The sequence below is a fragment of the Nicotiana tabacum genome, chromosome 18 (genome assembly GCF_000715075.1).
Source record: "Nicotiana tabacum cultivar K326 chromosome 18, ASM71507v2, whole genome shotgun sequence".
NCBI classification, from domain to species: Eukaryota; Viridiplantae; Streptophyta; class Magnoliopsida; order Solanales; family Solanaceae; genus Nicotiana; species Nicotiana tabacum.
The window spans coordinates 40,953,864-41,025,952 of NC_134097.1; the positions used below are offsets into that span (position 1 = coordinate 40,953,864).

General features: G+C 36.2%; 1 protein-coding gene and 2 long non-coding RNA genes across 12 annotated transcripts; 1 reads left to right on the plus strand and 2 right to left on the minus strand.

Annotated features, from left to right (window-relative positions):
• Positions 1–30,557: 30,557 nt before the first annotated feature.
• LOC107772615 (uncharacterized) lies at positions 30,558–39,294 on the plus strand. 5 transcript variants are annotated; one of them, XM_075236791.1, is made up of 3 exons: positions 30,558–31,145; positions 37,525–37,600; positions 37,745–39,294. In XM_075236791.1, exon 3 carries the CDS (start codon positions 38,308–38,310, stop codon positions 39,130–39,132), a length of 825 nt encoding a protein of 274 aa, XP_075092892.1. In that variant the 5' UTR covers positions 30,558–31,145; positions 37,525–37,600; positions 37,745–38,307; the 3' UTR covers positions 39,133–39,294. The 5 variants fall into 5 exon arrangements, with proteins under 5 accessions (XP_075092892.1, XP_075092893.1, XP_075092895.1 ...); XM_075236792.1 differs by having other exon boundaries at positions 30,574–31,145; positions 37,513–37,600; XM_075236794.1 differs by having other exon boundaries at positions 30,644–31,012; positions 37,513–37,600.
• Positions 39,295–39,788: 494 nt separating this feature from the next.
• On the minus strand, positions 39,789–46,549 carry LOC107767760 (uncharacterized). Of its 5 annotated transcripts, XR_012702023.1 has the most exons (5): positions 46,368–46,549; positions 46,184–46,261; positions 43,560–45,215; positions 42,073–42,141; positions 39,789–40,231 (listed from the first exon to the last, which is right to left on the minus strand). It is a non-coding gene; the product is annotated as an uncharacterized LOC107767760 (long non-coding RNA). The 5 variants fall into 5 exon arrangements; XR_001643980.2 differs by lacking the exons at positions 39,789–40,231; positions 42,073–42,141 and having other exon boundaries at positions 42,809–43,680; positions 43,977–45,215; positions 46,368–46,548; XR_001643976.2 differs by lacking the exons at positions 39,789–40,231; positions 42,073–42,141 and adding an exon at positions 42,809–43,095 and having other exon boundaries at positions 46,368–46,548.
• Positions 46,550–50,321: 3,772 nt separating this feature from the next.
• On the minus strand, positions 50,322–59,193 carry LOC107767774 (uncharacterized). 2 transcript variants are annotated; one of them, XR_001643988.2, is made up of 2 exons: positions 58,848–59,193; positions 50,322–53,178 (listed from the first exon to the last, which is right to left on the minus strand). It is a non-coding gene; the product is annotated as an uncharacterized LOC107767774 (long non-coding RNA). The 2 variants fall into 2 exon arrangements; XR_012702024.1 differs by having other exon boundaries at positions 50,322–57,581.
• Between the last annotated feature and the right edge of the window lie 12,896 nt (positions 59,194–72,089).

Sequence of the window (72,089 nt, forward strand, 5' to 3'; positions counted from 1 at the left end):
GAAAGGCTTTGAAATATGACCTCTTGGAGTTGGTTTACTTCATACTTCAGACAGGAAGTCTAAATCAGGATCTCATTGGGTTGTACTTTTTAATTTCCAATGTATTTTTTTTTACTTTACTTTTCTGGGCTGTAATAACTTTGTAGTAAACTCTCGGGATGGCTAGTGAAAAAGGGAGGGGTAACTATGTACGCAAAAGGGGTAGATATCCTGCCTATAGGAGTTTCTGGATTTTCGCACTCTCATATATAGATACTATGTCTATGGGAATCTTGCATTCTCTCATATATAGATACCATGTCTATAGGAATCCTGCATTCTCTCATATAGATCCCATGTCTATAATTACCTAAAAATCTGAATTCTGCATATGCACATAGAGAATATGCCTATAGGTCTTTCTGAACCTTGCACATCCATTCTTCATTAGGCAATCATATTTGTAGGTCTTAATAATCAACCGCAATATGTTCATAGGTCTTAAACGAAATTCAGCACCTAGATATCATGCTTATAGGGTTTCTGCATTTTACTATTTCTATGAAAGTGTTTAAAATCAACAATGCGTAGAAAGCATGCATATAAGAGCTATTAATCAAGTCTGAACTATTTCACTCGCTTATAAGTCTAAAACCGGCAATAATGATGCATTACCAGTTGCAGAACTTATGACCTTTTGCTAAAACTCACTCTTCTTTAATAACTGACAACTTCTCTTAAATTAGTATGTAATCATCTCATATCCTTGTTCCTGAAGTCTGTAGATATCACGCCTATAGGGTTTTTGTCCAACACTTAGGCAAGCCATAGGGTAAAAGTTTATTAATTGAATCTGTTGTTATTAACTACAACCAGCAGGCAGGCCTGATTCGGGTTTCTTATCTGAATTATATGATAAATCAGTCTACCTCAACCTTTAAGTTTAATCAGGCCCTAAACAGTATGTGTAAGTCATGTTATTTACTTGCTTTCTTTGTTTAAAGGAGGTCTATCTGAGCCTTTCTACTTGTTGTATGCTTTCCCCAATTTGCTATACATGTTTTTGTATGTCGCCTTAGTATTTTACCCTTTTGAAACCACAAATAAGCCCAATATCTCCCCCCTTTTAGGATTAGTAGTCCCAAATACCTCCGGGACTGATAGGATCGGGACGGGTAATAGCATGCAATAAGTAAACGAGACCATTCCGCCTTTAATACCTTAAACAGGGCGGGAAGGGTAGATATGGATATGATGACCATGCGGTAACATCACGTGTAGCCCCTCACTGAGGAGTGATTACCGGATGTTGTGTGAGGTGATCCATATTATTAATAAACCTAGGACCCCCCTCCCCTTCCTTTGTTTCTTCCTTTTAAACCTTTTAAATTGTTTCTTCAAAATCAACTCTTTTAGTTTTCTTACTTGTAACCCTCATGTGCAAAATCCCCTCTTATTTGAAGTCTTATTCGCCTACGTGTTGTTTGCGCTTAAAGTCACAATAATTGTCTGGCTGGGAACCACACTAGTAGATTGGCATAAAATCCAAAAAACCGAATTCCGAACCAAATCGAATTAATTCGGTATTTCGGTTTCGGTTTTTTCTGTATTTCGGTCTAATTCGGTATTGAAATTTTGGTATTTTGGTATGGTCCTCGGTAATAGAAATTTGAAATTTCGGTATACCGAAATACCGATTTTTTTAAATACATTTTCTTATATTGCCCCAGCCCCAAGCCCAGCCCATTGCCCTGCCTACTCTAAGTCACTAATAATTTTAATTCAAACAGCCCATCACCCGATTCACCCCAGCCTATCGCCCCAGCCCACTCTAAACTTAGGTAAAATATGTACTAGAATTAACCTGGTTTTGGGATCCTGGAGATACTACAACTACTCCTTATGTAATCAAGAACAACAAGAAACAATACCAACTTATTTTACGTCTAAATGACACAAGTTAAACGGAAGCAGGAAGAAACAACGATTCAGTACTTGTACACGAATATAAAGAAAATAAGCTTTGCAAAAATCATTTTATTAGTTTGTTTGTTTGTAGAAATATTTGAACAATTTATTATTCAGTTTAGTTTGTTTGTAGAAATATTTGCTCCTAGCTATGTTCTGTTTTGCAACTGCAGGAAAATCAACCCTTCATTCTTTCACAGGGAAAGTTTCAGTTGTGCATGTGCACTGTTAGCATTGATTATTCAGCGATTATTAAACCAAAACCTTACTGAACCAAAATAAGAAATACCGAACTGTACCAAAATATTTTGGTATGGTATTTGATATACACAATTGATAAACCGAATACCGAAATACCGAACCGAAATTCTTAAATACCGAACCGAAATACCGAATGCCCACCCCTAACCATACTAGTGGATCCTGAGGGATGCCTAACACCTTCTCCTTGGGATAATTTCAAGCCCTTACCCAATCTCTGGTTACTCAAAACAAACCTTTTTTAGTGTCCTAATGCACTTTAATCATTAGGTGGCGATTCTTCTATTCAAACCCAATTCCTAAAAGGGAACGAGTTGTCCTCCCAAATGTCATAAACCCGATTTCGCGAGAAAAAGGGGGCGCGACACTAAAGTCATAAACTACTACAAGTGTTTGAAAGGAAACAGAAATGATTGAGAAGTAGAGACATGGGGTTACGGACGTCAACAGCTACCTCGTAGTCTCCGGAAAACTGCCTAGAACTGGAGGAATCAGTACTCAGGAGCGGTACTAGCTACGTCTGAATCTACACACGCGGTGTAGGGAGTAAAGTGAGTACTCTAACTCAGTGAGTAATAAAGATAAATAATGACTGAAAGTAAGAAAACACGTATACACAGGGTATCCTATAATGAAGCAATTAAATAGGTAATTTGTAAGTAGTAAACTAATGAAAAGCAAAATAAAGTACTTCTACAACAAATAAACAGGTAATTGACAGACAGCTATGATAAAGTAAACACATAGAAGTTCGCCCCTCGGGCACAACATCAATAATTTCCGCCCCTCGGGCTCAACTCACATCACAATGGGTACCCGCGCTCACTGGGGGTGTGAAGACTCCGGGAGGGGGCCCTTACGGCCCAAATGCAATATCAAGTCATCTCGTGGCATCAAATCTAGACCATCGACCTCATATCAATCAAGCCACCTCGTGGCATATTTATGTATCTCAGGCCCTCGGCCTCGTATCAGTATCAGTGTATCCTCACAGCTAGGCCCTCGGCCTTATTCAGTCCAAAATTCATCACAAGCCCCTCGGGCAATAGTAAAACAATATTTCCCAGCCCAAAACATCATTTAAAAATATCATTTAAGTCTCAAAACTGAGCAAAGATGGCTGAGTAGTAAAATAGTGAAAAATAACATGACTGAGTTCAAGTAATAAGTTAAAACAGTGAGGAAATAGTAATAAAAATCCCCGAAGGGTTCAAATAGTTGGCACAAATCCCAAATATGGCAATCAACCCAAATCATGATGATAGTAAATAAGTTTCAGTCAATTACGCGGTAAAATCATCAATCGGGATGGACCAAGTCACGATCCCTAATAGTGCACGACCCCACGCTCATCATCAAGCGTGTGCATCACCTCAATATAGCACTACGATGTGCGATCCGGGGTTTCAAACCCTCAGAGAATCATTTACAATCATTACTCACCTCGAACTCGCGACGTCTTTGCCCCTCGAATCGGCCTCCACGCGCGTCGAATCTATCCAAAATCAGAACGAATATGTCACAATATGCTAAGGGAACAAAGCCCAAGCGAAAACAATCGTACCACAAAATTCCAGAAATTGGTCAAACCCGACCCCCGGGCCCACATCTCGAAATTTGACAAAATTCACAAAACTAGAATCCTTATACTCTCACGAGTCTAACCATACGAAAATTATCCAATTCCGATACTATTTGGTCCTTCAAATCATCATTTTACATTTTTGAAAGATTTCACAATTTTCTTCCCAAATCATGAATTAAATGATGAATTCAATGATAGATTCATGTACTCTAGCCAAATCTGAGTTAGAATCACTTACCCCAATGAATTTCTTGAAAAACCTTCGAAAAATCGCCAAAATCCGAGCTCTCTAGGTCAAAATATCAAATAAAACCCAAAACCTCGTATTCATAGAGTACCCCACAGATTTCCACCTCCGCGGACCGCACAAAATTGACCGCGGTCCGCACAAAACCAGTGCGGTCCGCACAAAAACGACTGCGGTCGCACAGGCTTTCCTCTGTAGTAATAAGCTTTAGTATTTTGGCCATACCTTTCACTACAGATGTCCAAATCACGATATCTTTACCTTTCTAGACACTAGACACGAAGAGCTACAACTTTAATTTTTGAATCATCTCAAAATTCCTTGTAGATCAAAAGATATGAGCTTCCGAAGTAGGACCAATGAAATATTCCCCACCGCGGCTGCACTGCATTTTCTGCGTTCCGCACGGCACCTACCACGGCCGCACTTTATTTTGTGCAGTCCACACAGCACATACCACGGCCGCACTTCTTTTTGTGCAGACTGCGCGGGTGGGTTCCGAGGCCTGCAACCCTTCTGGACCTGCTACAGCTACGATTTTCGGCCTAAAACATCCCGGAACTCCCGGAACTTCAAACCAATTATACCAACACATCCTATGACATCGTTCAAACTTTTTCAAAACTTCGGAACGCTCACAACAACATCAATCACCAATTTAACATAGGATTCAAGTCTAAGAACTCCAAGAACTCTAAATTATGCTTTCGATCAAAAAGTCTATCAAATATCGTCTGAATGACCTAAAATGTTTCACACACATCCCAAATGACATAACGAAGCTACTGTCACTCTCGAAATTCCATTCCGACCCCTATATCAAAATCTCGCCTATCAACCGGAACCGCCAAATTATCAAATTCGCCAATTTAAGCCTAAATCTTCTCTACAACTCCAAAACCCATTTCGATCGCGCTCCTAAGTCACAAATCACCTCCCGAAGCTAACCGAACCATCGGAACTCACTTCTGAGCCTTCTAACACATAAGTCAATATCCGGTTGATTTTTCCAACTTAAGCCTTCTTAAAAGAGACTAAGTGTCTCAAACTTCACCAAACTCATTCCAGACTCAATCCGCCCAACCCGATACCACAAAACGCGGATAACATAGCATAAAGAAGCTGAAATAGGGGAAACAGAGCAGTAACTCATGAGACAACTGGCCGGGTCGTCACACCTTACCCCACAAACATGTAAATACCCGCCCTTTTCACTAGTTACCCCAATATTCGTTTATAAATTATTACAGACCATGTGAATAAATTACATGAGAAAAGTAAAAATTACACTATAGAGAGCCTGAAACAGGCCCAGACCTTTCAGCACCTGATTAGGACTTCCTCCCTAAGTTATATAATAAATCACCTCAAATGTCGAGATTGTTTCATAGCTTTTCCTCATATCTGGGTGTGTCAGAGTTCCCTAAAGCCCTCAAGGTATCCCGGGTAGTGATCACACCCAGATTTCATAGCCAAGACAGAGTAAGTGCACTATGGAAAGGCCAGCTTTCATGTGTCTAAGTTCAGAGGGAGCTCAAGGGTCCCAAGGCAAGGCTCACACAAAAGGGGCAGAACTTAATGGTCTAAGAGTAGAGTGAGAGCACGTGTCATAGTTTTGAAAAGGTTGAATTGGAAAATAGTTTTGAAACAGCATGTTTGAAATAAGTTTGCAAAACAACAGAAGAGTTGCTTAGGAAAAGCAGTTTTGAAAGGAGAAGGGAATAGGAGCAACAACAACTTGGAACAAGCCAATACACATAGAACAAGTTCAAAGAATAGTATCATTTCCACATTCACAGGCAGGGAAGTAAGGGGTTGGGGACACAAAGAGCCCAAATCAAAAACACGTAAACATGGATGAGAAGAGAAGCATATAAACCAGCAGGTACAAAGAACAAGTAGCAACTGATTGGCCCCTAGAATACAAAACTACTACTTCAAAGTGTTAACAAGAGAATCATGCACGACATTAGAGTAGTAATAAGACATAGGGATAGGGTATGAGAGTAGTCATGTTGAGGGCAAGGGTCTATTACACATGATTAGTCATGCCACTTAGTGTTAACCAAGCACTAACATGGCATACTAGTTGAGGGGAATAAACAAGAACTCAAGTAGACATGCCGATTACACACTTGAACAAGAGAGGGAAAACTTAAGCATGCTGAATAAAGCAGTAAACAAGAAGGGCAATTAAATACATAAGCCATTAAATTGGTGCAGAAGGAGACATAGATTAACAGACATGGAACACATAGAGTTGAGTTTCAGAATTGAACTAGGAACATACCAGTTAAGGAAGTAAAGTGCAGAAAAGTAAAGCAAGTGGAGTTCCATAGTCTAGCCTTGGCTTTCAGGCAGCTAGACAAGTAGTTAGCACAAGTAGCAGAGAAAGAAGAGAGAGTTTGAGTGTGTGTGTGTGTGTATGTGTGTATTCTGAACTGTGTTCATGTGTTAAGACTGTAGAAGAGAGTCATTTATATAGTAGTTTGAAAACTGGTTCCAATAAGGCAAGAATCAATTCTTCAGTAATTATAGAACTCAGTATCAATTAGGAGCGAAAATCAGCCAAGTATCCCTTAATTAAGGGAGTAATTTACCAACGGTAGAAAGTAGGTAACAGATAAGGAAAGAATTCAAGTAACATAGGTACAAAATATGTAAATTAGGGTTAGATACAAATGCACTTTTGACATCTATTTGGAACAGTGTGAACTCCATATGAGATGCAAAGACAATTAGAACTTCGTTTCTAATCACGTCAAATGACATCCGTTTCTCACCAAATTTCACAAAAACATCTTAAATAATATATAAGACCTGTACCAGGTGCCCATTTCTACTTCTTATTGCCTTGTTCAGCTGTATTTTGTGTTATCGGATTGGTTAGCTCGGGTTCTGAGAGGTTTTAGTAAGGTTTGAGACACTTAGTCTCTAAGGCTCTAATTAATGAAATAACAGTAGAAATCAATTAATAATATAGTCAATCATATAATAAGGTAATAAATAATTTTAAGGGATAGGAAAAATAGCCGAAAATTTGTATAAGAGCATCAACACTGTAAATCAAGAAATAAATACGATAAAAACCAATATGAATATTATAAAGACAATAAAAAATATTGTTACGTTTCCACCTCAAAGTGAAATATAGTATTTAGTTCTTTCTTTCATTTAATGCCTATTGGTGTTTCAAAAGTTCCTTTCCGAAGTCCTGGAGAGGAAGATGCATCTTGGGTTGACGTATAGTGCGACTTGTCAAATATATTGGGTCATATGGTATTTCCCCGTTCTCTCCCCCGATCGAGATAAATCAAAAAATAGTACTAATATTAAGGGAAATAGTATAGACTTCCATGAATAAACCAATAAACGGAGTATAAACGGGAAGAACCAAATCGAAAACCTTAATAAGATATCACTAGGATGAAAATCATAGAAATACTCTAACTAATCACATCATATCCATGAGAATCGCACATACAGACAAATCGACTGAACGAACAGTAAAGACGAAATCAGAATCACAAACTAAAGCCAAACAAATTAGGGGTTTTCAACGTAATGAATCAGATAAAGAAAAAACTTAAATAAACCATTTAAATAAAAATCATATGATAATACTGAAAATCAAAGGAGAAGCCATTTTTTAAAAAAGGGTTAAGAAACCCTAGTCTTGAAGACGGAGGGTTACTTTAGAAAAAATCGGAAAAACCTTCGAGGAAAACAACAAAAGCTCATAATATACACTAATCTAAGATAGATCTAAAAAAAATCGGAGGATCTTAAGAGTTAGGGTTTCAGAGAACCCGGAGAAGATGAGAAAACCTTAAAACATTAATGGTTTTAGCCGGAAAGGTCATGGATCTTACTCGAACAGCCATGGATGGCCGGAAAATGGCATGAAAGACCATGGATAAGAGTTGAACCGCTCCAGGTTCACCTGAGGACCTCAGGGTAGTGTCAAACCGGAGTGGGGTGAAGCAGAGGCCAGGAGATGATGAGAGGCCATGGTTTCCGGCGAAGGAGGTGGTCGGAGAAGGTGGACAGGGTCCATCGGAGAGGATGGGAGAAGAGAAAGTTCTAGAGAGAACCAAAGATAGAGAGAGGGAGATGAGTGTCGGTTGAGTGAATGAGAGAATGAGGGTTTGGGGGTTGTCTTAGGTTAATTATGGTAAGAGTGAATCTGTGTCGTTGATTAATATAGGAGTTCATACGAATAATGGCTAGCGGGATTTCGCATTCAATCGGAGTTGCCTTAGTTGGTTTCCGAAGGGAATGCACTCAAGACTCTATATAGTGGTTTATGCCCTTATTTGGCTTCAAGAAGTATTAGAATCCCTTATTTAACTTGCGGGGCAATCAAGGAATAGAAGCTACCATCCTAGGGGGAGGATCTATTAATCCAATCCGATCCAAGATGAGTAACCGAGTTCTTCTTCCTATGGTTGGCACGAGAATCCCTCTCAAAGGGGATGAATCTGATTCGATCTCCGGGCTTATAACCAACCTATGAACAATGGTTTGTCTCGTCTAGTTGGTCTCCTTCTTGGCATCAAAAGTCGTCAGTACCGAAAAGGCTCTGGCATTACCTTCGGGAAATTTAGGAGGACAGCTCGCCGAGCCTATGGTGGACGTCGGTTGGGTTGTCGACGATTACGACCATTCAAAGGCATTTTTCCATTAGCTGGAGTAGGAATGGGGTTGACGTCGATAAGTTACTATATATAAGATAATTAAGGCATTCCTCAAAATTAACTCAGGTCTGGGCTGGGTGGACTTAGTGATTGGGTCGGGGGATTTTGACGGATTGTGCCTGGGGTTTGGGTTGGTTTAATTGGGTTTGGGGCTGGTTATAATTTAAATAAGGGTGGCTAGTTGCTAAATACCCACTTAAAATTAGATAAATAATTAATAAAAATAGCTATAATTAGATAAAATGAAATTAAAGCTAAATAGGTGAAATTAAAGTAATTAACTAATATTAAAAATATAAAATGACTAACTACTGAATTAAAATGGCATAAAGTGTACAATTAGGCTATAATTGCAAAATCATTGTAATTATAGCCAAACAATGCCAAATTGGCTAATTTGTGAAATAATTAAATCCTAATAAGATTAAAAATAATATATTGAGCTAAGAAATACTTTGAAATTACTTGTAATGTAATTTATGAATAGTAAACATGTGACTTTTGACCCTCGCCAAGATTTTTCATATTTTAGCACGTAAATATTTAATTTAGGCCTAATATAGCTATTTCGACTCATTTTTACTCTTTTACTTTATTTTATTACAAGAAAAAGAAAAGTACAAAAAAATAATTTCATTAATGTTTTGTAAGCATTTTTAATCTTGAAAAATATCAAAAATAGTTTTGTTTTAATGGTCAGTCTTAATAAAACTTGGGCTCAAGCAACTCATTTTTAGGCCTAATTTTCGGACCTAAACCATAATTCTCAAGCCCATTTTTCAAGCCCAATGCCCTTAACACCTTTCTTAAAAACCCAGGGACCTAATACACAAAAGACCTAGGGACTAATTAGCAAAAATACAAGATATAACCTAGAAATCCCTACACTTTATAAAATGAGTAAAAATACATATATAGAGAGGACACTAGCGCCGTTTCTCAGAGAAATACACAAGAGACCCACCCCTTCCCCCCCCCCCTCCCACCCACCCCCCCGATTTCGTCTTCTCCAAACGACCCACCCTCTGGCTTCGTCTCCCTCACACACACGACCCCAAGTCGCCGGACTTCAAACTACCTCACACACGACCCATCTCTTCCACATAAAACAGTTGCGATACTCTTTCTGTCCAGATCGAGCACATCCCTCTCACACATCGTCCTCACTGCTAGAAACGAGAAACACGCACACACACAAAGATAGTGAGAGAGAGAGGGGAAGATTGATCAGAAAAATTCAAAAAAAAAATAAAGAAAAAGGAAGTTCCGTTTATTTTCTCTGGACTTTATTCGAAATGGATTCAAATATGTGGGATGATTGAGTTGAGGTGTTGTTCAAGTTGGGTTCGTTCGAGTTTCCGTCGAGGTACTGTCCGTTGGTTTTCCGGTTCGATGTTTACTGATTTCGTTTGAAGCTGTGTCGACTTCCGACTATAATTGTCGATTCGTTTCAATCCATGTAATTGCTGCATTTCAATTAATCGGAAAGCTAGTTTCAGGTTACTTCTAATCTCTTTTATTTCATTTTGGATCTGAATATGATTTGAGCTAGTGTTTGTGGTTGTAACAGCTGCACTGGTATTTTAGGAGTGAGCTTACTTAAAAGCTGATTTTGTAATTGTTGGCATTAGAACATATTCAACCATTGGTTAGCATATATGTTTGTTGGTAATCTTAAGGTAGAACTCAATTTTTATAAGGTTTTGTTGGCCTTCATGATTAGTTGGAAGTTTGATTCCTGTTATGACTCCACCTTGGTAACTGATTGAAGCTTGTTTGTGACTTATTGCTTACTGCTAATTGACAAAGGTACACTCTATTGTTTCTATTCCTATACCATGTTCTTTCCAGGAGTCCAGGAAACAAAATTCACTAAAAAATGAAATACAACAACCCATATCTTTATGCTTGAATACTAGTTGATTATTGTTACAAAAGCTTATGTCTAATTCAAGCGACGAAAACATGGGTGAACGAACTTGAGATTTTGAATGATGTCATATAATATTTGTTTGGTTGTGCTGATTTTGGTTCTGAATTATTCTGTTAATGAGCCGTTTTGATAAATGTTTAAGCCATAAGGCCATTCTGAAATAAGGAATGTACAGCCTTGCAACTCATTTGGGCCAGCTTCCAGTCCAATGCCATTTCAGCTGAATGCTTAGCTTCAATTTAACACAAGCCCAATAGTTATTAAGTTAGTTTAAACATTGACCTAAAATAATTAGAATTCCTTTAAGCCTTCCTTAATTAATTAGACTCTTAAAATTGGCTTGAGGTGTGCCATATTAGCCAAGCCAACAATTTATGACCCTCAAAACTAAATTTAGAAACCCTTTTGATAGAATAATTCGAGGCGTGCCATGCCAAACAAAATCTCAAAACCCATGGCCCTCACTTAATTAACTTTAATCATTTAGAAATCGAGGTGTGCCATTTAGTGAATTTTTCATGGCCCTCGCAAACTTGAAAATGCGTAGTTGCTTTAGGCGTGCAATTTAAATTAATTTCCTTAAACTCGGGCGTGCATTTCACGTGACCCAATCCAAATCTCAATAACGTTAAACAAAATGTGTCGTGGAATGCGGGTTCATTTCATGTGGCGTGGTTCAAGACGTGTTTTAGATAACGTTGAATCTTCCTAAAATTAATTAAAAATGGTTAATAAGCTAAAATATACATAAAACATGTATTAAAATCAGATAATAGGCCAATTATAACAGTTGAGCGACTGTGCTAGAACCACGGAACTCGAGAATGCCTAACACCTTCTCCCGGGTTAACAGAATTCCTTACCCGGATTTCTGTGTTCGCGGACTGTAAAACAGAGTCAATATTTCCTCGATTCGGGATTTAAACCGGTGACTTGGGACACCATAAATTATCCCAAGTGACGACTCTGAACATAAAAATAATCCTGTTTCGATTGTTACTTTAAGTTGGAAAAAACACCCTTATACCCTTCCGGAGGGTAGGAAAAAGGAGGTGTGACAGCTCTAGCGACACTGCTGGGGAATTCGAGCTTAGAATATTTGTATAGTTGGCTTTATTTATTAAATGATTTTTGTATGTTTGAGCCTAATGTGCTAATTGCTGCTTTTTACTGCTTTAATATTGTTTGGACTGTATATAAATTGTTACGAAACCCTTCTCTCTCTGAGTTTTCTAAATCATCTGGGAAGTGTGCACTTCGTGTGACTTCTCTTCTATTAGAGTCATATCCCAATTTTAGAACGAGGTTCGGACAAGTTGCAAAGCCAGTGAAGCTTCTGTATTCTCGGTACGCTGCCTCCCTTGGATCGAGCTGTCCGCTCGGGTAAGCCAGGTCTAGAACAAATAAACCCAGGTTTTTAAACCTAGAATAACATAGCCTCATGCCGGATCCCTAGTAGGAACTTTTGTTCCATCACGTGCATTTGATTTTGGGGACTCAACACAGGGGTTGGGTCCGTCTAGGACAGGTGTACCCAAAATAACAGACCATCTTGATGCATCCTATGTGCTACATGTTGCATTTCTTCAAGGGTAAAAGGGTCATTTGGCGTACCAATGATAATTGAGGGCAAATGAAAAAGAAAAAAAAAAGAAAAAAGAAAAAAGAGAGGTAAGTGTGAGGATAAAGCAAGGAGGGCCCAATTATGTTTTCTGTCACATTGTTGTTAAGAAAAGAAAAAAATGCTTGAAATTTCAAAAAAAAAAAGATTTTGCACTTTTTCATCATTTTCCGAAAATTAGAAAATCAAAAAAAATGAAAAAGAAGAAAATTCAAAAAAAGTTTAAATGTTTCATCATTTTTCAAAAGATAAAAAATGTTTTTTCTCTGAATTAGTTGTTATTTTTATTACTCGCCCGTATCCAATCTGCCCGAACTACGCGAACCTGATTCTCGTCTCTCGGGGCGGGATACGTAGGCAACCCACATAGGCTCCGGTCTTCCTAGTAAATCTTAGGTTCTTGGATTTGCGGGGTCTTAGCCAAATTTTGCACTTTTAGCCACCTTTTGGTCACATAAGTCATTTTGCAAAAATAGCCTCAATCATATCTTGCATGCGTCCAACATGAAGGGTTATTGTCTCACCTAGCATTCTAGGTCTTTAACTTTATTTTGTCCTAATTTTCTCATACAGGTGGAGATCTACTTACCGGAGTTTGGTCCCGACAGACGCCTTAGGACCATCCAATCAAGATCGCTCATTCGGGAGTTGCTTAAGAATATTTTTTTAATTTAATTTTTTATGTTTTGAGTCTGCTTTTTATGTCGTCTTTTACCTTTTTATTTTGTACAGTAATGTCGAGTTTTTCGTTATTGTATTTTCTATTTTGTATTTGAAAAAGTGTATTATAACTCAAAAATCCAAAAAAAAAGAGGTTTCGCGTTTTATATTTCCGTTAGAATTTTCTTTAGAAATACTACTCCTAGAAATTGAGAAAAATCATTTGAGGTAGTTTTTCCTTTAGGCAATTAATATCTAGAACTTAAAATAAAAATTTATTTTTATATTTCCTTTATTATATTAGGACTAAAAATTCAAAAAAAAGAATTTTCTTTAGTACCTTTTTTTTAAAAAAAGGTTTTCTTTAAGGTATTCATTTCAAAAATCCAAAAAGATTTTCTTTTGAGGTTCTTCTTCGGGAAATTAATGAAAAATGAAAAAAAAATATTCTTTATTTTCACTAGAACTTTAGGATATTGTACATAGAAGAAAAAGGAAATATACTTTATCTTTTTTTATCTTTAAAGTTTCTTCCTTAGGTAATCAAAAACTGAAATCCAAAAATATTTTTATCTTTTTCATTTCTCATTTTGAAATCTTTCTTCAGGAATATCAAATGAAAATTCAAAATATTTTTTTGGGTTATTCTTTAGATTTCCTTCCTAAAAAAAATCAAAAAAATATTTTTCTCTTCTAGGGGTTTTCCTTATAATTATCCATAGAGTATTTGTTTCAAAAAGAAAAGAAAAAGAACAAAAATATATGATCGTTAAGCTTGAGTTTAGAATAGGTTATAGAAAATTAAGTCTAGAAAAAAAAAGAGTTTTTCTTCTTTTATTTCTCTTTTCTTATAAGAATAGTCTTTAAGGTAAAAAGGAAAGAAAAAAATATATTAGTTTGTTTGTTTTATTTCCGATCTTCCAGAACTACGCAAAGATCTTATTCATACGGCGTCATAATACGTAGGCAACCTACATAGGGTTCGATCGAATCATTTTTATTATTATTAGATAATAAAAAAATCAAAAAAAAAACAAAAAAACAAAAAGATAAGAACAAAAGAGAGATGAAATCATGGGACGTGAGAAATGACAGGGAAGAACAAAGCGATAATCAAAAAAAAAGGAAGGAAAATGAGCGAGCTAAAAAGTGCGAGAAAAGAAAAGAAAAGAGAAGATTCAAATGGACAAATTGGGATGATGCCAAATGACCTTCATACCCTCGAAGTCATTTTAGAACCAATAATTGTGACTAGGTGCATTGCACATAATGTGAGATTATATTATGTTAAATGCCCTAATGCTAATGTGATGACTTCATTTTGTTATCTTCATAGCAGAAGGGTGGCTGGTTTGTGGTTCTCGAAGTAGTAAATCCTCTCTACAACATAAAGTCAAAAGGCAATGGCAGACAACAACAGAATTGGGTTGGTTGATACCGGTGCCCGAAAGCAGTTGGTTGAATAGGATGTTAAGACAGCACATGATGGGCATGTATCAGGCCTGGATGACTGGGAAGGCACCACCCCCACCACCACCTAGCTTCTTAGATGCTACCCTTACCCAAACTCTAGTCATAGTGCTGGATGATCCCCCATACTCTCCAGATCCGCCCGTTTATCATAGCTTTCCCAACCATCCTAGTAGCTTCATCACTCATCCTCCAATTACCCCTCCCCAAAATTGCCCTCCTGTCATATCCACTATCCCCAACGATGAATACCCACTCAAAGCTCATGATGCCCAATACTACCCCGCAGAGGTTGCCCACAAGGTTCCTGACTCATACAAGCAGAGCCCTCGGGATGAGATTCATGCTGAAAATGAAAAGGTCACAGGAAAAAAAGGGTGAGATGAGATATCCAGGAAGCTGAAAAGCATAGAACAGTCCTTAAAGAACATGCAAGAGATAGGAGACCAGGTTAACACGTCTTACAAAGAATTGTGTATGTTCCCTAATGTTCGCCTGCCTACGGGATTTAAAGTACCAAAGTTTAACTTGTATGATGGGTATGGAGATACGGTAGCCAATATAAGGGGTTATTGCAGTGAAATGAGAAGTGTTGGCGAGAAAGATGATTTGTTGATGGCGTATTTCAGTGAGAGCTTGACTGGGGTAGCTTTGGAATGGCATAATCGTCAAGATGTCTGTAAGTGGCATACATTGAGCGACATAGCTCAAGATTTTGTGCGACACTTTCAGTACAATATAGACATTATCCTAGATCGCTCCTCCCTATCTCAGATGGAAAAGAAACCCAAGGAAAGTTTTAGGGACTTTTGGCTCAGATGGAAGAACAAGTTGCTCGGGACAGTCCTCCCATTGATAGAAAAGATGTTGCTGAGCCCCACCAATGACAGGATCCAATGGGCATTCTTGCTAAACGCTTTCAGCCTCAATATCGACCCCGCAGATATCCTTGTAATCCTCCCCATTGCTACTTCTCTCCCCAGAACCCCCAAAATCATACATCACTTTCCCGATACCCTGTCCACAATGCACCACCATATGCTCCACGTCTATGAGGCCCGCGATGGCCCGCATCACTTCCACAAATGTCTTACCCGCCCCCTCAGGCATATCAACCACTGCCCGCAAAAGGTTCCAACCGAGGACAGAGTATAAAATAAAAGACTACTGAAAAAAGAAAAGGCTTTCACCCCTATTAGAGAATCATATGCCAGTCTGTTCCAGAGGCTGAGGCAATTGGACATGTTGAAGCTGATTCAGATAAAAATGTCAAACCCTCTTCCAAAGAAGTTTGATTTTTCTCCACGTCTATGAGACCCTCTTCCAAAGGTGCTCAGATGCCCCGGGGCATGACATAGAAAAGTGTTGGCATCTGAAAGGAGCAGTCCAGAAGCTTATTGATGCAGGTGACATTACCGTGCAAAATCCAATTGCAACAGATACTAGCCAAAGTCCATTGTCTGTTCATAATTAGACACATATGGAGGACATGATTTGTATGGAAAAGGAATATGAGAACTATTTTGAGATCCTCGGAGGGCCACTTGCCGCAAAGCTTTCAGCGCTATCACTCTTGGTTCCGGAAGTTGATCATAAGAACGAGCCGGCCAAAGGGACCCAAAAGCAATTTGCTAAGGACAATGCGATGAAGACTTGTGAAGGTTCTAGCAATGTTGATGTTGAACTCAGTGGCTAAGATGCAGAGCTTGGTAATTGGGAAGACGGTCCTCTCTTGGCTAGCTGGGGAGGAGTCTTGGTAGCTTATTTTGTTGTCATTTCTATTATCTGGGTTATTTTCAGGGTTGTAATCCGGATATTGTCTTGCGACTCAAACCCTTCTATCCTTTTATTTTGCCTAGTTCGTTTAGTCGTAGTAACTTGTTTAGTGTTGTCTAGGTTTGTTCCAAGGTTGTAACCCCGTTGTAGTTTGCTTGTCTTGTTGTTCGAACCGTTTCACCATCTGTCTAATGCAATTTCTTGTCTTCTGTTATTTCTAGTCATTTTTTTGTTTAGTTCTCTCCTCCTTTTATAGTTCTTTTCTTGCTGACTCTAGTGACATAACATGCATGCGTAATTCTCGGTCTGGTCTTAAAAGTTAGTTTAGTCATGAAGCAATGAAACAATTTTGAAGATGATAGGGACATTTGAGGGAAATAAGTAAAGACGTTTTGAGATCACTTCAAGCCCGAATTGTGTGAAACTGGGGTAGATAGAACATAAAGAAGTATTATTGAAACTCATCCTATCGAATCAGGTTGAAGCTAAAGGCAAGTTTGCCCCTAATTGGCATGGGTCGTTCGTGGTAATGAGAGTGTTGTCCAATGGTGCTTTGTATTTAACAAATGTAGAAGGCAAATGTGTGGATATGGCTATCAATTCTGATGCAGTCAAAAGATATTATGTGTGATTTCTTTGGTTTGTTTAATTATATTATTTGTATCTAGCATGCTTTGAAAATCGGAATGACGAAGGCATTTTATTTTTCTATCTAAACACTTTATCCTTTGTTGCCCCTTTGAGCCTTATTTATTTTCTTTCATATCCCTATTTTGGAATCAGAAGCAGAGTTAGAAATACAGATACAGAATAAAAAAAGAGAAAAGAGGAAAGAGAAGAGAAAGAGAGAAAGAAAAAATGGGAAAAGAGTAAAGAAAAGAAAAGAAAAGAAAAAAAGAGAAAAAGAAAAAAAGAAAAAAGCACAAAAAAATAAAGCAATTCATATGCCATGAACTACGTTCGACCTGATTCCTTTTAAGGATACGTAGGCAGCCTCACGGTTCGGTCCCATCACCCCAAGCAAAGAAACTGAGGTAGAAGTTGTGGTTATGTGAAATATCTTATTCCAAAAGTTGTAAGTTTGAACTCATTCAAGTTGTTTTGAGCCTTCGTGATACCCTTTCTTTCTAATCCTATCCAAAAGCCCACTTTACGGTCCAAAGAAAGACCTTCCGACCAGTCTTCGAGAGATGTCAAGTCGAGCAAGTAGAGGTGATTCATATCAGGGGCAACACTCCGTTCTGAACAAGGAAAATAAAAATGAGAGAGTCTTATCGGTGAAAACCTTCACAGACACTATAAGGCGACGGTAAGTTGAGAGAAAGAACAAAATGAGAGAGGCTTGATAGTGAAAACCCTTCGGGCACAACAAGTCGAATAAGGATCATGAATCGGATTAGAAAATCGGAGCACTGAAGCCCAGTTTCATGGCAAGAGGTACAACAAGAGTTAAGCATTAGATTTACTTGACAGATTAGGCCACTTAATCCAAAGGTGCATGTCATGGTCATTAGAGTTGGTATCCACATCTGATAAGTTTCTACTTTGTAGTTTTCTTGTTAGGAATCATCTCTTTCCATTGTCCTTCACTCTGTTCATTTTGTCTTGTTTACTTCCTCTTCTTGAGTCTGTTTGGTCAAAACAAGTGTGAAATGACTTCAAAATCTGCCACTAGCTTTCCAATTGCATAAAGCGGAGTCTGGCTAGCACATCAAAGCAACATAAGTCAGGAAAGAACAGTATGCGCACTAAGTTGGTAACAATCAACACGTTCTGGGATTCATGTGAAATACAAAGGTTTGGTAAATGTCAGTTCATGAGCAATGCAACAGATAGAGGGTATTGGGTCTGAACGGAGAAGAGGTATTTTCTGTGATAAAGGTGATAGAGAAATTGGTTAGTCAATAAGAAAGCAATATCTTTCAAGGTGAAATCAAGGTTATAATGGCAAGTGAAGGAGCAATCGCCGCAAAGTCAAGGCCACAAACCAACCACCATGTTTAAACTCACAAGTTTTCTTTGTCTGAAACAAGGACGGAAGCTATGTTCATATCAAAGCTTGGAAGCTTGAAATTTTCGGGTGTAATGCCCCAATTCTGCTTACGCAAAGGCTATTGAGAAGATCACACATCACCCCTAGGAGAAACACTACCTAGTCTGGGTTTTCAAGTTATATTTTGTTGTAGGAGATGCACTTCCTAAATTGAGAGTTCATTCATAGGAGACGCACTTCCTAGTTTGAGTTTTGAGTCATTGAAGTTTCACCCCTAGGAGACGCACTTCTTAGTCTGGGTCTTTCAGGATACACCTTTAGGAGACGCACTTCCTAAATTGAGAGTTCATTCATAGGAGACGCACTTCCTAGTTTGAGTCATTGAAGTTTCACCCATAGGAGATGCACTTCCTAAATTGAGAGTTCATTCATAGGAGACGCACTTCCTAGTTTGAGTCATTAAAGTTACACCTTTAGGAGACGCGCTTCCTAAATTGAGAGTTCATTCATAGGAGACACACTTCCTAGTTTGAATCATTGAAGTTTCACCCCTAGGAAGACGCACTTCCTAGTCTGGGTCTTTCAAATTATATTTTGTTTTAGTAGACCCACCTCCTAAATTGAGATTTCACCCCTAGGAGAAGCACTTCCTAGTTTGGTTCATTGAAGTTTTACCTATAGGAGACGCACTTTCTAGTTTGGTTCATTCAAGTTTCAGCCTTAGGAGATGCACTTCCTAGTTTGAGTCATTGATGTTTCACCCCTAGGAGATGCACTTCCTAGTCTGGGTCTTTCAAGTTATATTTTGTTTTAAGAGACGCACTTCCTAAATTGAGATTTCACCCTTAGGAAACGCACTTCTTAATCTGGGTCTTTCAGGGTACACCTGTAGGAGACACACTTCCTAAATTGAGATTTCACCCCTAAGAGACGCACCTCCTAGTTTGAGTCATTTAAGTTCGGCCCCAGGAGACGCACTTCCTAGTCTGGTTCATTGAAAGTTTACTTGTAGGAGACGCATTTCCTAATCAAGGTCTTTCAAGTTATTCTTTTAGGAGATGCACTTCCTAAATTGAGAGTTCATTCATAGGAGACACACTTCCTAGTTTGGTTCATTCAAGTTTCACCCTTAGGAGACGCACTTCCCAGTTTGGTTCATTTAGGTTTTATTTTTAGCAACACATTTGCTAGTCAAAGTTTTTTGGTTTTACTCATAGAAGAGGCACATCCTAGTCTAGTCTTTAGTTTACTTTCATCATTGCATCAATATTATAAGTGGTTTACAATTTTGCTAACAACTCACAAATCTTCCTAGTGCAAACTGGGGCAGAAAATTTTGTTTATTTTGTTTGTCTTGATTGCGGGCACCCACATGAAAAACAAGGGAACACAGAAAGTTTTAGCAATCAGGCGCCCACCTGGAGAACAAAGGGGAGGCAGCAAGGTTCAAGGGAGTTCAACAATCAGGAGCCCACCTGGAGAACAAAGGAAAGCAATTCAAGTTTCAAGGAAAAGTAGTGCAAGTATTCAGCAATCAGGAGCCCACCTGGAGAACAAAGGAAAAGCAGCAAGGTTCAAAGGAGTTCAGCAATCAGGAGCCCACCTGAAGAACAAAGGGAAGCAGTTCAAGTTTCGAGGAAAAGTAGCGCAAGTGTTGGTAATCAGGATCCCACCTGGAGAACAAAAGGAAAGCAGCAATGTTCAAAGGAAGACATCAATCAAAAGCTCACCTGGAGAACAAAGGAAAAGCATCAAGTTTCGAAGGAATACAGGTCGAGTATTGGCAATCAGGCGCCTACCTGGAGAATAAGAGAATTCACTCCAGAATGCAATTCAAGTCAGCAACAAAAGAAGCTTGCGGCAAGAATGCGAGTCAACAGTCCGAGGTGATCAACAGAAGTTAGTCACAATAAAGAAAAGAAAAAGAAAAAGGCAAGAAGTTAATCCAAATGCAGAAGTTGATGAAAGATGTGGGCTGCTCAAGACATGGCCGAGGTCACAAGCACTGCATGCCTGGTCTTGATCCGAAAAGCTGAAGAAGGATGAACTAGCACATGCAGCTAGCAAGCATCAAGGTTCAAATTTAAAGTCTGCATGAAGAATCACTCAAGACTCAAGATCAAGCTTCAGAAGACTTATAGATAGGAATCTTGTAACTCGTAGTTGACAAACTTAGCTAGTCTTTTTCATGTTTTGATTTTTGATGTAATAATAGGACCACGAACTAGGTCCGAAAATTAGGCCTAAAAATGGGTTGCTTGAGCCTAAGTTTTATTCTTTCCCCACGAACGAGATTAAAAATACGATCTCATTTATTAATTAATCTTACTTAAGTAAAATAACTATTAAAATAATACTGGCCGTTAACACAAAACTATTTTTTCGTATTTTCCAAGATTAAAAATGACTACAAAACATTAATGAAACTATTTTTTTGTAATTTTTGTTTTCTTGTAATAAAATAAAGCAAAAGAGTAAAAATGAGTCGAAATAGCTATATTAGGCCTAAATTAAATATTTACGTGCTAAAATATGAAAAGTCTTGGGGAGGGTCAAAAATCACATGTCTATAGCTGCCCCTCTTTGACTGGAAACGCGAAGAGTTTTCAGACAAAGAACGACTAGACAGATTTTTTGACCCGACCCTTATTTGGAGAGACTAAAACTAAGAGAAAAGGGGAATGTGACCGAGCTCTGGTATCTGAGTTGCCTACATATCCTTGGCTATAAAGGAATCAGGCCACGTGTAGTTACAAATTTAATTTACCCGGAATACAACATTTTGAAAAGTTATTTATAAGAGTTACAACTATTTTAAAATAATTACATTATATACAATTTAATACAATCTTTTAACCTCTTAATTAGATTATATCATTTTTATATTCCTTAAATATCTCATTTTAAAACGTGAAAATAGGGATTGTGATTACAGTTATGAGAATCTAAAATGCATAATTATCTATGCTTTTCCTAAAAGTATCTCCACTTAATAAGGAATTAGGGATTTCTTTTACTTTAAATTTATCATTTTCTGTCTCATCTTCAATATCTCCTCATACTAGAATGCAATTAACATCGACATGGTGGTGTTGCCGACAAGGTTCTTTTAGGTTGCCGATGGGGCCTTCATTCGTGTGAGCATTATCAGACCCAATCCAAACTTGTAGATTTAAACTTAATTTTCCATTTTCTTCATATAATGGTGGTTGACTGGTTTCAACTATTTTCATGGTCTTTTCCAGCCATGGAATAAAAGTTTTAGGACTTAATTTTCCTAGGTTACATTCATTTATGTTCATTGGCGGAGGAATGCATATAAATTTATTCTTCAACTCTCCATCTCCTTTTCTTTATAACATCGAATTATCTTTCAATGAATGATTTTACTTTACCACCATCTTTATGCATAATATATTGTACATATTTATATATATATAGATATAGTATACCGACAATAATAAATATATACTATAACTATAGTATACTAATAATATATATTGGTATATGAACATACGAATATAAAGAATAAATGTTAATATATATTAATGCTAATATAAATGATATATATTATGTATACTACACATATGTAAGTAGATTATATGATATATTACTTCAAATGTAAAACATATATTGATGACATATATTAAGTATACTATATGTATATAATATACATAATATCAGTTAAATATCATTCCAAATATAAAAAGGTATATAAATGTTGTGTTTGTGTGTGTATATATTTGAGGTAATATTGACTCATCGCTAAGGTACTTACAAAGAAAAAAATCAGACAAGTTTTTTTTGTTGAAAAAGGAAGTTTGGTCAAAGCCAATATGCCATTGACATCACACTTATGTATTAAATGATTGAAAGTTGCACTTTTAAGAATTAAAAAAAAAAACATACCCTATCAATCGAAGGAGAATGATATATATATATATATATATATATATATATATATATATATATATATATATATTGGTGGTTGACGCTCCCAAAGTGGATTTATTGCTTGAAAAGGTAACGAAGGAAAAAGGAGGTTTTCTGGGAAATAATTGATTGCAAGTTGTATTAATTTCCTTTCTGTTATCCAAAATAAAGATAATTCTATTATGATAAATATCACATTATGGTGGATGTCTACTCTTCTTCCATGATCTTGATCTCAAATACTTAATGATATATTCAATGACATATTTTGTATGTTCAATGACATATTCCATGACATATTTTCTTCACTTTTTATGTCTATATAAAGGTCTTGTAATAGATAGTAAAATACACACACTTGTTCATGTTTTACTAAATTACTTTTATTTTATAACACGTTATCAGAACGAGTCTCTAACCAATTATATATATATCTTCAAAATATTTCCTACATCCGGAAAGATTGCAATTAGAAGTCATACATATCATCTCATGGTTAGATGTAAAGAGAAACTACATATGGCAAGTAATGGAACGTAAGAAGGTATAATTATGTTATACTTGTCATCCTTTAACATCTCACTAGTTTTAGTGTACGTGCGTTGCACGTGTGCATCACGTTAATCAATATAATACATATACAAATTATTAAAAAATAGTAATGGAGGTAAAACTAAACGCAATATATGTTTAAATGATGAAAAAATATTACTACATTGATATAATATATAGCTGAATTCAACATTTTCCGAGTGAAGTTAGTGTAATTAATTCTATAGTATTTATAGCTATAAATATTTATTATATTAGATAAAAATATGCTATGTTATTATATCTCATCCAACATCTCTTTGTAAACTTTACGTCCATAATGTCATTATACAAAAAAATAGTTCTTCATTCAAAGTTAATCAAAATTATAGCCAAATGAACCTCTTCTTGTGTAAAAAAAAAGTTGCCTGAATTCTTATTAATTTAAGTCTAAATTTACTTCTTTGCATGTTCATCCAATACCAAATAATAGTCAATGTCATCCTGAACTCACTCCGGATGTACTCTGCTAATAACAATTTTGAAATTTCAAGAGTTCACAATGTTGAGGTCAATTTTTCAAAATTATCAGAGGCTGAGGGGGTGGGGGATGACAAATTTATAGTTATTTCAAGAGTTCCAAATACATTAGTTTAACTTAGGTTTAAAATATTATCTATAGTTGCACATTCACATAGTATTTATTTCTAAATTAACACCATATTAGTTCAAACTTCTAGAAATTTAAAGTTAAGATTAAATCAAAACTCTTAAAAATTTAACAGGAAAAAGCGAACATACATTGCTGATGGATGTTCCATATTTTAGGCAATCAATTATTGGCAATTTGGAGAAAAACAAATACTATTATATACCTTAGAGGCTAAGAATTAAAAAAACTTTAATGATCACGTACTAAACTCCAAAAGGATATTTATAAAAACTGGTCAAATAAGGAAAAAAAATAATAAAGTAAATTTTAATTGAATTTGAAGACCAAAATATTAGGATTTTCTTAAATAAAATTTTAGTTGATTTTGAAGTCCTAAATATTCGAAAATAATTAAATGACTATTTTGTCTTGTGTGAAATTAATTTTTAAAGGATAAAAAAGGCGAACGATATTTCGATAGGGACTTTATAGTATAGATATAGATGAATTTAGGCTTGTATAATTTTTTCTTAAATATGATATTGAGTAATTATTTTGGGTGCTTAATTGAACATGAATTAATTACTTTATATGATTAAATAAGAATACTTAAAATACATAATTAATTATTCTACATTGAAATAATTTTACTTAGAAGTTACTGTATTAAATAATTTTAATTTAATGTAAGTGATTTTATGTCTCCATTTTTTAATTTTTAATTAGTAATTAATTGAAGTTGCCATCGTTCTCATCTTGATTTTATATGTATTGCACAAAGGGTGTATTGTCTATTAGTACAATTTACATAAGGTAAAATATTTATTAATTTTAAATTTCTATATATTAGTACTTCCTACCTATTTTAATAGGGAAAGATTTAATATCAAAAATTTTAGTTGATTTCAAAATCATAAACATTAGGAAACTTACCAAAGTTATAAATTTGTCCATTGTAAAAGTTATTTTTTAAGGGTAAAAGATGAACGACATTTACTATTTTCTGGCCGTGCAATATAATAGAAATAAATTTTATATATTTTTTATCTAAGAGAAATAATTTGGTACATGGTTTTTTTCTTTTTCCGATTCACACCCTCGTCCTCCCTTTCTTTTAGCCAAACGTATATTAAAAAAAACTCCTAAGTAAAAGGATTGAATGTAATGGATTACAGTCAAACCTCTCTATAACAGCCTTATTTGTTCCGATTTTTTTTGGCTGCTATAATGAAGTGCCGTTATAGAGGACATATATTATAACATAATATAATATTTGGTTCTAAGAATAACTCAGCTTTTATAGTGAATGACTATTATATAAGGATGATGTTAGAAAGAGGTCTGACTGTATAACCTAAAATATATATGAATACTTAACGAAATTTTTGCCTAAAATATTTATAGAAAATTTAATTGGTTAATGTTTAAAAAAAAGACTCCTATTGCTAAAAGGATTCCAAAGTGCTCCTACTTTTCCTAATATAACTTTAGGAATTGAAAGTGTTCCATCAAAGGTTTTTACATGCAAACGAAGCGTACAAAATATTGTGTTTTTCGGAAGCTATTATTTTTTTTTTTACATATATGTTATATTATATAGCTCAAATAAGGAAGGATTTGGTACACAATCTTTAATTGATTTTGGAGTCCTAAATATTAGGGAATGAATTAAAACTATTCCTAAATATTAAAAAAAATAATTAAATTACTATTTTGTCCAGTGTAAAATTAAATTTTTAAGGGTACAAAAGGCGAACGACATTTCGCTAAGGGCCTTTGTGCTTTTAATATAATATAGATATGCACACAACTTCGTACCATACATGTATTGCATAAGCACATATTAATATTACATCATTCATATCACATGAATGGAATAAAATTTTCGAAGTTCTATATGTGAAAATTATAGTAGCAATTAATTGTTGATATGAGGCATGTCATGGTAACCAAGGATACGTTATATAAGTTGTCTTATGCATATTTGTGTGTTAACTATCTTAAATCTGTCCTACCGTTTTTAACATTTTCTTTTAGTTGGATGAATATTTTTTCCTTTTGAATTTTTGCATTTGCATATAGTAAAAAAAAGGGTGAATAAAAAAATTGTCATATTGATTAGAAGAATAAATCATCTTGAAGAAAACAAGAAGTACTTCACATCTTTATCTAGGTTGATTAATCACTTCTTTGAAATTTGGAAAACAAATCAGCTACTGAGAAAGTATACTTCATAATTTATGGTTGTATCATTTGAAAGCAAACAGTGATTAGTATGACTACTAGAAGAGGTATTTTCGAGTATCCATGACCTGCTTGATGCTTGCTACTGACTTACCATTTTCAAGTATTTTATATGAATGATGCACAAGCTACAACTGGTAAGTTGTTACCTATAATATCACTTTTCAGGTAATATAAATGCTGAATTTATGTATTAGTACTATATATGTGTTGTTACCTATATGATATACTTTTGATAAATTTATTCACTAATTGCTTGGTTGAATTGAGTGAAGGAAAGTCATGTCGTTAAATCAAATCCAATAGGTAGGGTATACCCCGAAAACAACAATATTTTTGAGAGAGACTCAATAAATATTATGACAATGATTTTATGATCCTTTTAAACTCTAATAGAATTTAGAAGAAATATTCTGACTACAAACAATTGTATTTCATATAGATGCTACAAATAATTAATAAAGCTTTACGCTGATTTGAGATTTGTACACTTATTTAAGAAAGCAAATTTAATTTGCTAAGTTGCAAATTAGTTGTGTATAACTTTCTTGGCATGTGATTGAAATTAAGGCTTGAGAATGAATCTCAATATTGTTTAGCCTATTATGCCATTAATTGAGGATAAGACATCGGGATCAAGTCCTGATGCTCCATAATTGGGTTCTAGTCCCAATTTATTATGGCCTAACATGTCTTTATATTGGTAAGACATTGGGTTTGAGTCCCACTATACCATATTAATGATATAATGATGACTAAAGAAAAATAATATATTTTTCATTAAAGGCATGAAGATTGTCCCACTTGATTTGCTCCATTCTTGAAGAATGTGGTAGCAGTGCATAATAAGTTTAAATGAAGACAAATGGTTGAACAACGAACGTGAGCATTCCAAATATCAAAATAATAATAACCATCACTATGATTATAAAAGGAGAACAATAAGGGTTCTCAAAATAGTCCTTCAAAATGTGAAGGCAATGTTTACCATCAAATTGGTCTGAAAATAATAAAGCACGTTCCTGATTATGATCCATTCCTTGAAAAGAATTTGATTTGTGATAAGCATTGAGAATGCAAACTCATTCCTAAAGTTGAATGTGACAATATGTGATAAAAGCAATGAATACAGACATGCAATTCATGATTATATGAATACCACACAACTCACCTCTAAGAGAGGTTTGAGTGAAATAAAGAGAATAAATATTATTGTATGGTTACATGAATATGTCATTGGTCGCGTACATGTGATACGCCAAATATTATTTTGTCATGCCTTATAAAAGTTATTAAAGGCAAAATTAAAGCAAATAATGATTTTGCTTATGATAATTCTGACCATAACACTTTATTATGATATAAGTTTCTCCGTGAAGGAGATATTTACCATATGAATGGTATGATAAAAGATCTTATAGTACAAAAGTTGTTAAGAGCTCCGGAAAAACTAATTTGTTACTATCCGGATGAATAAAATTATTCATGACATTGATATTATAAAGTCTCAAAAGAAACTTTTTGAATTTCAAATGTATAAGTCAAAGTGATTGACATATTGAGACTATAAATGAAAGGAAGATTGAATATCTTCATATTTCTATAATCATACCAGGTAAATATGAAAGATTACCTGGTTTTCTTTCTATTTGTACTACACAAATATAAGCATGATGCTGGAATCATATGCCACAAGTAAACTAGAGGTTTACTAAAATAAATACTAGTTGGCATGACCGGTTGACCACCCCGGTTCAATTATGATGCGAAAAATTAATTAAGAATTATATTGACATATATTGAAGAATAGAAGATTCTTCAAGAATTCTCTTGTGCTGCTTATTCTCATAATATACCAGTTAAGGCTTGGGATTGAATCCCTTGATTTCTGGAACGAATAAAAGGTGATAAATATATGGGCCCAATCACCTGCCATGTGGACCGTTTACTAATATATGATTTTTAATAGATGCATCTATTCTATGGTTACATGTGCATTTGTTATCAACTTGCAGTTTGGCTTTTGCAAGATTGCTTGCTCAAATTATTAGAGCACAGTTCCAGAATATAAATTATGATGATTTATCTTGATGATACTGGTTTAAATCCAAGTTGGTTTAGCAGAAATTGTATGCCTCCAATTATAGCTAAATCATTGGTTATGAGAACAAAACTCTAAAAAAATGAATTTTGGTATGAGATGTATTATTTAATATACAGTAGCACTTGTACACATCTAGCCAAGTTATGAAAAATTCTCCCTATCACAATCGGTTCAGGGTCAGGAACCAAATAATTTCTATATAGAAATATGGATGTGCTTATGCCACCATAATGCAAAGAGATGGGTTCCCAAAGAAGGTTGGGAAATGTGTTGGTGATCCCAACATTAGGGGGAGAAAATGGGCAGCTGAGAAAGTGATACGTGAAATGAATTATTATGAATACATATAAATCCTCATACAAGAAAATATGAACTTGAAGTTCAAGTGATAATTCATTTACAAATTATTGCCAGACGCATTTGCTGACCCAAAGCTAAATGTCATATTTCAACTGCTAATGCTCTAAATAGAATAAAGTCCATGAGGGACAGAGTCTATGGCACACATGAAGCGTAACAGACCAATCGGTTCCAAAGATAAAACTCCTTGAAGAAAGAGAGAGGCAAATGTTCAAGATGGTCATAATAAGGAGGCAAGTGCTCTAGAAGAGCACCATGACATAACACTTCGTAAGACCTCATGTGAGAGGCTCAGGTACCTAAAAATAATGAGATAAAGAGATCTCACTAAGTTATGTCTTTATTAGGTAATAATGGAACCGACGTAGAGTGATCATCGATGATATTGTTAACATAATGTAGCGCTCAATATTATTAATATTGACGATGATCTTGAGCTCAAATCTGTCATGAAATTTGGACCGATAAATGATTGGCCAAATGAAAAATACGCAATGAAAATTGACTTCACTTGAAAAATGTGAAGTTGGGCGGATAGTCCCAACACCTAAAAGTATAAAGCCAATGAAGGTATAAATGTGTTCTTGTGCAAAAAGTTCAAGTCGATAGACATAAAGACGACTTGTGACACAAGAAAATTAGTAAATATTCTCACATTGATTATATGGAGACATGTGTCTCTTATGGTGGATATAATCATTTCAGGTTTTAATTTGGCAATACATAAAAACTTGATATGCATATAATGGAAATCATTGAAGGATTAAAATTGTTCTGAAGTATATTAATGTTTCCAAGAAATTTATTAAATAAAACTTCAAAAATCCTTATACGGATTGAAACAATCAGGGCGCATGTGGTATAAATGCCTGTGTGAGTACCTATTGAAAGAAGGGTACAAGAATGATTCAATTTGTCCTTGTATCTTTATAAAAAGATCTGGATTTGAATTTGTTATAATCTCTGTGTATGTTGATGATTCAAATATCATTACAACTCCCAGATAACTTCCTAAAGCAGTAGACTGTTTAAAGAAAGAATTTGAAATAAAAGATCTTGGAAAGACTTTTTGTCTTGGTCTACAAATTGAGTATATGAAAGATAAAATTTTTATTAATCAATCAGCATACACTAAAAAGATTTTAAAGAGCTTTTATGTGGATAAAGCACATCCATTAAGTACCCTGATGGTTGTAAGATTACTCGATATAAATAAAGATCCACTTCGACCTCATGAAAATAATGAAGAGCTTCTTGGTCTTAATGCAATTGGTGCGCTAATATATCTTGCTAACACTACAAGGCCTGTCATAACTTTTTCAGTTAATGTCTTAACAAGATATAGCTCCGCTCAAGGAAACATTGGAATGAAATCAAGCACATATTGCGTTATCTAAGAGGGATTACCGACATTGGCTTATTTTATGGCAATGATTGCAATACCGATCTTGTTGGTTATGCCGATATGGGGTATTTATCTAGCACACACACAAGGCTTGATCTCAAACATGCTATGTGTTTACATGTGGAAGCACTGTCATATCTTGGCGATCGACTAAGCAATCAATCATGGCTACTTCTTCTAATCATGCTGAAATAATTGCTATTCATGAAACAAATCGAGAATGTATTTGGTTGAGGTCTATAACATTTCACCAAAGTTATTTTTCACACATGATCTTCAAAAGAATGGTGATATCAATGTGCAACAGATTCGTTCAAGTGATAATATGGTTGATTTGTTCACCAAATCTCTACCGACGTCAACCTTCAAGAAACTAGTGTACAAGATTGGGATGTGAATGATCAAGGATGTGAATTGATGCTCTCATCAGGGGGAGTTATACGCGTTGTACTCTTTTTTCCTTACAAGGTTTTGTCCCACTGGGTTTTTCCTTGCAAGGTTTTTAACGAGGCAACCAAAAGGCTATTTCTAAACATGTGTACTCTTTTTCCTTCACTAGGATTTTTTCCCATAGGGTTTTTTCCTAGTAAAGTTTTAACGAGGCACATTATCTATGGACATCCAAGGGGAAGTGTTATGATAAATATCACATTATGGTGGATGTCTACTCTTCTTCCATGATCTTGATCTCAAATGCTTAATGATATATTCAATGACATATTTTATATGTTCAATAACATATTCCATGATATATTTTCTTCACCTTTTATGCCTATATAAAGGCCTTGTAATAGATAGTAAAATACACACAATTGAAGAAGAAAATCTCTTCCTTCTCTCTATTTTTATTTCTTGTTCATGTTTTACTAAATTGCTTTTATTTTATAACAAATTCCTTATTTTTGGGTGTTTGTTTTTAGTTGGAGATTTGAGGGTATAATTTTGATACATTTATCATATTTATGTTGTAGAATATGATATTTAATTAATAGTTGTAGATTGTGAAATATTTTTGATTTCATCGGTATTTATGAAAATTTTCCCTTCTTAAAAATCTAGGGACCTAATACACAAAAGACCTAACTAATTAGCAAAAAAATACAAGATATAACCTAGAAATTCCTACACTTTATAAAACGAGCAAAAATATACATATATAGAGAGGACACTAGCGCCGTTTCTCAGAAAATACACAAGAACCCCCCCCCCCCCCCCCCCCTCCCCGATCTCTTCTCCAAACGACCCACCCCCTGACTTCGTCTTCTTCATACACACGACCCCAAGTCGCCGGACTTCAAACCACCTCACACACGACCCATCTCTTCCACATAAAACAGCTGCGACACTCCTTCTGTCCAGATCGAGCACATCCCTCTCACCCATCGTCCTCACCGCTAGAAACGAGAAACACGCACACACACAGAGATAGCGAGAGAGAGAAGGGAAGATTGATCAGAAAAATTCAAAAAAAAGAAAGAAAGAAAAAGGAAGTTCCGTTTATTTTCTCTGGACTTTATTCGAAATGGATTCAAATATGTAGGACGATTGAGTTGAGGTGCTGTTCAAGTTGGGTTCGTTCGAGTTTCCGTCGAGGTACTGTCCGTTGGTTTTCCGGTTCGACTTTTACTGATTTCGTTCGAAGCTGTGTCGACTTCCGACTGTAATTGTCGCTTCGTTTCAATCCGTGTAATTGCTGCATTTCAATTAATCGTAAAGCTAATTTCAGGTTACTTCTAATCTCTTTTATTTCATTTTGAATCTGAACATGATTTGAGCTAGTGTTTGTGGTTGTAACTGCTGCGCTGGTATTTTAGGAGTGAGCTTACTTAAAAGCTGATTTTGTGATTGTTGGCATTAGAACATATTCAACCATTGGTTAGCATATCTGTTTGTTGGTGATCTTAAGGTAGAACTCAATTGTTATAAGGTTTTGTTGGCCTTCATGATTAGTTGGAAGTTTGATTCCTGTTATGACTCCACCTTGGTAACTGATTGAAGTTTGTTTGTGACTTATTGTTTACCCTAATTGACAAAGGGTACACTCTATTGTTTCTATTCCTATACCATGTTCTTTCCAGGAGGCCAGGCAACAAAATCCACTAAAAAATGAAATACAACAACCCATCTCTTTATGCTTGAATACTAGTTGATTATTGTTACAAAAGCTTATGTCTAATTCAAGTGACGAAAACAGGGGCGAACGAACTTGAGATTTTGAATGATGTCATATAATATTTGTTTGGTTGTGCTGATTTTGGTTCTGAATTATTCGGTTAATGAGCCGTTTTGATAAATGTTTAAGCCATAAGGCCATTCTGAAATAAGGAATGTGCAGCCTTGCAACTCATTTGGGCCAGCTGCCAGCCCAATGCCATTTCAGCTGAACGCTTAGCTTCAATTTAACACAAGCCCAATAGTTATTAAGTTAGTTTGAACATTAGCCTAAAATAATTAAAATTCCTTTAAGCCTTCCTTAATTAATTAGACTCTTAAAATTGGCTTGAGGTGTCCCATATTAGCCAAGCCAACAATTTATGGCCCTCAAAACTAAATTTAGAAACCCTTTTGATAGAATAATTTGAGGCGTGCCATGCCAAACAAAATCTCAAAACCCATGGCCCTCACTTAATTAACTTTAATCTTTTAGAAATCGAGGTGTGCCATTTAGTGAATTTTTCATGGCCCTCGCAAACTTGAAAATGCGTAGTTGCTTTAGGCGCACAATTTAAATTAATTTCCTTAAACTCGGGTGTGCATTTCATGTGACCCAATCCAAATCTCAACAACGTTAAATAAAATGTATCGTGGACTGCGGGTGTATTTCATGTGGCGTGGTTCAAGACGTGTTTTAGATAACGTTGAATCTTCCTAAAGTTAATTAAAAGCGGCTAATAAGCTAAAATATACCATAGGCTAAAACATGTATTAAAATCAGATAATAGGCCAATTATAACAGTTGAGCGATCGTGCTAGAACCACGGAATTCGGGAATGCCTAACACCTTCTCCTGGGTTAACAGAATTCCTTACCCGGATTTCTGTGTTCGTGGACTGTAAAACAGAGTCAATATTTCCTCGATTTGGGATTTAAACCGGTGACTTGGTACACCATAAATTATCCCAAGTGGCGACTCTGAACTTAAAAAATAATCCCGTTTCAGTTGTCACTTTAAGTTGGAAAAAACTCCCTTATACCCTTCCGGTGTAGGAAAAATGAGGCGTGACATGAATAATTATTAGATATAAAATACTGAATAAATTAGAAAATAAATTGATAATAATATGGAAAATTATGGAAAAATATCAATTATTATAAAAAGTGATTTTGAAGGTATTTATGCAAATTTAAAAATAGTTTGAGGAAAAATTGGATATCAACATCCGGTAGGTGTCAGAGCCTCTTGGGTTCAGCCCCTTAGTAAATGCTTCAATCGCTCATTCATCTGGCACGGGCTGCAGCAACATCCTTTCTTTCTAAAACCTGGTCACGAATTCCTGCAGCAATTCGGACTCTCCTTGCGCATTTCTGAATATGCCCGCCTTAGTGTAAGCAAGCTTCTTTCCGACCAGACTGACCTGACAAAGAAGTATCTTCCTATAGATAGCTCCTTGCTTATAAAAAGATTTATAATGAGAATCAACTGAAGCTTATTCAGGATTGATCTTTCTTATCCGAGAGTCTTATCAAACTCTCTGCCACTGTAGGTGCGACACAGGTAGTAGTGATTGAAAGAGCTGATGCGACATGATCGCGATTTCCGGGCTTGCACCTTCCTGTCCTCGGCATGGGCCTTGATGAAAGAGTCTGCGAGCATCTCAAAGGAATCTATTGAGTGTTCGTGTAAGAGTGAGTACCATATCAGGGCTCCTTCGTGAGGGTTTCTCTGAACTTCTTCAGTAGGACTGGCTCAATTTCATGTGGAGCCAAATCATTTTCCTTCACCGTTGTTGTATAGGTGGTGATGTGCTCTTGAGGGTCCGAAGTCCCATCATATTTTGGTACATATGGCATTTTGAACCGCTTTGGAATCAACTTTTGTACCACGCTCGGTTTTAACGACAACTTGATGTATTTCTGTGAGTCTGGTCCCTTCAAAACTAGTCGTACATCCGGTATTTGGTCCATTCGGGAGTTTATTCCCCTCATAAACTGCATGAGCTCAGTTTTGAAGGGATCATTACTGTTGTTGTTACTAGATTCGCTGTCGATCCCCCCGGCCCCGTCGAAGTCGACCTCACCCCTCGGGTGTTGTTATCAAACCTTTGTGCTGTTTGATTTATGGGAGCATCAGGAGGAACTAGGCCTCTTCCATTCGCGTTGTTGGAAGTACCCGACAATACTTGTCTCAATTTCGTCATTGCCTGGTCTTGCCGTGAGAGATGGCCATGATAGCTTTTTGTTATTTTCTCAGGATCCTCACCGTTTCTGCAACGTGCTCATCCTCCGCATCATTAGGAGTCGGCTCCTGTACGTGCCAGGGATATCGCCTGGCATGAACCAGTGTTGCTACGTCCTCCTCGTTGCAAGTGTCACTGATTGAGTCCTCGTATTGAGGTAGGTTCTTTTGTGCCTCAACGTTGTGTGCAATGTTGACATCGTTAACTGCCATTTTATACGAATTTTGCTAAAAACAAAAAAATCAAATAGATTAATAATGGATGCAAGGATCAACTTAATTACGCAAATGTCTAAGCCCCATAGTGGGTGCGCCAAACTGTTTACCCGTAAAATATTACAGTTGAATTTATGGCATGGTTTATAAACAAGCGAACTGATTCGATCCCAAAATGATAAATAAATCAAATAAAATGCAAGACTTAGCGTTAAAATCGAAATAAAATAGCAGACAGCTTGATTCCGGGAGCAAGGCTTCCGAAGGCAACAATAAGAATATCGTTAGATAGAAAAAAAAAGTATTATTTATCTTGGAATAATGTGTCGCCTAAGTTTGTCAGAAATTTCGTGTGTTACAATGGTTGTTGAAGTCACTATTATAGTTATACCTAAGGAACAAGGTCCTGGGATCAAGCCCTCTTAAATGATAATAATGGGGGTCATTGATGAATATGTAATGACAAATAATGAATGCCAAAATTCTCTGTAACAGACGTGTATTCCATACTGAGGAATATTCTTCATTAAATATCATCTGATGGCAAATATTCGTTTGCCCCCGTTAACAATGTTCCCTTCGGGGTCTACCCGATGCCAACCGAAGTTGTTGTCCTTCGTTTGGATTTCCACTCGCTTCGACTTCTGTCTGTTCCTGATTCCACGTGTCACCCTATCATTCGAGTATTTAGTGTGAACTGATTTTACCCAATATATTGACCTAGCAACCTATATATGTGTGTGTGTTCATTGGTTTTAAGTTCTGGATACTTTCAGGAGGATTAAAAAGAAAACAAGAAAAGAGTTCAAAATATCCTCATCTGGATATTTTATTTTTCGAATACTTGGCCGATTGGATTTTTCTGCGATGAAAATACCCATAGGAGCATATAAAAGATGCCTCGTCCTGTTGAGTTTTGGGTCAAATATGAAAGTTCTAGATAGTATGCAGCCAAAAATTAATTTTCTTTACTTTTGAGATGAGACCAATATGATATTCCCATTGTTTATTTAATATTTGTTGGTGAATTAGTTATGAACTATTCAAGCTGATCTCATATAATAGGACCAAACAATCCTCAAACCTAGCCGACGTTCTTAAATGCTTAAACGGTCTCTATCTCTAACAATAACTTTTTTCAATTGATTCCTCTATATATGTTTTATTAATTAGTAACAAGTTAATTTATTGAGTTGTTGCATTCCGTGTTGCTTATAATCAACTTGTGATTAGTTTATCTGTTTATGTGTCCGCTTGATTGATACTTATAAGAAACCAAAAACATCACATTCTGTGACCGTTTTCAAATTTGATTAATTATTATAATTCATCGCAGTTTATTTGTTGAAGCATTATTAGTAAGTGTATCACTCATTGTTAAACGCTGTGAAAACTGAAATTTATTAGAAAATATGTTTTTGAGTTTAATTTTCTATATATTACTAGTGAAAAAAAAATCACTATCAGACAACCTAAAGATAATTACAAATAATTATCTATAATAAGTAAAATTAATAATCCAAAATATATGAGGATAAAATTTTATAACATGCTTAAATACATACCATATTAATTAAAATTTTATATTGTCACTATATGCAAATTAAATACTGTTGCTCCCAAAGGCACACACAAGTATACGTAGTCGTACAAGTAATAAAGTGATAAATCAAGTATCAAACCCATAAAGACTTGTGTTAACTGCCTAGCTACTAGTTTCACCAAAATTATTATTCAGTCGAGTCAATCAGAATTCAAAAGTGTGATTATACTAAGCAATGATTCTAACAAGTAACTAATTAATCGAGCAACAAAATAATTGTTGTGTATTCAGTAGAGATAAATATTCCAAGGTTGTGATTGATTCACTAATCCTATTGTGTTCTAATTAACTCTCCCTTTCATACAATTCGCTCATGGTTGCTAATTAATCGAATAATTGCTCTCGTAGTATTCTCTCGAATTACTACTCGCCTATTCAAAATAGATTAATGCATATATTCCTATGGAATCAATATATTAAGAATGCATTAATATTACGATATTGAATTGAGCATGTTGACTAGGTATATTCCTATCCTAACCACAAATTCGTCCTCCACTCAGAGTTAAGATCATGCCCTCTTCAACTCTTCTCTAATCTAGACGTAGCATTCCCAAGCATAGCATAGATAGTAAATAGAACCTAACTGGTGGCCAGACAATTAAGCAATTAATTATAGAATTGAAGAAACAACCATATATTAGCAAATAATAATCAAGGTCAAGTCAATATCAAACAACAATATTTATGGCTAAATCACAACCCCAGAACTATGAGTTTTAGCCACTCATAATAAAATCAAAATAATTTCACAAGTGTTGAATAATTGAGAATACTAAGAATGATGAAGAAAAACTGAGAATCTTTGCTTCCGAGTGTTCCGCGCATTTATTTTTCTCACAAAGTGACGTCTCCCCTCACAAAATATGTTTAGGCTTGCTTTTAAAGGAGTTATGGGTATCTTGGGTCGAAATAAACTTGTCCCGGTCGAGGTAGGAGAAATTCCCGTCACCAACGCCTAGGATAGTGTGGGGCGCTAGCCCTGGCGCTGGGAAATTTTAAGATCTGCCTTCTGCACCACAGGTAGCGCCCCACGCTAGCCTGGGCGCTACTTGTGGCATTTTCCCCATTTCGTTCCCTTTTTTGCTTCAACTCACGCACCTTCGTTCTACATTGCCTCCGGATGATTCCTATATATAAAAATATCACGAATTAGCACAAATCATTATATTACACATCTGAAATTTACGAATTAGCACAAATCATTATATTACACATCCGAAATCTACGAAACATGAGTAAAATACGAGGCAATATGCATATAAATATACATATTTTAAGCCAAATATCAAATACCTTACTAAAAGATCATGTGAACATCTTGATAAGTTTGTCCTTGAGCATTCTTTTATTTGATAAAAAGAAACAAAAGAAAATACTCATTTAATTTCCCATGGATTAAAAGAGAGTAGAAAATGTCAACTGGATTAAAAATCACTAAGATTCATAACACCAAGATTCCAATTGTAACCTACTAATCACTTATTATCCTATTTTTTGTTTTATTTTATATGATATTATTTTTATTAATATATTCTAAAAATTAATATAGTATATTTTTACATAACTAAAATAATGCGATTATAAACTTCTTATTGAAATATCATTTGTAAAATCACAAGTTTCGAATATTTTGCTTTACTACTTTATTATTGTAAAGATACCTCCTTGGGAGTGAGATTACCTTAGTTACCTAAAAAGAGAGTGAATCAGTAGTCGACTTTTATTATTGTCGGCGTCTTTGTGTCCCCTTTTAATTTTAAATATATATTTAACGTTTAATTATTTGCCATATCATTTTTGTGCAATTCAATTAGCTTCTTCTGCACATTTATTTTTGTCAAAATCTCCAGATTTCAGTTCTTAACCTTAAAACAGTTGCTTGTTCAGCTTAATCAAATTGCAGAAATTAAATAACATGGGAAAAGATGCTGAAGAACAACTAAGCCTAAACGAAGATTCCAAGGTATGACATGACCTCTTCTATATCTTCTGAGTGATGAAGATTTTGTACTAATTAATCCAAGATTTAGTCTAATGAGTTTCAATTAATAAAGCTTCAACTTCATTGATTGATTTTGCTTTTTTCCTCTTAACTCTTCATGTTTAGGATGGTGAAGTTATAGAATCTTTGTTATCCCCTATACCAAGATCACCAATTAATAGCAGACCAAATAGCATGGTGATTAAGGCAAGTTCAATTTCTCTCTATCTATATATGTTATTTTTATGATAATTGGGTCGCAGGTATGATTGATGAAATTGAAATTAATTAGCAAAATAGACGGTGTTTTGATAAAATTGTTGAGTATTGATGATTGATAATAATGTCTAGAATTTGGTTAAAGCAATAATATGAAGTTAAAAGTTTAAATAATTATGAAGGAAAATGACTGGCGCCCAAGAGTGAGGGAGGTCATCATTTTCCCCCCTTTTGGTGGAAAAATATTTTGTGACAACAAAACACCATAATATTAACTTAATTTTTTTGAAAAATAATTTCTGTCATGAGTTATTTCATGTTATGAGCTTAAAAGAGTATGTTTTGATTAAGCTTTGTTGACAAAAGAACAGAAAGCAAATACTGTAATTCCAGCCCATTTGGTGGCAGAAGCTATATCAACACTAGATGGCCTTGATTTAAGATGGTCAGGGCCAATAACACCAAGTGAAATGCAATATGTTCAACAGTATGTTTTGGCCAAGTACCCTGAATATTGCAATGGACTTGTGGAAGAAGGAGACAAAATTGATCTTTATACGCTTTGTCTGACTGATGAATCATCCGCTAGTGAGAAGGGAAAATCTCCAAGGAGAGAGTCGTCGTCGCTTTCTTTTGGCAGTAGTAATTCAGAGTTGGGAAAAATCCTATTGGAACCATCAAGATTGCTTGATATTCTCACCAAGAAAACTTCTTACCAAGGGAATTTCATTTCAATTCCAGAAATTCAAGTCCGAAATCGAGCTTTGCAACAATGTGGACTAAGTGACGAGGAGTACTTAGTTGTTTTTACAGTTACACTAAAAAAAGCAATGATGATGATTGGAGAATGTTACCCTTTCTTCAGGGGAAATTACTACATGACAATACTTGGTGAAGATTATGATTGTATAAGGGAATTTGTTAGTTTTAAAGATTCAAAAGTGATTGCAGCACCAGAAACATGGCTGGATTTGAGGATTAAAGGATCACAACTTAGCCAATATTTTAGGAGGAAATGTAAGCATAGTCCAAAAGGGCTTTTTGCATATCCTGCTTACATCGAAGAAACACGTTACTCGATGCATTGGATATCAGAAGCTCATAGAAATTCATGGCATGTTCTGTTAGATGCTTCTGGTTTGGATGCAGGAAAAGAAAGGAGGTTGGCTTTAGCATTACATCGACCGGATTTCGTGTTGTGTACAGTTGATAATACACATGCTCAGCCCTCGAGAATCACATGCCTTCTTGTAAGGAAACAATCCTTTGAAACAGCAGCTTCTTCAGCTAATTAACTGAAGAAATTAAGTTGAAGCGACAGAGAGACAATGGATAATTCTCTCTGTATACTTCTCTTCTAAAGAGATGAACAGTTTCTGTGTACTGGCCGTTTTTATTTGTTTTGACCTTTTGCTGCTTTGAATTTAATTATGCATATCCTGAGATTTAACATGTGATAGTCTTTGTGTGTTGGTAGTTTACTTCATATAGGAAAATTTTGGTTATGATTTCTTGATTAGAAAACTGAGCCTAAAAAAGGAAATGTTGAGAATGGTTTTTTCACATAAAGCTCCACAAGGTAGAACATATTATAATATGTCCTTCCCTAAAATGGTATTTTCATGATCCAACAAGAATTACAATATAATGGAAGTCTATATATATTATTACAACCTGCACTGTTGCTCATGCATGTTTCAATTTCTGCTTCCAAATATAATTATGCCTTTTCTTGGAAAGTACTAACCGATTACTTTCGGAATCATAAATTTGTTTTAATGTTCAGAATTATATATATCAGAATTATCTGTGTTTAGGTCGACAGTTTCGAAATCATTGGTTGCAGTTATTTGGATCTTTGAGCTAAAACAAGATCCAGTATGGTGCAATCTGGGTCTTAAATAATCGTGATACACCGGCACATATTACTTTCTCAAATCCAGAGGAAAAAGAAGCGAAATTAAGTCTTGTACCAGCCAAGCAAATCCATACAACATAGTTCCCGACGTACCTACATACATCAATTCATTAAAACAGAGACAATAGACTTACAACCAAAAAAACTACAAAGGAAATAAAACCTCATCCAATAATTGGTGAAGTGGAAGCGGAGGTCACAGAAACGTTTTAACAGAAGTAATCTAGTTTACATCAAAACACTAGTAGCTCCCCTAGGAATTACACTTAAAATGACTGCTACAACTGCAGCAGCCATTGCTGTTCCAAAGATTGAAAGCTGGGGTCCGTTCTTGAATCCGTTGGAGGAATCCTTTGTAGTGTCGGGCGACGATGATGAAGAAGCCCCAGCAGGTGTGGCCACCGGGGTTTTGGACGCAGTAGATGCATTGGTGAAGATGGCATAATCAGGAGAAGTTGAAGGAATGTTGAGTAACTCTGCGCTCATCAACATGAAAATTAATATTTGATGGTAAAAAAGTCTAGTAACAAAATCTACAAAGAATTAATGTTATTGTCAAAAAAAAAAAAAAATTCTACTTCCAAATAACATAAATGAAGCAACATATGGACATTAGAAACATTCATCTAAGTGATTCTAACTTGCTTGAGATTGATACATCATATCTTTGAGAATCACTAAGGTATTTTTACTCTCCTTTCACTTATACCAGACTTTAATTCTTGGCACGAGTCAAAATGGTAACGTGTGAGATGTCACCGCTACACATTCTTTTCTACACTTCCTTTACCGGTCAAAAAAGGGCCTCGAGCTAGCTCCAAGTGACATATTCTTTTATTGCAAACCAACATTTTTTCAAAGTTCAAAATCAATGAGATGGTCCATATATTATTAATTACAACTGACGGGCTAAATATTGACTAGAAAGATAGATTCAATTAATTTCAAGAAAAAATGAATAACCAAGAAAGGTGCATTAAATTCGATCAGTGTTAAAAATGACTATCCTATACCCTATGGATAATGGCCATGCATGGTTAAAAATAATGAACAAGAAAGGCAGAAAAATGTCAACTATGAGTGATTGTTTCCTAGTAAAATGTCATTTAATTAGTTAACCTAGATTTAAGAATTGCCTTAGTTCAACTTCGATAAACAATTTTCAGTTGCTTCATGTTTAAGGTAGCAAGTAGCAGCAATGAAACAAAATATTTAGAAACATACCGTTTTCCAAACAAGTTTTTTTTTCCAGGGATATACATTCAATTACAATCCCTCTGTTTCGATTTATGTTGACACACTTTCTTTATTAATCCGTTTAAAAAAGAATGAAACATATTTATATTTAAAAACAATTTCACTTTAAACTTTTCAATTTCTCCATTGTCTTTTATGAAAAGCTCTTATTACCATACAAAAAGTGAGAGTACCACAAAAGCTTTTACATATACTCTTCAAGCTTGTAAGGTTCATATATTTTTTTCTCTTTGCTTTATAAATCCTGTGCCGACAAGATGAAGTAACTCTTAAAAAAAATTCACAGCACACCTCAGTAAGTCAAACAGCGTGCTAGATCACCAAAAGGAAGAAACAATTACATGGGAAAGAATTCACTTAGAAAAAAGATAGGTAGATAAAAGAAATTACTAATACAGTCAAGGCAAGATACAGTTTCTGCCGAACCCAGTAGCTTTTGTTCAAACCCTATATTTGTCTAAGAGATCTATTGAATATGTAAAAATTACTAATTAAAAACCCACTAATTTAAACGGTCAAGAATCTTGAACCCATAAACTTCAAATCCTTGTTCCGTCACTGACTAAAGTAAGGATATTTTACTTATATACACTGTTTGTGTACAAAAATATTTTACACTATCATCATATTTTAATACTTCCTCCGTTTCATATTATATGAGGTAGTTTGACTCGGCACAGAGTTTAAGAAAAAAGAAGAAGACTATTGAAACTTATGGTCTTAAAAGTTTAAGGGGTAAAAAGTTTGTGGGGCCATGACATTTTGTGTGGCTATAAAAGCTTCTCATTAAGGGTAAATAGGTAAAATAAAAGAGTTTAAAGTTGAATTATTTTCAAATTAAAAAATGTGTCATTTGTTTTGGAACAGACTAAAACGGAGGGAGTATGTTGTATGCTGTTAGAAGGTAAGTCACCTTTATCTTCTATGTTAGTATTAGTCACGTCTAATCCTGAAAGAGAATGAATGATAAAAATAGCATCTCTTTTATTTTTTTTAATTATTTGACAGGGAGAAGTTAAACTGAGTAAGAAATTATCATGTTATAGAAGAGAAAGCTTACCAGGGCAGTTAGAAATGCTGGCATTAGCGAGCTTGCAAGCAGAAGGAAGCTGAAGCAATTTGTCTTCTACTACAAGAAAGTGGAGATACGACATATTTAATAAATGTCATACTAAGCTGTTTAAATGTCACAAATTCATTTACCGATATTTAATTTACATTTACATCAAATGTCGTTAATTTCAATGTCGGTAATTTTCCGACATTTAGGTAAATGTCAGTAAGAAATTATGACACTTATGCTGTGACATTTAGGTAAATGTCGATAAAAAATTTACGACACTTATTTTACGATATTTAGGTAAATGTCTATAAGAAATTTATGACATTTAATTTAAGATATTTAGGTAAATATCTGTAAGAATGTTACGACATTTAGTTTACAACATCTAGGAAACGTCACTTAAAATTTTCAACATTTAGATTAATGTTACTAAAAAAATACGACATTTACATATGATTTTCACAAAATGCCGTATTGAAATTTCCGACATGTTGGTAAATGTCAATAAGAAAATTCACAACATATACAAAATGTCGTATCCACTTTACGTGAATGTCATTAAAAAAATTAGTGACATATCTTTTACAACATAGCAAAATGTTGCATTAGATGTTTGACATTTAAATTAATGTCGGTATCATATTTATTTAGAATGTAAATAATAATGCTCTATTTAGTTTCATCATGAACACATTTACATTCACAAATGACAACTTTTATAACTAACATGAAATAAATGTAAAGCAAATATCTTTTAATACTCTAACCAAAGAACAACGTAGCAATATAAAATGTACTTAGTACAAGATAGATAATACCAAATCAAATGATTTGTTCTCACATAAAACTCAAATCTAACTAAATCATAAAAGATAGTAACTTCAGCGTGTAATTGCGTTAGGATCACTCCTAATTTGAATTAATTTCCTTAACTTCTAGACTAAATCTTATAAAACCAACTCTCCACAAGTCAAGCTTTTCATTGCCAGCAATTGACATGCATCACTTCCTTCAAAAATGCTGCACAAGAAGTCACAAAAAAAGAAATATAACTTTATAATAAAGTGAATTCTTTCCTCCTCTGAAACAATTGGAATACCGAAAATAATAACTGATTGGATTGGTGGCTTTTTTCTTATTGTTGCTCTTAAATAAAACATCTCATTGTGCTCTTTTTGCGTGTCAACTTTACTGATGCCAACTTAATGGATAACTTGTTTAAGATAGACAGACAACATTTATACTAAAAGAACTTTAGACCAAAATCCATCTGATTATATACCAAAATACGTTTTAGTTTGGCTAATTCCATTGCATTTTCTTTTTACCAACACCATTTACCAGCAGGTCTATAGGCAGCTTTACAATTTCATGCCCCTCTTTTGCTTTAAAAATGATTAGGAATTTTAAGAAATTAAAGTGTGTTAATAAAACTAAAAGTCACATATGCATATGATGAAATGTAAGAAGTTAAGAACACTTACACTCTAACAACTGGCATCTTTGCTTCTAAACAGTAATTCACATACAGGATACAATTAGTTGAATCTTCAAAGAAATAACGCTCGAGCATTACTGATTTGATAATGAATGTAATGCTAGCAGCTGAAGAGAGAAAGAAACAGACAACATAAAGCAAAAAATCCAACAAAGTGAACGCAACCGTCCAAATCCAGCAACTGAGATATTGTAATATCATAATGCAGTTAAAGATATACTATTTTTTTTCGGTTGTGGGGGGATGTGGGAGGGGAGAGTTGAATTTTGAAATATTAGTTTCCGTAAATGGTATAGGGAGCTGAAAACTAACGAATGTTATATAAGTTTTGCAAACTATAACATGAAGGGTTTCTCCCTTTGAAAAGGAAGAACAAGAATCTTGTAATTTTTTTCAAACTTACCTGCTTCTTTTTCTTTGTGCCAACTTCACTAACTCAAGTCTCCTTGATTATGTTAACCTTAGAAGAAATATTAGATTGATTACTCTGGTAACTTCTCAACCAAATCCCTTTATAATATGTTTCATATTAGTAATGACATCTCCAAAATCACTCAAGATACTTCTATTAATTGCATTTGGAAGATAAGGTCGCTAAATAAGATAAAGTAAATTTGATTTCTATGCCAAGTAAAACTACCCACTAATTATCTCTTAAGTAAGAGATCAATTTAGCTAGCTGAAATGAACCATACATCGATCAGAATATACCCTTCAAATTGTTTTTCACTCAAGCAGCACATAATAGCCACATATTCAAAAAAGAAAAGAAAAGAGGCAGACATTAGAATTCTAAACCTTATAAGAAATATGCAAGAGAAGAAACCAAATAACTTATAAATCAAACATCATATGATGTCAAAAAATAATCCAACCTTCTATGTGAATAAAGAACACCTGAATCAAATATATGAGCAAAAATAAACTTGCAAAAACTTATAGTGTGACCTATTTTATAGGACCAATCAACCGCACTACAACCACAGATATAAGCAAATAGCTTCTACATAATCCAATACAACATTTTCTTAATCCTTAAGCCCTTTGTAAAGTAATTTTTCTTTTCCATGGCAGAGATAAATCAAATTGTGCAACTAAATGTGGCAAACATAAACCGCCTTTTAGATTTGATTGTCGCATCAAATGCACATATATGCAAGAAAAGGAGAAATACTCGGTCACTGCAAAGTTTTTACCAATAACTTAAACCGACTATGTGTGCTTAAACAAAGCATTGTTCTTTTGAAATTATCGGAGCCCATCTGGTTTAAAGTGCAACCAGCATAATTAAACCCTTAGGCAATAACTCCAATATAATGTAGACACGTAAAAGATTATAATTAACATTTTCCCAAAATAGCACAAGCTAGAAATTCAGGATCCTTTAAAATGGGAATGCAACTATCCCTGAAACCATGTGAGGTACATACCCAAAAAACATATACATAACTTTCTTAAGTTGAAATTAGACACGAACAGAAAGTAAAAGCAATAAACTAAGGCCACACCCATAGTAACATCAATTCGTAATTTATAGTTAAAAAGATATAGTTAAAATGAGTTTACGAACTCACCTTCTTTGTGTGAACAACTGAAAAAGGTGATAGTGATTGTTGGTGATCGTCCATTGAGTTATGGAAACCTATTACAAAAGAGGAAGATTACAACAATTAAAAGAAAACTAAATTACAAGATTATCTTAAAAACAATAAATGTTTGCTAAAGAGAACAATATTTTTTACCTGCTCATTACCAAATAATTTCCCATTTGAGCCAATAGTAATACCCAAAGACTCTAGATATGCACCTATACCCAACTTTATTTTATCGTCTAATTTTGTTTCCATATTCTTTGTTGCTTCAAATATTTTTTTCCCCATCGCTTTTATTTCTTCTTTTGCTTCAAATAACTTTTTCTCCTTCGCTTCTATTTCTTCTTTTGCTTCATACAATTTTTCTTCCATCTCAATTCTTATAGCAGAGGTAGCTTTTTAAAAAACAAGTATCAAATTGATGTTTGATTGAAATTGATTTAGATCTATTTTATATTGAACTAGTAAATGACATCGTACTAGTCCAACCTTTTCAAATAGTACCATTATTTCTATACATAAAGTTTAAGTATTACAAACATACTTTGCAAGCAAACTTAAATAGCCTAAACAATTAGGAAAGAAGAAACCTAGTACTAAGTATTATTAGAACGAAAAAATTTCATATTAGAGATATAAATAAAGCAAAACAAATTAAAGAACTACCCCCAAAAAAACTAACTTTCTACCATCCATCAATTCGTCAAACTATGTCACATCCCAAATAAGTTAAGAGTTGCCTATAAAAATCTAGGTCCATTGTGTTCGTTATTATTTATCTGTTCTTTTATATTTAAATCAATATACTATTTCTATGTTGGTCAAACAACCTGCGGAACTCTCTTCCTTTATCAGGTTAGAAAGATTAACATTCTTCAAAAAAAAAAATCTGAACAACTAAGAAAAAGAAAGAAAATTGTTAACCCAAATCCGACAATTAAGAAAACGAAAGAAGTCTGTTAACCCAAATCAAAACAACTAAGAAAAAAAAAAAGAAATCTGTTAACTAAATTGGTACCTTGACTTTGTAGCAAATAAGCGTTGTGAATCTCAGCACCAAAAACCTCGTGATAAAACTTTTTTCTTCTCCAAGTATCTATTATAGCACAGCCGAATGTAAAAAATTAGGTTTTTTGAAGAATTCTAACTAAGAAAGGAAACTGTGTTTTTAAGAATTGGGAGGAGGAAAGCAAAATTCTTACCACCAAAACCTTTTCCTTATAAATCTCCAATACTCTCCATACATAGCTCCTTGTAGAAAATCTGGACAAACCCAATTTGAAATTTGAGCCTAACCCGATTTTTGATTGAGACTGGATTCGATAGGTTGGACTTCTAAGGCTTGGAGTACGGTTTTCACTTATGTTTTAACTTATGGTCAATTGTGGGTTCCTTGGTCCTATAAATATTTTTATTTTAAATATTTCATCTTTAAATAAATCCTAACATCTAGTAAGTAGTAGTAATAATAATATATATATTTTTACTAAATATTGATGTTTTAATAAAAAGTTTTAAATAGGAACGATATTTTAAAATGCGAGGCATACATGATAGACATGGGAATTTTATTTAATATCAGGTGAGGGGTAAGCTTCATGAATCTTTATATTTTTTAGTTTAAGAAATCGAAAAGAAAATAAAAGGATAGAAAGTATATTAAACGTTTAAAAAAATCAAAGGATTAAACAAACTCATAAAAGACCAAAATATTTAACCGTTTTACAAGTATGAATAATGCAATAGTGTTAAAATTATTATCAAAACACACATTTGAATACTTCCCTGTAAGGGTAAAAGTTATATATTATTATCAAACTACAAATTTAGTTAACTTCGTGAAAGTAAATAATCAATAAACTTTATCAATATTATAATTTAAAATATTACTCCTTCATACAACAACAATAACAACAATCCAGTATAATCCTACTTAGTGGACCTGGGGAGGGTAGTGTGTATGCAGGTCTTACCCCTACCCTAGGGTAGAGAGACTATTTTCAAATAGACCTTGACATCATTTCCTCCAAAAACTTCCCACCTTGCTCTTGGGGAGACTCAAACTCACAACCTCTTGATTGGAAGTGGAGGTTGCTTACCATCACAGCAACCCCTCTTGTCTAGTAATTATTGAGCGAGCCTCGAACGCTGAGCGATAGGCGTGTTTAGGGCGTATAATCATATGTTTGGGGTATAAGCCTCACAAATTAATCCCTACACGGAGTCGTTGCAAATGCTTAGCCCAGGAGCTAGTCCTAGACGAACCTTTTAAAATATTAATCAACAATAAGAGAAATCGTCTATGTTGTAGGTAATTATCACTAACTAAATATTAAATATAAAGGATGATTTTTTTTAGACAAAGAATGATTTAAAATTCAAAAACTTAGAGAAATTTTCAATAGTAGATGTAAATGTTCGTAATTACCGACATATAATATGACATTTAAATTATGGTCATATTTTTTTTTTGTCATTTATATCAAAATGTTTTTACAACATTTGATATAAGTGTTGTATTTTTACTACATTTTATATCAAATGTCGTTGTTTTTATGATATTTTGTAACAAATGTCATTTTTTTACGACATTTTATATCTAATGTCTAGTTTTCACGATATTTTGTAGCAAATGTCGTACTTTTTACGACATTTCTTCAAAAATGTTATTTCATATCAAATGTCGTTGCTTTTATGATATTTTGTATCAAATGTCATTTTTTAGGATATTTAGTATCAAATGTCATTGTTTCTACGAAATTTTATATCAAATGTCATAGCTTTTACGATATTTTGTCATAAATGTCAAAAAATTCTTATTTTTTCCGAGATTTATTTCAATAGTCACTAAATAAATGTCGTCGTATCCTCAATTTCTGGATTTGTATGCCCATGCTCTTCTAACTCTGGACTTGATCCTTTATGTATCTGTTCTATTATGTAACAAAGGCAGACCGGGTCCTCATCTTTTATATCCTCTGCCGCATCGCAGCACATGGCGCCGGTGCTTTCCCCGTCGCGAAAGTTAAACACGCCGCTACCTTTTGAAATTCTGCCCCACACTTTTGACCAAGGCTTTTGTCATCATCTCCATTAGCCAACCCACATGAAAACACCATTAACATCGCTAAACCGATAAATTTATAAGCACTTTTCATTTTCTCGGCAACTTGAAAAAGTGGAGGAGGAGGAGGATTTTTTGTAGCAAAATGTAGAGGTTTATTTCTTGATATTTATGGAGAGAGTGTTTGTCTTTGTATGAATTAGGGGTGTTCATAAAAATCCGATAATCCGAACCAAACCGAAAACCAAACCAAACCGATCAAAAAAACCTATACTTTTTTGGTTTGGTTTGGTTTGGTTTTGAAATTTAAAAACCGATCAAATTTGGTTTGGTTTTGGTTTTAATTAAAAAAAAACGAACCAAACCGATTATAGGAGTAGCTATTTTAAATTTATTATTACACCTATTCATATGTATACTTTTATACCAAGTTTTAAAATTTTTATAGTAAATATTAATCGTTTGCACTTTTAGTATAGTTCTTTATCTTTACATTCTAGTTTAATTGGTAGTTTTCTTTTGTTAAGTGTAAGAATCTATTTCATGTTAAAAATAATATATTTTTAATTGACTCCTTAAATTGTTCATCACTATTTGATTCAATTATCATCAATATATCTTGGTAAATAATAGATTTCTCAAAGGGCAATTGATTTGATAGTGTTACGTTGAAAATGTGGCCGCCGAAATGTATGTTTGGTAGTGTATGTCTTATATTTAAGAAAAAACCGACAAAAAACCGACAAAAAACCAAAAAAATCGAAAAACCGACATAAACCGAATCGAGAAAAAACCGACTTAATTGGTTTGGTTTCTTTTTAAGGAAAAACCGATCCAAAGCGAACCATGAACACCCCTAGTATGAATAGGAGTTAATGTATAGAGGAATTAATGGGCCGAATAATAAAGATGGGGTAGTTGAACAGTAATGAATAACACAATGGGCTGGTTGTCAGCATGTGGAGCGGGATGGTCTTAAATGGAAGTTGATCTGTCGTATCTCAATCTGATTATACGCGATTGCGTTGGGTTTTCATGAGTTTATCACTACACTCGTCTTTCACACTGACCTTTTTTTTCCGGAAAATTAACGAAAGTCCCCACTCGGCCAAAAAAAAAAAAAGAAACCCGAAAATATTATTTTAAAAAATATTAGCATATCTCATATCTGTTAAAAAAAAGTTATTTACAAAATACTGAATTGGTATATATGTTTGTATGGGTCCAAATTTGATCGACCACGACCTACAGCGAGCACGACAAACGACCGAACACCCATGAGTCGACGCCTAAAGGGATACGACCCTGTGGTAAAAGGAGAGGCACTACGACGTCGACAGTAGAATCAGCACATTAGGAGACCTAGGGAATATTCCTTAGATATTTCTTAACCTGTCGTTCCTGCGATTGGAGAAAACTCCTCAATATATAAGAGGGATGAAAGCCTTGTAAACGAGGCAGACACACTTTGTAAAAGTCACTAACCTTGAATGAAAAAGATTATTTACAATTCTCTTCTATCTATTATTATTATCTCTCTACTATTATCATCCTAGAATTTATTATCTTCGGCTACGATTTACACCTTCATCATCGATTGATTTGTTCAAAAAGAGTCTAATATCTTTTGAGTCAAACAATGTTATATATCTTCTGAACACAATTCACATGTTATATTCCTTCGTGATATACAACTATTCACAATTGCATTGTCTAATTTTGTAAGGGGCGAACTTCGTAAATGTTATAGACGGGTCATTTTTTACTCCACTGTTAATCATGTAAAAGTCCCCTTTTTATTGATTTGAATAATTTGAATTCGCGCCAAATAAGTTTGTTAGAAGGGTACTATTTGTGCTTTGTCTGATACCGTTAATTAAGGGTGCCCTTTATCTAATAAGTTCATATAAAGATCGTCTTTAAAACTTCAAGCTAATAAGCATGGCCTTCTCACTAAAGCTCAAACATTTTTTTTTAATTATGTTCATGTAACAATTTCAATTTTCCTCCGTAGGATGTCGTGATGGCACCTAGTCTTTAAGACTAGGTATGCGTAACATGCATGCAGAATTTAACTAAGATAATGATAAAATTTTCAAATTAACCACCAACTATCATAAAAAGGACTTCACAACTCAACAATACAAAACTCCCAAAATCCGGTGATACCAAGTCACAAGCTCTACAAGAGTATACTGAACATCCAAATATAACAATATCTAATAAAAGAAGAAAGATCTATATAGAGGATGACTCCAAGTTCTGCGGACTCCGACAAGTATACCTTGAAGTCTCCAAATCCGAGCTCGACTCACTGGTGTCTAGGCTGGTAAGAGATACCTAGATCTGCACAAAAAGATGTGAAGAAGGCATAGCATGAGTAAACAACAGTAGTAACCAGTAAGTATCAAGCCTATCCTCGGTAGAATAATTATGAGGTCAGGTCAAGACCCTACTGAAATAAAAAAGAAAACCGAACAGATATATATGACATTATGAAAATGAAAAATAATGAAAATGATACAATGAAGAAATATAACAAAAATAGTGTATGGATCAAAATCTAACCAAGGGAATCTTGCTCAAAGGTAGATTGCTAAGAGCCGATTAGACCGAGGTCGTACTCGAGATGGAAGGAACTTATTGGCGAGCTAAGTAACCGAGGTCGAGGTCGAATAATCTGGTCGGTCATAACAGCTAGTTTCGTAGCAGGATATTTTAGGAGAATATTTAGTTGAATATTCTCTGCACTTGTACTTTATGTTAGATAATGGATATATCCCATATAAAGAAAAGGGTAGAAAAAAAAAGGGATATGTATTATTCTATATGATAAGAACTCTCATGAAAAGTTGACTCTGAAGTAAATTACAAGAATTGCCTTTCCATAAAAATTCAATTTGTTGTTTATCCCACACTTTCTCGCATCAAATCCGAGAAAGCTCTCTATATTCCCACGTTAATTTGTCTTGCATCATTGTCAGAGAGAAGAATCATCCACCTCATTCAATATTTGGGTGAATCATTCTCTCAATTTACATTTATTGCCATTTAATATATTTATTTCTTATCATTGTCCTCCTACTCACTTGTAGCAGTATCATTTAATACCCATTGTATTAAATTAGTTTAAATGCAATTCTACGTTATTTGTATAAATATATTTCAAATCTAGGATTTATTATGTTTAACTAGGATTTACCCATCATCCTCTTATTTAATTAACTTAAGAAAATGTTTCGTACTTTTTGGTAAAATAATTTGGTGCCGTATGTGGGCATTTTCTAGTTAAAATTTTAGTTTCTTCTAGATCGAAAAAAAAACAATGCTAAAACCCTATACTTCCTTTTGTGCACAAATCTAACATGAAAGGCAACAAAGAGGAAAAAATGGAGGCGATAGCTGACCTCACCACCAACCTCCTCCATACCATCAACAAAGCAAATGAAACAGAGGGCAAGGAGGTGACACCAAACACCTCTCTCAGGCAAAACAGCTCGCCTCCTCCTCATGGTAGCATCACGACCTCGCACGGTAAATGGGCCTCTACATCTACAACAGAAGAGGCACCAGCGACAGTAAAAAAATTGCTCGAGGCGTGGTTGACAAACACGTTAACCAGTTTCCTTGTCGAGCCCTCTTAATGGCCGAACCGGGAAGAGGCAGGGGTTTGCGTTGCACCACCAGCTGACGAGCAACATGCCCCCTCCGTAATAGGTATTACTCACAATGTTATTGGTGCTGGTAACAACACCCTCACAACCAATATGAGGAAAATGGAAGAGATGTAGAACGAGAATAAAATGCTCCGTAACCAAATGAAAGAGCATCAGGAAAGGGTAGACAAAATACCAGGCGCCCCAAAACTTCTTCCAAAAAGGGACGTCGGTCGGTTTGTTGAGCAACCATACAACAACGAAGTTCCACCACACGCAATACCCAAAACCTTCAAAATGCATTTGTACCTGAAAATATGCGACGTCACGATGGACCCTGAGGATCATGTGACCCACTATGTCACTGCAGTGAAAGGCAATGACCTCGCCAAAGAACAAGTGTCATCCATATTGCTGAAGAAATTTAGCGAAACCCTAACTAGGGGAGCGCTGACTTGGTACTCATAGCTACATGCGCATTCCATAAAAACATTCAAGGAGATGGCAGACAAGTTCGTCACTGCCCATGCCGGGGCTAAGAAAGCCCAGGCGAGGGTGAACGACATATTTGCCATTAAGCAATCGCCTGGCGAGGGACTCCAAGGCTTCCTTGCCCGATTCAACCGTATAAGAATGACCCTTCCAAATGTATATGAAAGGATGGCGGTAGCCGCTTTCCAAAATGGGCTAAGAATAAGTGGGTCAAGGGCGACCAAAAAGTTGCTAAGCCGCCTCATGAAATACCTCTGACCACTTGGGACAAGATACACAATGCCTACTGTGATGAGGTAAGAGCCGACGAGGACGACCTCAACGGACCTACTCAACGGCTGACCTCAGTCCAAATAGGGTCCATGAAGGACCATATCATGACCCATATCAGAGGGCCACGACTGGCATCCGGTGTCTACTTAGCCGAGCACCACGTACCTTATTCCTTTTTTTCTATAAATCTCGTCATGGGCCATGATAGGCCACATCTATATGTAATTAACAATATTAGAACTTAACTCACGTAACTAATTCAAAATGATTTATATAGATACATAGGGGCCGACGAGACCGTTGACATGTCATACCTAAAGCTATACACAGGGCACTTTCTTCAAAACCTCTAAGAAAACATGACCATAACATATAAGTCGGGACAGGGTCCTTGACATCCTTATAAAACAAAGTAACATATATAGAACCTGACTCGGCAATACTCTAGGATGATGTGGAGCTCACCAACCAAAAGCTGATATCTGGAGGCAGCCTACAATAGATGATCCTCACCTCGCCTATCTACACCTGTGTGGCATAAAACACAGCGCCCCAAAAAAGGGCGTTAGTACGAAGAATGTACCGAGTATGTAAGGTAACAACGAAACGTAATGATAATAAGATATTATCTCGGGGAAAGATAAGAGTCAACTTATAACTTCTGACTTGCCGCTGAGGGCCGTAACATATAGAATAAAATCCATATTATAGATATAAATAAAACTACAATACAATAGTTCTAGTTACCTCATTTTCGTGATGTTAACTGCCCAACTGATCAGTGGTAACTGCCCGACAGGCCGTAGCACGATAGTAAATATATGACTGCCCGACCGGCCATAGCTCGAAAGTAAATATGTGATTGCCCAACCGGTGGTAAATAATGATACATAACTGCCCAACTGGTGTTAACTGCCCGACCGGCCGTAGCACGATAGTAAATATGTAACTGCCCAACCGGCCGTAGCTCGGTGGTAAATGCATATGCATGTATTACTATATTATGAACATTACCATCTTTATTAAATACCTTAATAGAGACTTAGGAACATACTTAGACATGCTTGAATATCAGAAATCCAACGTGCTTATCTGAATTATCTTAAAAGCTATACAAATTACTTCCGATAATTCAAAAAATATTATTTCAATATTCACTGGGTCATAAAGTTGTGGTCATGTTTCCCGAAACACACACACATATGGACACAGAGACACAATTGCTATGTGACATAATAGCTTAACAGGTTAATCAAAACAATTTAGTTTACAAAGGGTTATTTGATGTTTATGTGCAAAGATCTATTTGTTATTCCTATTACCTTAGTTACAATACTACACACATTCGTACATTATCTTGACATACTTCTCCATTTATCTAAGAGGAATAAAGGCATTCTACGAAGATAAAACAAGTATCAATATATTGCACTTCCTTTGTTTGTTAATAATTCATGTTTTAAATTGCCAAAATTGTCCAGAACCATATCCTATACTTAAAAATTTCTTAGCTTCCATTTGTGATGGCTCATAAATGCTAATCATATACATTAATACCTGCAACCTATAAAAGAAAATCTCCTTCATTTTCTTAATTACCTCTTCTTGATAACTGGAGCATAATATGTTTACAACACACAATTATACTTCCACAAAACTATTGGAAGGATGGAAAGACTTGAAAAGATAAATCCTTAACTGCTAAGAGTAGAACCATTTATGGAATAACATTACATTTACGTATCGTTACTTGGATCATGCTAAAAGAAAGAAGAATTAGCCTTAACATACCGGAGTAGGGAAAATCCATATGATATCCTTGGAAAAAGGTTATATCGTACTTCATTAGAACCGCAAAAATCGGATTAAGTTTCTGCTTTTTCGAAGTTCTTGAACAAAACGTCAAGCTTCATGCTTGTTAAGATACTGAGCAAATTTCGTTCATTCTGTTATTTGAAATTTCCAAATCAAGAAAGAATGGCTTTCTTGCTTGTTTGAATTACAACGTTACTGTTCTCATTTCCATAAGGAAATGTAACAAGACTTTGGATAGTCATTTGTTCCCTTCAAGCCTAGGTTGCCACCTAGGCATAAGTGACTACTTAGTCACTTCTTGGTTTGTGGCTCTTTGCCACGTGTTGAGGATTAATTATTAATTATTTATCCACTTATTAGTTAATCGGGTAATGTTTTGTTACCCGATAATTAATTAATACCCGTATAATTAAAAATTATCACAAATTACTTAAGATTCTATTTATTATTTTAAAATACTGCATATATACTTTATATATTATACTACCGTGGTCATATGGTACCTTGCATGGTACTAGTTCATAATTATCGAGTATTATCGCTCGACTAGTATTTTATTCCAATTTGGCCACTTTCAGCGAAACTCATTTTCTTTAATCCGTATACCCCTTTATCCTTCATAATACTTATTTATCGCTTGTTATAAATAGCGTAAGTACGTTAATGTCAAGACGATCTCACCCCCGAGTCTATGTCAATTAACTGAAGACGAAACTTTTAACGTACGAAAATGCGAGATGTAACATCCTTCCCCCCTTAGAAACATTTGTCCTCGAATGTATAAACTTTGAAGATGTACATACATATCCATCTATTATAAATGTATATATCTTCCTGGGCTAAACTCCAATGAAACAAATATCAGGCTCTCACAGGGTCAGGACGTCGTCCGTCCCTAACACTACTTCCTAATCCAGTCGTTACCTAAGATTTTGTTAATCTATCTTCTAGGCGTTGACACCTATTAGTTGTAATCTTAATAAACGGATTCATGCTTTGCTTTCAAGCTAGCCTTGTTATCCCTTAACCCTTCAGGCGTAATGTCAACTTACTCTTATATTAATCATATTAACTGGACAATTTGCGTTAATAAGATCGAACTTTACCAATAATCACAATACCTGACACATCATCCGGTGTAGCCTCTGGGTCCTGACAACCTGCCAAAGCATATATGCGGTTCTGACTACCGCCGAAGCTAGATGCTCCACCTCTGCCTCTACCTCTCCCAGCTGATCCCTGAGGGCCTCGCTCTTGAGGGCATACTGAAGAGGAGGAAATTGTTATAGATTTGGTGGGATGAACCATCCTGCTTCTGTCATTCATAGGACAATCCCTCATGTAATGACTAGGGTCTTCACAGGTATAGTATACATTAGATCCCTGACGACATTGTCCAGAATGAGCTCTACCGTATTGACTGCACCGTGGAGGAGGCGTCCTCGTCTGCTGAATCCCTCAGATTCTGAAAACCCAAAATTCTCGAGCCCTGACCTGATTTAGAATAGACAGATCCCTCATAATACGACTTCTGCAACAGTCGGATACTTTCGACTGGATATGGTGACATAGGATCGCCCGAAAAATCCTCAGGTCGCCTAATAGACCTGGCGTTCTTACGTTGACCCTCATCACGATTCTCGTATTGCTGTCGTTTCCGATCCTCCAAATTCTGAGCATAAGCTTGGATGTAGGAAATATCCATACCATCAAGCAGAGCGGCCGTGGAGCATTCATTAATCAGGTGCGGCCAAAGTCCTACCACAAATCGATTTGGTCACTCATTTCAGCCACAATCGAAGGGGCATATCTTGACAAGGAATAAAACTGGAGACTATACTCCCACACACTCATATTCCCTTATTTAAGAGCCAAGAACCTGTCTACCCTTGCTTGACGAATCTCTACCGGCAAGTAATGACGCAGGAAAGCCCTTGGAACTCTTCCCATACTGCTGGAGATGCATTTTTACCTCTAGACAATTCCCAAGTTTCATACCACTAAACCGCAACATCCCGCAATCGGTATGAGGCCAACTCTACTGACTTAGTGTCTGATGCATGCATTACCCTCAAAGTCCTCTGCATCCTATCAATAAAGTTTTGCGGGTCCTAATTCTTGTTGGATCCGGTAAACACTAGAGGGTCCAGGTTAATGAAGTCTCGAACTCTTGCACTAATTACCCTGTTAACGTGACCAACACTTGTACCTACCTAGCGCTGACCCTGAGCGGCTACCAACCTAGTCAATAATTGTACTGCACTCTGTATATCCATATCCTCATCCTGAACAATAGGTGGAGGTACTGGGTTCCTCGTCATCTCCTCGGGTGCCGACGAAATCGGAGAACTATGCGAGGGTGTCATATTTCCCCTCGGGGTCTCACTCTAGCCCTCACTAGACATTGGTACTTTACTCATTCCCTCATCTACCACTACCTTACCCTTCTGACTAGTTGTAGCATTCCTGGTCATAGGCATTGCTGTATATATAAAACAAGTCAATGGTCAAGGGCTTTGTTCCCTATGATATTGCACGATCTAATATCAAGAAGGAAGGGTAACCGGTCCCTAAATGCCCCGTAGTTTCTTGATTATATAATGTGGTGCACAATACATTTATAAACAAGACTCTACTAGACACGACTTGCAGACAACCCTAGGATAAAACTGTTCTGATACCACTTTGTCATGACCCATATTAGAGGGCCACGACTGGCACCCGATGTCTACTCAGCCAAGCGCCACGTACCTTATTCCTTTTTTTTCTCTATAAATCTCGTCACGGGCCATGATAGGCCACATCTATATATGTAATTAACAATATTAGAACTTAACTCACGTAACTAATTCAAAAGCATTTATATAGATATATAGGGGCCGACAAGGCCGTTGACATGTCATACCTAAAGCTATACACATGACACTGTCTACAAAACCTCTAAGAAAATATGACCATAACATATAAGTCGGGACAGGGTCCCTAACATCCTTATAAAACAAAGTAACATATATAGAACGTGACTCGGTACTCCAGGATGATGTGGAGCTCACCAACCAAAAGTTGATATCTGGAGGCAGCCTACAACGGATGATCCTCACCTCGCCTATCTACACCTATGTGGCATGAAACACAACGCCCCAAAAAAGGGCGTCAGTACGAAGAATGTACCGAGTATGTAAGGTAACAACAAAACGTAATGATAATAAGATATTATCTCGGGGAAAGATAAGAGTCAACTTATAACTTCTGACTTGCCGCTGAGGACCATAACATATAGAATAAAATCCATGTCATATATATAAATAAAACAACAATACAATAGTTCTAGTTACCTCACTTTCGTGACGTTAACTACCCAACTGATCAGTGGTTACTGTCCGATCGGTCGTAGCACGGTGGTAAATATATGACGTCCGACCAGCCGTAGCTCGGAAGTAAATATGTAACTACCCAACCGGTGGTAAATAATGATACATAGCTGCCCAACCGGTGGTAACTGTCCGACCGGCCATAGCCCAGTGGTAAATGCATGTCTGTCCAACCAGGCGTAGCACAGTGGTAAATATGTAACTGCCCACCGGCCGTAAATGTAGATGCATGAAGATGCATGTATTACTATATTATGAACGTTAACATCTTTATTAAATACCTCGATCGAGACTTAGGAACATACTTAGACATGCTTGAATATCAGAAATCCAACGTGCTTATTTGCATTATCTTAAAAGCTATACAAGTTACTTCTGATAATTCAAAAAACATTATTTCAATATTCACTGGGTCATAAAGTTGTGGTCATGTTTCCCGAAATACACACACATATGGACACATAACAGGTCAATCAGAACAATTTAGTTTACAAAGGGTTATTTGATGTTTATGTGCAAAGATCTATTTGTTTTTCCTATTACCTTAGTGACAATACTACACACATTCGTACATTATCTTTGCATACTTCTCCATTTATCTAAGTGGCATAAAGGCATTCTACGAAGATAAAAAAGTATCAATATATTGCACTTCCTTTGTTTGTTAATAATTCATGTTTTAATTTGCCAAAACTGTCCAGAACCATATCCTATACTTAAAAATTTCTTAGCTTCCATTTGTGATGGATCATAAATGCTAATCATATACTTAAATACCTGCAACCTATAAAAGGAAATCTCCTTCATTTTCTTAATTACCTCTTCTTGATAACTGGAGCATAAGATGTTTAAAACACAGAATTATACTTCCACAAAGCTATTGGAAGGATAGAACGACTTGAAAAGATAAATCCTTAACTGCTAAGAGTAGAACCATTTATGGAATAACATTACGTTTACGTATCGTTACTTGGATCATGCTCAAAGAAAGAAGGATTAGCCTTAACATACCTGGAGTAAGGAAAATCCGTATGATATCCTTGGAAAAAGGTTACAACATACTTCGTTAGATCCGCAAAAATCGGATTAAGCTTCTGCTTCTTCGAATTTCTTGAACAAAAGGTCAAGCTTCATGCTTGTTGAGATATTGAGCAAATTTCGTTCATTCTGTTATTTGAAATTTCTAAATCAAGAAAGAATTGCTTTCTTGCTTGTTTGAATTACAACGTTACTATTCTCATTTCCATAAGGAAATGTAACAAGACTTTGGATAGTCATTTGTTCCCTTCAAGCCTAGGTTGCCACCTAGGCATAAGTGCCTACTTAGTCACTTCTTGGTTTGTGGCTCTTTGCCACGTGGGGGGAGGGGTTAATTATTAATTATTTATCCTCTTATTAGTTAACCGGGTAATGTTCTGTTACTCGGTAAATAATTAATTACCCACATAATATAACCACAAATTACTTAAAATTCTATTTATTTTTTTAAAATACTGCATATATACTTTATATATTATATTACCGTGGTCATGTGGTACCTTTCATGGTACTAGCTCATAATTATTGAGTATTATTGCTCGACCCGTATTTTATTCCAATTTGGCCACTTTCAACGAAACTCATTTTCTTTAATCCGTGTACCCCTTTATCCTTCATAATACTTATTTATCGCTTGTTATAAATAGCGTAAGTACGTTAATGTCAAGATGATCTCACCCCCCGAGTCTACGTCAATTAACTGAAGATCAAACTTTTAACATGCGAAAATGCGAGATGTAACAGAGAAAAGAAGTGCAAACATGAGGGATCTAGCAGGACCCCGACCTAATCAGAAGAGACATCAGCCTTACGTCAGATGCACGCTCATGCCGCCTCCTAGCCACGACGAAGGCCCATCTATGCCATGAACAGGAACTCACCGAAGTAAGATAGGTATGCCCCTCTTAGTATGCGCTCACAATTCATATGTTTCCCCCTAAGAAATAGTCTATGCACTGGAAAAGCTCGGCCCAAAAGTGAAGTGTCCGCATAATATGAGATCCACCCCAAGCACCAGAAAGTCAAATGCCCTCTGCGAGTTTCACCAAGAGCGGGGTCACAAAATTGAGGATAGTATCACCCTAAGACAGTAGGTCGTAAACATGCTTCACCAATGGCACTTGAAAGAGCTGATGAGCGATCGGGGAAGGGCCAGCTTCGCCCAAGGACGTGAACAGCACCAGGGACCGCCCAAACCACCTTCCCTGGCTTGAAAAATTCAAATGATCATTGGAGGAGGCAACAACATGTCCATCAACATCGTAAAGTTCACCACCACCCACAAACTCAAACGGTTAATCACTCATGAACTATATGACGAACTCGAAGAGAGTATCATCTTCGACAAGTCAGATACCCACGGTTTGGTTTTTCCTCTTTATGTCACTCTTGTCATTACTTTACACGTCTTAGACACTGATGTAAAACATATTATGGTTGATGATGAGAGTGGCACGTGCATCATTCACCCTTGAGTTATCAGAAAAAATGAAGCTCGAGGATAGGATAGTGCAACGCTGCATCACACTGACAGGGTTTAACAATGCAGTTGAACGGACATCTGGAGAAATAACGCTGCCCATCCTGGCCGGTGGCGTAACTTTGGAGACCTTGTTCCATGTCATGGACCAGGATACGGCATACAACGCCATCATAAGTTGACCTTGGATCCATGCTAAGAAAGCCATCCCCTCCAACTTATATCAAGTCATCAAATTTCCTACCCCTTGGGGGGTATTCAGTATCCAAGGAGAACAACGCACTACCCGGGAATGCTATCAGATTGCCCAAGATTGCACACATGCTCAACAGTTAAATGGTAAAGTCAAAGAAGCATAGCAATCAACAGGATCAAGGTCGAGCAAGGACAAGAAGGATGTGATCAAAGATCCTGAAGTCGTAGAAGCTACAAGATCTACCGTAGAAGACCTTGACCCCATCCAACTCGATAATAATGATCACAACAAAAAGCTTTCATCAGCCACAAGCTCCAAGAGCCAGGTAAATTCTGTCAATTCTTAAAAAGTAATGTAGACCTATTTGCTTTTTCCCATGTAGACATGCCAGGTATCCCAAAGGAGGTAGCGACTCACAAGTTGAACGTCCACCCATTTTACCCCTAGTAAGGCAAGTTAGACTAAAATTCAACTCCGCAATAAATGATGCGGTCCACGAGGAGGTTGAAAACTGTTAGTTCGAAGTACCGTCAATGGGTCACCAACGTGGTCATGGTGAAAAAGAAGAATGGGAAGTGGTGGATGTGCGTAGACTTCACATATCAAAACAAAGCCAGGAACTGCCCCATATTGACCAACTCATCGACGCAACAGCCAGGCATGAGCTGCTAAGCTTATTGGACGCCCACTCGGGCTACAACCAGATCCTCATGGAGGAGGAGGACCAAGAAAAAACCACTTTCATCACCCACCAGGGGACATACACTGAACTAAGTTATTGTAGACATCACGAAAGAAAACAAGAATAAAATGCCAAGTAAACAACGCAAACAAAACACATGTGATGTAATTGAAAGGTATCAACAAGAATCACAACTAAGGTATCGCCTCATAGTCTCATTTCACAAATCAAATCGCAATATTTCCTTATATCATATCGGGAGCCTTGTATTTATTTTTAAAAATTATTTTCCGAAATAGCTACTCGCTTTTTACCCACTTTATCACACCGCAGGCTTCAAGTAGTTTCCCTACTAGAAACACACATATCAAGTCTACCTTATCTCATCACATGAATTTCAACCCCAATCCTTATACCACTGCATGCGTATCAACATTAAAACATTTCACAAAATCGCACATCAAGTGCCCAATACCACAACTTGCCAAAACAAATCAACAATAACAGTGTTTTATTAATAAATAGCCCATGGCTCAACCACAATATGTGCAAGAGTCTCAAAAATAGCAATTGGTAATGAATAACTCAACAAAATGGTGTTTCAACAACTTTACAACTTTGCCTCAACGTAATCACAACCTTTATAAATTCAACACTAAAATTCAACAATAATATATTTCAAGTAATAACAACTTCAAGTAAAGGAACTCAACGGATAAATAATGAGTAAGGAATTGAGAGAACAATAACTTCTACTAAACATGTAAAGACAATTAGCAAGTAAGAAATAAGACAAGTATTAATGATGCCAAGCAATGCATGTGAACATAGACTAATGGTGATAAATATAATATGTTATGGCAACTAAATTAAAGGCATAGGAAGAATCTTCATAGTTAAAACCGGTTATTTACCATATTTCGCATGTGTACATACTCGTCACCTTGCGTACACGGCTTCCACGTATCACAATTAACACAAAACAACACCAATCCTAAGGGGTAATATACCTCACACAAAGTTAGGCAAGACACTTACCTCAAAACATGCTAACTCAATCCACTAGTAAGCCTTTCCCATGATTATCTAACTACGAACGGCTCGAATTTAACCAAAATAACTTCATACCATAAATACAAACTATAGGAAGCTATTCCGAACAATAAAGTTGCAATCTTTAAAGAGAACAAAAAGTTAACCCTGAGACCGCATCTCGGAACCGGAACAAACTTATAAAATCCGAATACCCATTCGATAACGAGTCCAACTATACAAGAATTACTCAAATCCGACTTCAAATCACCTTTCAAATCCCCAAAATGTGGTCTAAGAAATTTCATAATTTTTCCCAAAATTTTCAACTCAAATCACTATAACGATGGATTTATGTAATCACTTACCCCAGTAATTTTCTTGAAAATCCCTCGAAAAGTCTCCACAAACCGAGTTCTCTAGGTCAAAAGATGAAAAATGGGATTAGACCCCTGAACACTCCCTTTTCTGCCCAGCGATTCTCGGTTCTGCGAGACCTAGGCTGCATCTGCGGCTTCGGACCTACGAAATTTCCACCATAGATGCGGCCCTCACTAAGCCCCTAAAATTTTGCACCCGCGGACCCCTAAGAGCATATATGCTTGTTCTTCTACGGAAGACCAGCTGCTCCTGCATGTCTGCTTCTTCGCATCACTGACCGCATCTCCAGTCCCAGTTAGGCATACCCATTTTCGCTTCTGCGGCTCGAGGGCCGCTTCTGCGGTGTCGTACCTGCGACCCAAAGTGCACAGGTGCGATTGCACCAGACTCAGCACTGGTTTAGCAATCAACCAAGTCCAAAATAGTTCCGGATTCAATCCGAATCACACCCGGGGTCCCATTCGAATATATCAATAAGTTCCAAAATACATAACGGACCTACTCGAGGCCTAAAATCACATCAAACCACATTGGTTCTACGGATCTTAACCCAATTCAAGCCTATAGTAACTATGAATATCCGACTTCCAAAACTAATGCTGAATCATACCAAAACAACTCCGATTGACCTCAAATTTTGCACGCAAGTCATAAATGACATGACTGGCCTATTGCAACTTTCAAAATCAAAATACGACCCCGATATTAAAGTCAATCTTCTCAACCTTCCAAACCTTCAACTTTCTAACTTTTGCTATTCAAGCCGAAATGACTTATGGACCTCCAAATCAATATCCGGACATTCTCCAAAGTCCAAAATCACCATACAGAGCTATTAGAACAATCAAAGCTCCATTCCAGAGCCGTCTATACAAAAGTCAAACTACGGTCAACTCTTTCAACTTAAACCTCTAACTTAGGGACTAAATGTCCCATTTCACTCCGAAACTCACCTGAAACCAAAACCAAGTACCCCCGACAAGTCACATAACCATAATATGACATAGAGAAGGCAATAAATAAAAGAACGAGGCTAAAATGCTCAAAATGACAGACTGGATCGTTGCCTGTTGAGACTAATATTAACCTCCACGTGATTTAAAAACAAGGTAAAAGTTCATCAGAAGAAAACGATTCCATTTGATCATAAAGGTTCTTTATTCCTTGAGGTTTTTAATTTTTGGTGTTCAAAGTTGATGTTTGCTCAATTTTTACGATGTGAAGGATGTCTTTAGTTAGGTGAAATATTATAATGATGCAGTGAAAGTTGAGGCAAAACAAAAGAAAAAATTACTCTCGTACTATCCTCCTAGAAACATGTTTGTCCTCCATTAATAGTTGAACAATTTTTGTCCTCGCCATCACAAAAGTAGTATGTTAATAGTTAGGCTAACTTTTGCCTCTTCCGTTATAAAAATGGTTCACAATTTGCTCTTTTTTTGAAATCTAACTAGGTTTGTCTTTCACACACGACTCTTCTTTTTAAAAGAAATTCAATATTTGAAGTTAACTGATTTAACTATTTCGAATTCGGCTATGTAAGCTCTGCAAAGAATAAAACTTGCTTATTATAGGTCATTGGTTCAGATGAATAAGCTAGGATGCTTCTTCACAGAGTTGAGACATTTATTTTTCTAGTTAGATACCATTCTATCTTCTGCATGATGAAAAGACAAAAACTTTCATAGACAAAAATGAATCAATTTGATTGTAGAGATTCTTTACTCCTGGAGTTCAAACTTAGATAACCCTAGTTAAAGAGTATGAATCTTTGTATAATTACTATTATTCGCTTTCTAAGAATACGAATCACTACCACTACATTCCTAAATCTTACATTCACTCAACAACACGTGGAACTTACTTTAAGTATGAATTAGCTCTTCACAAAAAGCTATAGTTTGCACTTTATTTTCCTTCATTGTGTATTGGACATAGTGGAAACTTTATCTACATGTAATTACTCTTTTTGGTCCACAATAAATGATTTTTTGGTTGTTTTTATACAAATTAAGAAATTCAACTTTTAATTATAATTAGTAATAAAATTGATTATATTAACCTTTATTATCTCTTCATATTAATACTCCTAACACGTGCTACAACACTATTTACTTCAAGATCAATGTAGAAAAAAATAATTAATTCATTTTTAAAATCTGAATAAATTAAATATTTTGAACCAAAAAAAGAATCAAAATATCACTTATTGTGGACCGAAAGAAGTAATTTTCAAAAAGTGATTTTTTTCCTTTTACATGTTAACACGTGGCAATAGGAGATACCTCACTATCTAGTAGTAGTTCTTATGCACTGCGAGGTCATTCCATTTTAACCTTAGGTGTATTTGGTACCAAGGAAAATATTTATTTTCCTAATTTGTTTGGTTGGTGAGTGAAGTTTGTACACGGTAAAATCTCGGAAACCAATTTCTCCTCGACTGAATACCTCGAAGGGTGATCCCGGAAGCCCGTGATCTCAGGGCGGTCATTTCCCTCAAGATCGGGCGGCACTCCGCCAAGAATAATGTCAGCCAAAGCCTCAGCAAATGCAGGAATCTCTCAAGGAATGCATCGGGGGTAGATTAGGATTATTCAAGTGGCTCGATATCGGCCCACGCACACATCACAGAGTTAGACGGTTGTCCCATCCTATTTCTTGCATCACGCAACGTATCTTGTACTAAGATTGGACTCTCCCCTTTTCTATAAAAGGGAAGTCACTAATACCCTGTAAAGGCAGAGCTCCAACCATTCTACAAAAGTGCAATAATATCTTCTCTCTCTTTCTCCTCTCTAATTCGCTTGCCTTCACTAGCTCGAAGTTATTTAGATTTGTTATCTTCTTGTCTATTCTTTGTTTGTCACGTGGTATTGACCCAGAGTCACCTCGATATCTATCGCTTTCTTACTGGTTCTTCATCATATACCTTAGTAGTGGCCATAAAGAGCCTTGTTTAATTATATCTTCAACAGTTATCCCATCCCCGACTATCCCCGATACTCGAACTCGACCCCAACATCAACCCCGAGGTCCTTCATCGATCAGACCTATACCCGGGTAGTGGGCCCTACGGTTCTATTACTATACCATTTTATCTTGCTTTTCATCATTAGATTCCATATTATTAGCATCAACTGCTCTAACAACTAGCTCGGGAATATATCACGTATTTTTTGAATCCCATTTACAAATTTAATTATTGTTACCATTTTCATGGTAAACAGTTTGGCGCCCACCGCGGGGCTAAAAATAATAGTGATTATTTTCTTGCTAGTTTCATTACACAAACGCACATTATCTATCACACTTTTTCTTGTCCAAGATCCTTTGATTTCAGGTCAAAATGTCTGGCTCGGTAAACGAAGTCGAGAACGACAACCTCGAGAATCACGGGGAAAATGGCGTGGCTGACCTGGCTGCCGGAGCACTACTACAGAATCCAGATAACGCGCTCGGACAGATTCTAGCAGACGCGGACACACAAGACGCACAACAAGTCGACAAAACTTCTCACACTGATAGGAGCATACGGCACAGTGACCGACAGGAAGCTCAAAAACCCCGGCCCGGAAAGAGCAGGAATTTAGTCTTCATGTTATTTTTGAAATGTTGCAGGCATAGCAGTTGGCCATTGCTCAGTTGCAAAGCCATCCGAGAACCCCCAGCACAGTAGCACCGGGGATAACTCCCCCCCGCCGAGCAAGTACCCGAAAGATCAAGCAATAACGGGTCAGTAGCTGACCCCGCCATAGTGAAGATGCTCGAGGACCTCACCAAAAGGATCGAGTCAGGTGAGAAGATGATTGTAGCCAATGATAAAAGGTTGAGACCTACAACTCTAGGGTGGATAAAATCCCGGGAGCACCCCTGGTCCTGAAAGGTTTGGATTCGAAAAAGTTCATACAGAGGCCGTTCCTAGAGGAAGCGGCCCCGAAGCCCATTCCTAGAAAGTTCAGAATGCTAGAACTCCCTAAATACAATGGTGCCACCGACCCCAACGGACACGTTACTACCTATACCTGCACAGTAAAAGGTAACAATATAATAAATGACGAGATCGAGTCCTTATTGCCGAAAAAATTCGGAGAAACACTTTCGAAGGGGGCTATGATGTGGTATCACAACTTGGCTCCCAACTCCATAGATTCATTCGCCATGTTGGCAGACTCCTTCATAAAGGCACATGGAGCCATCAAGGTGGCAACAAGGAAGTCAGATGTTTTCAAAATAAAGTAGAGAGAGAATGAGATGCTGCGGGAATTTGTGTCTCGCTTCCAGATGGAACGGATGGAGCTGCCGCCAGTCTCCGACGAATGGGCGATACAAGCCTTCACCCAAGGCCTGAACGAACGAAGCTTGGTGGCCTCGAAACAACTTAAGTAGAACCTGATCGAATATTCGGCCGTGACCTAGTCAGACGTCCACAACCGGTACTAGTCGAAGATCAGGGCCAAGGACGACCAACTGGGATCCCCTTCGGGCTCAGTGTACCCAAACAGACTCCTGATAAAAGAGTCGAAACCAAACAAAGAAAGGTACCAACCTTACCTCGAAGACAGAAGGAACGCCCCAAGGCGCAACCTACCTCGCAACGATCGAAGGATGGATCGAGGACAGGACCCTCGAGGGCTCACCAACAAAACCAGGTTTGATCAAAACATAGCGCCAACAAACACGACCCACTTATCTGAATACAACTTTTGCGTCGACATTTCAGACATCGTGTTCGCTATCAGTAAGATTAGAGATGCCAAGTGGCCAAAACAAATACAGTCAGACCCTTTACAGAGAAATTAGAACTTAGAATGCGAGTTCCACAACATGCACGGTCACAGGACCGAGGATTGCCATCAGCTACGGGAGGAAGTGGCGCGACCGCTCAACAAAGGGCACCTCCGGGAATTTCTCAGCGATCGGGCCAAAAACCAATTCCAAGAGAGGGAAGCAACCAAGAAAAATGATGCAAGCGAGCCACAACACATCATCCACATGATCATGGGGGGCGCCGATGCCCCATAGGAACCCGTAATGAGAAGGACAAAACTATCCATTGTAGACACCTGATTTTTGACCCTCCCCGAGAATTTTCACATTTTTAGCGTGAATATGTGAAATTGGGGCTAATATAGCCATTTTAACCATTTTTACTTTATTTCGTCGCGCAAGAAAAAAATTACAAAAAAATATATATAAAATTTTTAGTTTATGTATTTCTCATAAACTTGAAAAAATACAAAAATTGTACTTTATTTTGTACTTTATATAATTTCGAAAATTACCAAAAAATATAGTTCTATTAATGTTTTATAGTCATTTTAATTTTGAAAAATACAAAAAATATTACTTCATATTTTATCTTTATATTAAAAAAACGAAAATTACAAAAAATAGTTTTGTTAATATTTTTGTAGCTATTTTAATCTCGAAAAAATATTAATAAAATAATAATATAGTTTTGTTTTAAATAATTAGTCTTATTTTAGTAGCTATTTTGCTTACATAATCAGTTGAGCAACGTCGTGTTCCTATTTCTCGGGTCTGGGCAAAAGAATAATATTCGGGATCAAACTACCCGGTTTTAGGCCTAATTTCGGACCTAGCCCATAATAATCCGAGTCCACCACACGTGAGGGGACACGCGTGGGGAACACGGACGAAACACGATACACGGGAAACCCCACCACGCGTGGGGGACACAAGTCTCGAACCCCACCACGCGTGGGGCTCATTTTTCTTGGCAGAAGTTTACAAATGCACGGGCAAAAACATTTAGAAAGGAGGACTTTTCGAAAGAGGGAAAACGGACAGACTTTTTGAAAATTTTTGAAGGGCACCACTGTTGATTCATCTTCTCCAAAAGGAGAAGAACAAAAAACCTAACGAACCCTCACCCAAAACCAATCGGAACCCGACCCAAACCAACCAGTCCCACACCCTCACGACCACCGTCAACCACCAGTTCCCCCCCTCGTCGTCACTGTCCAGTCGACGACCAAACAACCAACGAACGGGACTTGGAAAATTTTTGAACAATCACTGTTCATCTTCTTCCTCTTTTGGAAGAAGACCAAAACCCTACTGTAAAAAACCTACCAGCCCAACTCCATCACCATCTTGTCCAAACGCCACCACCCAAACACCACGTCCAAATACCTACCCAAAACCAGCCGCGACGCCCCCCCTCACGTCCGAACGACCATCGCTTTCTTCCTCCATTAAATCCGACGAGCACTATTACTTCGCCTCCGTCGTCAACTAAAACCAGTCACACCCCCACGACCACCTGCTGAACCAGCAGAATCCGGCGACCATCGTGACCCTTCCACCTCCGTCAACCACCAGCAACCCTACTATTAAAACCCTCCGTAGCCGCTCCTTCCTCACTAGCTGAACCCGTTAACGACCCCGCGCCTCAGCTTCTATCAAGCAGCAGCTGCTGTTGCTTTCCTCATCGACCCACCACCACTGCTTCAGCTGTTCTGTCCAAACACGACAACCAATCAGCCCATGTTATCGTTGTTCCTTCACTGTCGTCGTGCAATCCGTTGAGGTCGTCTTTGGTTCATCGAGGTCCGGTACGTCAAGGTTGTTGTCCGAGATTTCGTCGCAGGTCCAATGCATTGGACGTTAATCTCAAGTAGGTCATCTCTGTCCGTGTCCTTCATATTTGCTGTTAGTAATATGTATATGTGATGTTTTGAAATACCATCCTAGTTCATGCGGATAATACGCGAATTGAGCGAGACATATACATATGATGTTTGCTAATTGCTATTTCTTGCTTATTAACTCCGTATGGCATTGAAATTTGGCCGTGAATGTCTTTCCCTTTGTTTCGTTATGTTAAGTAGTTGTTCGGCATCTTGTTTCCTCATGCTCAGATTATTGTTATCCAAATATTTGTTGCGATAAATGTTTGTACACATTCCGAAAGGTGTTAATTATTTAGTTTGTCTTAATAATTGTTTATACATGCAGTAGTAATGTTAAAATCATAGTAGTAATTTTAATTCCGCGAAAAAATACTCGTTTCATCAAATAAGTTCAATCTACAACCCATGACCTAGCAAAGTAGCAAAAATGTAGTTATTTTAGCCTTGTCCTTTTTTTTTTAAAAAAAATAAACAAATAAATAAATAAATAAAAATGAGACAAGCCTCGCCAAATAAAAGAGACAAATTGCGAGGCCCTCATAGATATATATATATATATCATAATGAATATTTAGATTCCGGGACGGTCCGTTTAGCGAATTTTACGGCCCTCACCGAAAAATAATAATACGCTAGTTGCTTTAGGCGTGTATTTAATAACGTTATCTTCTTAAACTCGGGTGCACATTTATGTGACCCAAATCCAAATCTCAACGGAGTCGAAATGTCTCTAGTCACGGGCACATTGATTGTGGCGTGGCTCGAGATGCATTTCCATGACATTGTAAATTCCTTTTAATAAAAAATGAGACGAGCCTCGACAAACAAAATGCACAAGCTGCGGGGCCCTCTAAATGTATATATTAAAATATTTAGAATTCGGGATAGGCCGTTTAGCGAATACGGCCTTCCCCAAAATAACAATACGCTAGTTGCGTTAGGCACGTCTTTAATAAATGATTTTCCTTAACTCACGTCTTTAATAAATGATTTTCCTTAACTCGGGTGCACATTTATGTGACCCAAATCCAAATCTCAACCGAGTCGAGATATGTCAATAACCACGGGTGCATTGATGTAACGTGGTTCGAGATATGTTTTCACGACGTTGCAAGTCCTATAAAAATAACAGTGAATGATAAAAGCGGTTAAAAGATAAAATTGGCACATAAGTTCACATTTGTATAAAATCAGATAATCAAGCCGAATATAACAGTTGAGCGACTGTGCTAGAACCACGGAACTCGGGAATGCCTAACACCTTCTCCCGGGTTAACAGAATTCCTTATCCAGATTTCTGGTACGCAGACTGTAATATGGAGTCATTCTTTTCCTTGATTCGGGATTAAAATTGGTGACTTGGGACACCCTAAATCTCCCAAGTGGAGACTCTGAAATAAATAAATAAATCCCGTTTCGATTGTCCTTTAATTGGAAAAAACTCCCTTGTACCCTCTCGGGTATGTAAAAAGGAGGTGTGACAGCTCTGGCGACTCTTCTGGGGAAATTTTAATCCAGAACCACTGGTTCATGGTTAAGAATTCGAGCTTGAAATAATTGTTATTATTTGGCTTTATTTATTATCTGATTTTTACGTGTTTGAGCCTAATGTGCTAAATGCTGCTTTTACTGCTTTGATATTATTTGAACTGTACATACAAACTGTGCCGAAACCCCTCTCTTCTCTCTCTTGAGGATTGCACGCTGGTCGTGGCTTCTTTCTGTTAGTGTCATATACCAAAATAGAACGAGGATTCGGAGGAGTTGCAAAACCGGATGGCCTTTTGGTTACCGGTACACAGCTCCCATCCTCGGCTCGAGTTGTCCGCTCGGGTAAGCCAGGTCTAGAACAAATACCCAGATTATCAACTTAGAATAACTCAGCTTCATGCCGGATCCCTAGTAGGAACGTTTATTTTGCATCATGTGCATTTGACTTAGGGGACTCAACACAGTGGTTGGGTCCGTCTAGGACAAACAACCTGAAAATAATAGACCATCTTTGGCATCCTATGTGCTACATGTTGTATTTATTCAAGGGTGAACGGGTCATTTGGCGGACCAATGATAGTTGCGGACAAATGACACTCCTTATCATGCTAATCACGTTAAATAAGAAAGTTGCACGATTTTTTAGATAAGCATGCTATTATGTTAATTAAGCACATGCGGAACATTGTGGAATTCAAGAAGCCGTGGTATTCCACATGTCCCCCATGCTTCATTTTTGGGGAAGAGCACAAGGGGAACATTTGTGGAATCCAAGAAGTCTTGGAATTCCCTATGTCCCCCATGCTTCATTTTTGGGGAAAAGCACAAGGGGAACATTTGTGGAATCCAAGAAGTCTTGGAATTCCCTATGTCCCCCATGCTTCATTTTTGGGAAAAACACATGGGGAACATTTGTGGAATCCAAGAAGTCTTGGAATTCCCTATGTCCCCCATGCTTCACATGTTGGGAAAAGCGCATGGGGAACATTTGCGGAATCCAAGGTGTCTTGGAAATACTTATGTTTCCCATGCCACATTTTTGAAAAATAATAATAAATATAAAAAATAAAAATATATATAGATATATATATATAAAAAAGAAAAAAAAAGCATTTGAAAATTCGAAAAAAGAAAGAAAAGATTTTGTATGTTGTCATCATTTTCCACAAATTAGAAAATAGTGAAAAAGAGGAGAAAATAACATTGTAGAGATATAACTACTTATTGTTAGAAGAGAAAAAAAAAACAAATGTCCAAGTAGTGACGAAACTCTGCCGAAATTTTGAAAAAAAAGAAA

Bases quoted from the DNA above. Each gene is read 5' to 3' on its own strand.
- LOC107772615 (XM_075236791.1), top strand. From the start codon at position 38,308: ATGCAATATGTTCAACAGTATGTTTTGGCCAAGTACCCTGAATATTGC.